We start from the raw sequence: 71613 nt of genomic DNA, 5'->3' as shown, positions 1-71613 counted from the left end.
AGCTAATTTCTTAATAATGTATTGATGTACAGTAAGGCTGCATACAGCACCTTTAACACTCCTATGATCGATCAATTAATATAGACTACAATTACCCCATTATAATTGCATAATTTGCCATTATGAGCATGTGTTCATACCAGCAACTCTCCACTGAGGACCTCCAGAAGTCTAGTGAGCATGTATCCATCCTTCAGGTCGTTGTAGAGGTCAGATATGCGACAGGACACTCTGGCCAGATGGGAGTTTACCCACTTGGTAAAAGTCTTCTTCTGCACCGCATCTCGTTCATCTACGGGAAATGAAACAATTAGCTTTACGTCAATGGGAAAGGGAAGAACAATCTAGGTCCTGGTGAAAAACATTGCTTTCTTTTGATTGGGATAGTTAAGATAATACTGAATAGCATTAGCTAACATAGACATCAAATTGTGCCTTCAGCCTTCTTATCTTCTGAGATGCTTTACCTGATGAGACTTTTCTAAATATGAGATCTGAATTCTGTGTAAATATTAGTTGGTGTGGCAACCAACTAAAAATATTGTTCTTTTGTGATTTTTGACCTGTACTGATTGTCTAAAAAGAAAACCTTAGTCATGATAAAACATTTTTAAAATTAAATTCAAAAAACCAAAGAATCAATACCACATACTTAATGTAGGTGTATTTATACACCCACTGATACAGGCTGGATGTGAGTAAGCATGTGTGTTGGTCTGTGTGATTTCTGACCTGCCAGGGCCTTGATGCGAGAACACTCAAACAGCTTGGAGCTGGTACACTCCGTCTCCCAGAACCCCGAGCCGATTGGTCGATTGTTGTTGTTGAGCTGGCGCTGGGCTTCCGCGTTGTCCAGGTCTGGGGAGGCATTAGCCATCGCGCCCGACGCCCTGCAACACACACACATAAATTAATGATATATCTTTACTGGCACGCAATTTATAGACATAAGACACACATGCACATGTATGTAAAGGACAGCGAGAAAGGTGGCGAGGACAGGTGCCATTGCTGCTTTTGTGTTCTTGTCCTATGTAACCATTAAACACATCCCCACAGGCGAAAGGCAGTTCACACATCTAATTAAACTCTGACTGACTTCACACAACTCATCTGACACCTTTAAGCCCCTACTTCACCACACAGGTTCACTGAAACAAATTCAGATTCATGATTCACATGGGGGAAAATATGAAACAGGCGCCGCAAAATTCCCAATTTAATTAGGAGTGTTTAAAGTGCACAAATAATCTTGCAGCAGAAACCTATGGAGTCCATAAATAACAGCACCCTCCCATTCATGATTGATGCAGCACCTGTCCTTGGCATCAGAGCATTTTACAAAAGAGAAGCTCAAAATAAAATCTCTGATGATTCAAAGGATGGTGGGAGACGGAGAGTAAAATTTTTTTTTCTCTCTCATCTCGTCTGTCTCTGACATTGACAGCTTAAAACCGGAGGATAAAAATAACTTCTAAACTTAACCAAGAAATCACACAGTACGGGTTGAGAGGTAAGAAATGGAAATGTTCAAGATGATAACAAAAAGACTTCCAATCAGTTCAATTTTCTGATATTCATCAGTTTTAGCCGCTTTCATTTGAAGAGCTGATTGAACAGTTTGATATCCATATCAGAATTTCCTTCATTTTAACAAAAAGCACTGGATATTCACCTGAACAAAGCATCCTGCTAATCTAAAAGTAGCTATTCAGTGGACAACGTGGGTAAAACTCCTAAAAAATAATGTGTGCCATTACTTTAACTTTAACCCTCTCATGCATGAATTATTAAAAACATTATCTAGATTTTTTAAAGATTGATATTATTACTCAGATTCTTTTTTTCAAAATTCTGTTTTGTTTTTAAATTATTTAACAGTCCACGTCTGTAGACATCATGCAACAAAGAAGTAAAATGCCACACCTGTAAGTATGGAATATTATGTTTTTTATGTCATGTTATGCTCAATAGTTGAAAATTAACAATAAAAAGCTAATTTTAGGAACAAATAGAGGAAAAACACTCACAGGGGTATTGATTACTGTACTGAAAGCCAGTAGCATGTTGTTATCCTTATCTAGCTTAATGTTGAATCATCTCAGTTTTAGCACATCAACATCCAACATGTAACCAATTACATAGTTTTAGTTAAAACTAGTTAAAACAGTATGTGAGTATAATACTTACTCTTATTTTGTGGAAAGGCTCCAAAGCAGTCAAAAGTTGCAATTTAATGTTGTAATATGCACATTTGCATTGTTATTAATGATCATATATTTGTTAAATGTCTGTTTTATTATAATATTATACAACTGATCACACAAATTAGAATAGAGAAACTTCCCTATTTACTGGGGAAAATGCCCAAATGTAATTGCTGCAAAATATATTTCCTCATACCATTAACTGAGGACAACCAATGGAAACTCAGAGTGATAAATAATATACTAATTTTCAAATTATTATTAATATTATGATGTTTGATATTTTAGTAATTGTTTTTAAATCCCTCATTTGATACTGTTTTTTAAAAGTTTTTTTTAAATTGACTAATTAATTTTTTTTTTGGCTATTAATATACACTGACACACACATTTATTTTTTAATATATTATTATAATAACACACATGCACATTACTGTGACATTACTTAGTTCATTTTAATGTTTGATATATATATATTTTTAACACACACACACACACACACACACACACACACACACACACATGCTTATTATTTTATTTATTTATTTTCATTTTCTAACACACACACACACACACACACACACACACACACACACACACACACACACTTACACTTATTGTTTTATTTATTTACTTTTATTTTTAATATCTATTTTTATGGAATCTTTATATTTTATATATTTTTAAAATTATTATTATTTTATTTTTATTAACACATACGAACACAACTTTTTCTGTTTTATTTCCTTATATAATGAAATGTATAAAATGAATTGTCCTTGTAGCTCTGGCAATATTGTTGCTGCCAATAAAGCTAATTTGAATTTGAATTTAAACTAGCTGGTTACACAAAAATCAAACTTAATGCAATGTGACTCCACTGTTGCATGACGTCCACATACGTGTACAGTTGGTTTTTGGTGTATAAAAACTATATTTTACTCTAAATTTATTAACATGTTTTAAAAAACATAAACCTGTTAATAATACTTTACTGTACTTTTAAAAAAAATTTTTTTACCTTGAGTAACCACTGTTGCACAATGTTGCTATCAATCAACTGACACTGCCCTCAAATGACTTGGAGAACATAACCATGATATAGTAACCCAAAATGGAGTTAAAATAACTGTAACAAATGTGGACACCATGCATGAAAGGGTTAAGAACCCTCAGTTTTTAGTCTCAAAGTAATTCACAAAACATTTCAGCACTAAAAGTAGCTCCTAATTCAGAGAGAAGTAAGAGGCATGTCAGTGTTTTGTTAAAATACAATGATAATAAACTTTTCTAACAAATCGAAACAATCCAATAACAGCACAGATGACAGTTTGCACTCCGCTACTTGGACACTGTAAGAATTCAGCTCGCAGCGCTGATTCAAGCAAAAATGTGTTATTTAGACCCCAATTTGACAGTTCATTATGCACATTACATAATAAATGCAATAAATAAATAGTGTAAATAAATAGCATATATAAATGCAGGCGATTTCATGGCCATCACTGTAAAATGATCACATCAATTGTTGTTTTGGCAGCTGGACAAAACATCATATGCTGATGGTTTTTTATTGCCAGAGATACAATGTATTTAAGTCAATACTTCATGTACGTAAGACAAGAGACTTTCTGAATACGACCCTTGGTGTAAACAATATGGTATTGGTATATGTATTCAGGCACTGCACACTTGTGTTTGAGGTATCCAAAAATTCAGAGCAGACATAAAAATCAGCAGACTGGGTGGAAATTTAAACTCCTTGTCCTCTCGTGCTAGAAAAACTTGGCAGTTAACAAATATGAACTGTGTTTTTAGTAGACTCCTAGGCAGATTTTTTACAAATTTTCTCTGACTATAGCTAAAAGAAACTATGTGTCTGTATAAGCATTTTACACTTCCTTCCTTAAATTACACCAATCCCTTTAAAAAATTTATTTATAATGTTTGTTTTGTCTAGTCAGTGTATGTCATGTAAACTGAGCAGTGTATTTAGTCACACGTTTTAGGAGGAATGTAAGTGCGAAAAGGTGGATTATGCTGCAGGAGGGTTTTTATTCCCACTGTGCAAACTCATCACTGTCATATTAGTTATCTGTTCCTCCCCCATTTTTCTTTGTGTTACACATGTGATGGATAGAAAATACATGCAATGGTTTCTCCTGGTAAAGAGCAGATGTGCCCACAGGACATAAAATATGCCATTTGGTGCTCTTCTCCAAAGCTGCTTACAAAGTAAAAATACATGTTTGTATGCGTGTTGTGTGCTTATATTGCAGGTTTACGTTCATTAAAACTAGATCCAAGGAGTTTTATTATTATTAATATTATGTTTGATTGATTAATTGGGATTAAAAGATTAAAAGTGAAAGTGTGTTTGAGGCTGCTGTGCCAGGTTTAGGGTTTTCTCTTTCTTATTCTCTGCCTCAACCTTTTTGCTGTAAATCTCTGTGAAGCTCTTTGTCTTCCTGTCATCCCACCCCTTTTCTGGACTCTCCCTCCCTCTCCGCTGCAACAAAAGTCCAAGCTCACAGATGCCACTATACCTAAACCACTAAAGAACAACATAGCCATATCGAGTAAATGTCAGCGTGCCCCGCATGACAAAGAGAGGAGGGGTAGTTGTACATGCACTTAGCCATTCTCCCTGGAGAGAATAACAGCAAAACATTACAGTGCTTTGTATCTGGTGATGAAGCAGATAGAGGAGTGCACAAAAAAACAACAGAAATGAAACCTACAGCTCAGTTGTATTTATAGGCCAACTGAATAAATATAATGAAAACCAGAGCTTGTTTGCAGCTATATAAAGGTGCTATTACCTTCTGTGCCATTCAGTCAAGGAAGCAAATACTTTTTTTACAAAAAAACTATAATGTAATTAGTTCGACCAATTGGAGAACAGGAAGTGCAGGCCTGGCTGTGTGTCCAGCGTAAATGCACGAGAATAGTGGAGAGATGGGGAGAAAGTGTTTCAGTATAGTGTATGTTGTAGTATATAGAAGTGTTAGTTTAGTATAGTTTCAGTTTTCTTTAAGATGTATAGTAAAGTGTAATGGTAACTGAGCGTCCTGGATTTGCCTAACTGTATAAACTTAATAAAAAAACAATAAACATTAAATTATTTAGAACATTTTGTTGTAACAAAACACACAAAATAAAACTCTTCCCTACCTCCCTCTCCCCCTCCAAACAAAGAAGAATTCAATCTCACTCAATTGTCCCTCCTTGTTGCATGACAAGATGGTGGTGAAGATAACACAAAAGGGATTTATTCATTTTGTATTGTGCATAACTCCAAGATGAGACCAAATTTTTCTATGAATATCAGTTTGTGAGCCACGACAAAAGGCCAAAATGTGGCAATTGACTCTGTAAACCATGTTTTTAGCCTATAGCTGATTGCTGGAATTGCCTTTGGCTATGTCGTAACGCGTATTGTAAAAGCTTAAAGTCTTAAGTTAACAATAGGCTCAGTCAATAAAATTTAAAAAAAATTGTGAATCACCACAAATACAAGAGGTCCTTCAGCATACAGTCATTGGTGTACACAAAAAATGTAAGGCACACACACACACACACACACACACGACCAAAAGCATGATCCTGCGGTTGTTTCACCTGACGAAGATAATTGTAAAAATCTAATTTTGAGTGCAGGACTTTTACTTATAGTAGAGTAGCTTTATATTTATCATTCCTACTTAAGTAATTAAACAATTTACTGAATGGAAGCATGCACTGGTTTGTGTGTTAAATCATTACATTAGCTTATCTGCTACAGTTTGTGTCAGTAGATCTGCATGGTAACTTCTTCTGTGTTTGATTACTTCCTGCATGATTGTTGAATGTTGAATGCAAACTGGGACATTTCCTCTTAAACGTCACTAAATCATTGTCTGCTCTCCAACTCCCTTGCATCTGTGCTGATTAGCTCAACGTGATTTGGTCTATTTTGTGTCAGATGAGTGGCAGCTGATGGTGTGATCTCAGATGTTGCAAATGAGCTAGCCCCATGTTTAACCTCCCTAAATCCCTGTACATTTTTCGCCCACATCCCCCGTGCGGCAAAATCATTCGCCAGCATTTCCTCTCAGAGAGTAAGAGCGTAGATCAAGGTTGGTTGCACACAGTAGACTGAACTGACTTATATCTACAAACCATGGAGCTAGCAAAGGTTCACACACACACACACACACACACACACACACACACACACACACTCCTCTGCTACAGATAGGTGGAATCACAGGAGAATAAAACAAAGGAAGCTAATCTGAGAAAGCTTTAGTGTTATTTTTCACCATGTTGTCCCTTAAATACATGACAATATTGCTGTCTCGGCTATTAAATGACTGTACTGATATACGGTAGAAAAAGAGAGTCGTAGTAGAGGACATTCGTAATATCATTGTAAGACATTTTAAGAAACATTATGATTATAATACAAAAGAGAATTTCAACTAAATGAAATATATATTAAACCCCACATTGGATAACAGAGGAAAAACAGTAGCTGTATGACAACAGCAAGTCTACATCAGTCAAACTGTTATGTCAGTCAACATACTCTGTGTGTGTGTGTGTGTCCTCTGTTCTCCTTGCCGTGATCCTTGCCTAACCTCAACCACCTGGTGTCTTTCAATCAATCAGACTTGCAGTTTGCAGGGCTGCTCTGATGTGTATTCGTGTATGTGCGCATGTGTGTGTGGGTTATTACCTTTATTCTAATAGTCAGACTCAGCTGTTGAAGAATCAGCCAGCCCCAGGCAAGAGAGTCGAGACTGTGTCTGACAATAACACACACACACACACACTTCTGGCTATCCATTTTCTGCTCTATAAGTAACAGCAGCAGTGAGACCCTTCATGATTTGCCTCCAGAGACTGAACAAAGCCTGCGGGAAATCTCAGAAGGTGGAAATAAACACAAAGAAAACAGTGACCACGCATTGAACTTAGAGTGATTTTATTAATCAATCATGAGCCACAGAAGAAATTAAACATTAGTTTTCAAACGAAATATAAAATACCATGTGATGAGTACAATGAACTTTATGTGTAGAATCTGTGGAGTACTGAGTTGCATATCTGATGCATATCTCTGAGACTAACTAAGTCAGTGGTAAAACCCCAAACTTCTGTCTAGAAAAGCAAAGATGTCAAGGTTCAAAAACTTATTCTAATGCATCTTTGTGAAGAACAACATACTTTTTAAATGAGAAAATATAAAGGAGCATACTAAAGAGGTACATATTCAAGATCACATGTTCTCCCTTAAACGCAGCACACCAGAAAGCTGGCATCCAACATGTAGGTAGGCAATATAGGTAAATTCCATGTTATTATTTCACTATGTTCAAACAAAAATCAATGTTCCTGCACGGATCTATATCATTTGTGATTCTTAACTGCTACAATGATAGAAGCAAACCATAAATGGTCTGATATGATAATGAATCGTCATCCGCTAATGTCATCATTTATTTAATATTTTTATTTTTAATTTATTAAAAAGCTCAGGCAAATGCTTTTTGCGCTTCAGTGAGTCAGATATAGAATATGTATGGCTGGCACTTCATCAGAGCAGCTGCAACCTAAACAACAACAGCTTTGAATATAATAATAATAATAATAATAATTTATTCATATAGCATTAGTGGGGATTTATTATCCCTTCAAAAAACTGCAGGCAAACATTACTTCCATATAGGTTGCAAACAAGACTAGAAACATATCTGTCTTGATTAGTGTCAAAAATAAAGTGCTGAGTAATGCTGCTGTTTATGGGAAGATGAACAGTAATCAACACCTGAAACCACAAAGCATCACTAAAATGATGGGAAGTGATGGGAGTAAATCTGCTGCTGAATGCTTTCATTCACCTCAGCCCATTTATCCTGCTCATAAATACAGTATACTTGTTGTTTTCACTGAATGTGTAAATATTGTTCATTAAAATTCACAACAGATCATCTGCTGATTCATGAAACTGATATTAATCTTATCTCTAAGACTATCTTTGTGGTATTTAAAGGAAAAAAGATAATAAGATAATCTTACCGCTAAACAATACTTTGTCAAACACTAAACCTGGAGCAGGAAACTAGAGGAAACACTAGGATGAACACAGGATCAGGATAAAGGTTGTTTCTGGATCTCTGCTTTCCCAATCTGGAAAGGGAACTAGTTCTGGTTCTGAGGTGTGTCTTGTTGGACTCCACGGGGTTAGAGGGTTCATGTGTTTCAGTCAGTCCAGGATACAGAGTCTGCTGTTTCAACACTGAAGGATCAAATGTTTAAACAGTGGTAGCCTCTCTGATCTCTCCATGGAGCCGGTAGAAAGAGCAGGGATCTCCTCTGTGTGTGTCCTGTCTGGTAGGTCTTTACAGCAAAAAAATCCTTTCATGCACAATAAGAGATATTAAATGATGGATTAAATGATCAAGTCGATCAAGAAAATTAATCAGCTACCATTTTGATCATTTATCAAGCAGAAATGTTAAACATACTCTGGTTCCAGGTTCTCAAATGTTTAGGATTTGCTGGATTTCGTTGTGTTTTGGCCTGTTCATCGAACAAAACAAGCAATTCGAATAACCTGGGAATCTATAATTTTATATGTATATTAACATTTTATAGACAAAACAGATATTAGATATTATAGATTGAAAAAATAATCAGCAGATTAAGCAATCGTTAGTTGCAGCCCTAAAAGAGATGATGAAGAGCGAAACTTCAGACTCGTCATGGCACACCCACACTTTTTGATTGACAATCCAACTCTAGTAAAGACAGGACAGCCATAAAGAGCCTTCTCATCTCTCACTTTTAGGACAGAATCTAGATCACTCCTGGTGGACCTGAAACCTAACCTCACCTTGGTTTATAGGACAGCATCTAAAAAGAAATGTTCTATATTCAGAGTGGCCATCTTTGTTTTCCCCCCAGGTGGTTTGAGTGTGTTTTGTGTGAGTCTACTTCAGCTCTGTCACTGCTATTTCAACTGTTGTTCTCTTTACTTTGAAGTTTCATAATGCAGACTCTTACCTGTCTGGTTTAGTGACACAGTTGGAAGCCAAGAGGCTGCAGATCAGCCTTACTGAACTTAAATGACTGTGTTTTCTGATAGATGTGGGAGTATTATTAGTATTATACAGAAATATCTAAAACAGAAGCTTTTGCATTACACAGCATACTTTTCAAGTGGAACTACTGATTGCCATTATACATCAATCTCTCAATTATTTTTTTAGTTTAATTTATAATTTTTTTAGTCTATATACATCAGAAAGTAATGAAAAAGCCCATCACAATATCCTAGAGGACAGAATGAGATCTTTATAAAAAAATTGCTTGTTTTGTTCAAGCAACAGGCCAAAACTCAAAATAATCCATTTACAACAATATGAAACAAGAGAAAAGCAACAAATCCTCTCATTTAAGAGGCAAGAATCAGAGAATATTTGGCATTTGTGCTTGATAAATTCAGATAGACTCATTAATCAAAATTATTGCTGATTAATTTTGTACTGATTTACTATTAAATCAATGACCTAGTAGTGTCAGCACTACTGTATATATGTACGTGTGTGTGTTCACTCAGTGTTATGATTGCCCTCTCTCCCCAGCTATGCTGTCACCATTGGTAACCACAATAAATCAATGTTACACTAATGGTGTAATGAAAGCGTCAGTCCCCCGCCTCCCTGCTCTCTCCTTTTATTATCCTTCACACTTTTTCAATTGTCCTCTCCCTCCATTCCCACTCCTCCCTCTGTCCTAACCTCCAGTGATCTCAGTCTGGACCTCCACAACTTGTGTTTTGGCTATTAGCATTTGGCATGATTCCTCCATACCACCAGAGAGTGACAATACTCTAATCTTTTCAGTATAGGGGAATGCCAAACATCAGGTGCCCTTGAAACAAGCACTTAACCCCCAAATGCTGCAGAGAAGCTGTTTAGTCGCCAACACTATTATGTTCAGTGGCCAAAGACTAGTGGTCCTGAGCAGCTAATGGTTTTTGCTCTGTAGGCTTCTTTTGGATAAATATTTATTTAGTTAATATTTTAAGAATTTGCATAGGTGCATTTCCAAATAGGTGCACACTGGAAGAAAAACTGCATTTTTTAAGAATTTAAACCATAAGCCCATCTCAGGTTTTTAGCAGCTACCAATATTTGAGTAGTGAAAACTGTGTTTTTCTGATGTTGTGCAAACCTCTAGAACTAGTCTGTAAGACTGTTTCTTGTTGCCTTAAACAGCCACACTGCAAGGCGGAGTAAAATGCCTGCTGTCAGAAAGAGAGGGTGATACGGGATATCGGATAACTATGGTGGAGACTGAAAATGTGCTGAAAACTGTAAAGCTTCTCTAATAATAAGAACAGGGGCAATTAAATGGTGCATATATTAAATCAATCTATACATTTCTAACCTCCAACTGGGAGCCAGCTCCAGTTCACCTAAACATGGTTGAAAACATACTAATACCTCACTTCTACCTCACACACTCACGCATTTCTACATCAGATCCCGTGTACCTCCCACTCTATGATGAATTCTACATGATAATGATTTAAGTGACAGTGTCCTTTGTTTGAACGGATTATATTGCAGCACCAATACAAGAATCACCTTATGTATATTACGGACGTCTGACTGGCCATCTCTTTTGGATTGGATTGGTGAGATAAGAGGCTATAGGGAGTGAGAAATACACAGGGTGACGTTATGGAAGAGAGATGTTATAGAGAAACAGAAAGGCTCACATGGAAGAAGAAAAGTGAAAGAGAGAGAATTAGGGAAAAAGAAAGAAATCGAAGGAGCAAGAGAGACAGGAGGGCATATCACCCGAAAGATAAAGAGAGCGAGAGAGAAAGGGAAAGAGAGAGACAGCTGCCAGTGTTAATCAGTCAATGGCAGCAGCTCTGTGTCTCTGTTTCTCTAAAGCTTAATGGGGACCAGACCCTTAGTGTACTTTCCCCTTTTAAACTACACAGCAGTCCTCATCAATATCGTCACATGCAGATCAAAACGTCTGTGGGACATTTATGATGACCTCTGCTTTCTACCTGACACGTCATCTGCTTATTGTAAAGAGCATGCTTGGCTTCTTGAATTTCTATTGATTGATCTAATGATCAGGTATCAATTAAATTCACTTTGAAGAGACTGAGGAAAGTCATCTAATTGAGGTTCCCTGATACAAGGAATGAACATGTTGTACATGTTCACAGCTTGTACTTTCTTGTTAAATAATTATTTAAATAATTATTATGTCAAAAATAGTAAAAGATTTCTTCCCCTCCCCCATTTCAAGGTGTATTCTTACCATATATAAGTATGAACTATTATGGTAAATTTATCCACCAATGTCACTAAAATCAATGTCTGTAAATACATGGCATATGTTGACTGATGTTAAACATTAAACAGCAGGGCACAACATGTGAATACTGTGCAGCATCAGCTGCAAAACATGGTGTTGTAGGTGATATCTTAAAGAGGTCATGTTATGCTTTTTGGCCTTTTCTTTCTTTTAATGTGTTATATATCTTTTTTGTGCATGTATTAGGTTTGCAAAGTGAAAAAGCCCAAAGTCCAACCTGAAGGGAGTTACCACCTCCCACAAAAAACACTGCTCCTGAACTGCCTGAAAACAGCTCCACTGTAGTCCAGCATTTACTTCCGTAAACTATCCGTGTCACTTTGTAACGTGCGTCAAAATACTTGCATAGTGTGGCGCGCCCTCAAAAACAGTGAAGAAGCACACTGAGCCGCTGCACACACAGTGACAAGATGTGCGCCCGCTGCCTCCCCTCACCCTACTTATCAAACGTTAGGCAGTCAATGGGCGTAAAGTTGTTACTGTGATGTAGAGACAGCAAAGCTGGATCCAAAACATCTACAGCTGAATCAAAGCTTGTTACCAGCTTGTCAAGACCCGCCCTACTCTCCTTCTGATTGGCCAGTAGTCCTTAACTAGGTACTGCGCATGCGCAACTCCAAACAAAGATCGAATAGAAGTGAGATGCTTCACTTTGTAGCTAAAACAGAGTGGTCAACACACAGCGTGAAAAGCGAAGCAATGTGCAGTATGACATAAATATGGTGTTTTTAAAAAAATTAAACCATGTAAACCTGTTCTGGTACAACCCTTACATAAAATTATGATCCTATAAATGAGCATAATATAACCACTTTAAATACGAAACAGATGGTTTTTCACTGGAAATCTTTTACCAAACTGCTGTTTTCTGAGGTTTTAAAGAGAATAGTACTCATTAAGGGTGGGTGTCACTACCTTCATTAGAGCATTTTGAAATCAACACACTAAAAACATGTTTGATTAGTCATTTGAACATGGACAGATCGGTACAGTCTCGGATGAGTTTCAGAGGGAGGGTTGCAGCTATGAACAAAGCTCTGTTGCCCCAGGTCTGGTGCTTGGTCTTGAGTGGTGGAGACAGGAGGTTGGCATTAGAGGAGCAGAGGCTGTGGGAAGGGGTGTGGTGGTGGTGCTGGTTATGGAGGGCTTTGTGAGTGAGGAGAAGGACTTTGAATTGGATCCATTGTGGGACAGGGAGCCAGTGGAGGTTCCAGAGGACAGGGGTGATGTGGTCCATGACTGATCAGGCGAGCAGCAGAGTTCTGGATATACTGGAGTTAATTTACAACTTTGGATGATGTGCCGTATAAAAAATGCTGACGCTGTACTTAATTCTGGATGTGATAAAGACATAAATCAAGCAGCAGAAAGGAGAGTGATGAATGGAGAAAAGCAATGTTTTTTAGGTTGAAAAAGGGCAGTTTTGGTGTTTTGATTAATGCGGCGTTCAAAGGAGAGGTTGCTGTCTAAAATGACTCACGGTGGGTTCACACTAGCCTTTTTTAGTCTGGACTCGAACTCTGGTGCAGACTAAACAAACACTCTCTGGTCTCGGACAGCTGTCAAGTGAACTTAAGGGAAGTGGCTCATTTGAGTGTGAACAACATTCGAACCAATAACAGGAAGCATACTATTGTATATGTAATTTTATTGGTTAAATCTGTTTTGGTGACTGGTGAACTAGTAGCACGTTTGCTACCAAAATGTCTACTAGCAGGGGACAAACCTGGAAAAAATGTGCTGCCTCCTGGATATTTAGGCTGAAGAGATTGTTTTTGCATTTCTAGAGAAGGCATAAGAACACCGAGGTATATTAAGTGACAAAATTAAGAAGAATGGATTCCAGTGAACTGTTGAGCAGTGTCGTGTGAAAGCTAAAAAACTGCATCAACAATTCATTATGGTACTGTAGTATTTAATGATGATCGATGATGATCAAGTCTTTAGTTTGAGGAAGTTGCCTTGCATCCATGATTTAATTTCAGTGAGGCTGTTGGTCAGAGTGTAAGGAGTTACAGTGTCGATGAAGTGGAGACCACGACGGCATATGATGTTACCAATAGGGTCATGTAGAGGATGAACAGGAGAGACCCAAGCACCGAACCCTGGGCGACGCCTTGTGACAGAGGAGCGGTGGAGGAGCTGCAGTTGTTGATGCTGATGAACTGAAGGAGAGGACAGTACGAGTAATGTTGAGGGAGGATTTGAGGCAGGAGAGAAAAATGGTGTGGTTATGGTGTCAAAAGCTGCAGTGTGGTCAAGGAGGATGAGAATGCTGAGGTGACCAGAGTCTGAGGAGAGGAGAAGGAGGTCATTTGAGGAGGGCTGTTTCTGTGTTAGTGTTAGTGGAAACCAGATTGAAATGTTTCGAAAAGGTTGTTGGAGATGAGGTTTACCTGGATTTGGGACGCGACAACACATTCTAGTATTTTTGACAAAAATGGGAGCTCATGCCATCAAACTGAAAACTAATGTCTGAAATTTTCCAAATATTTGTCAAACACAATGTGTTTGATTATGTTGGCGTTTTCGTTGCAGCCCTGCAGGGAATTTACAGTGAAGCCGCCCAAAGGCATGCTTATACACTATAACACAGTTGTTTAGAGTTTTACTTCTATGTTCCTGTTCTTAATATTTTTCTAACTCTGTTTTCTCTGTTGCTGTCTTTTATCAGAGCTGTGGTGAAGTTTGTTCCTCCTGTGCCACTTCTTGCTGATCTGTCAAACACAAAGCAGCCGAAAATGTACACACTGCATGCCAATGTAGCCATTAGATTAAGATTAAAATATACATTGAATGCCTGATGTTTGAGCTCCACTATAAGAACCCAAGATAACCTTAAATTGAACCATTATTCAGACCCATATCTAAAACCTAGATTGTTCTGACAGGGATAGATGCTCTCTCTCTCTCTCTCTCTCTCTCTCTCTCTCTTTCTCTCTCTCTCACACACACACACACACACACACACACACACACACACACTGGATCCTTCTCTGTGACGTCACGCAGTACGCACTTTACACACTGCACTGAGTCACTTCCACTCACTTCACCTTAGCAGAGTGAAACAACTTCTGCAAGCAAGAGCACCAGCCGACGCCCAGTTCTGAGTTGGCAAGACCACAAGTCTTAATCGAAACAGTCATCTTGTGGTCTGATAAACAACAGAGCAGCAGAGAGCTTCGTTGTCCCAGAGATGCTGTCTCTCACAAGACAGGGACGACAACAAGAAAGGTGTCAACTCTCTCCTGTAACAGAGCTGGGTAACATCTTGTAATGTAAGATATACCAATAATCAATAACCATTGGATTTTTACACACACACACACACACACATGCATATTATTACGGTATGTATGTATAGTAATATGAGGGTTTTTTAAAAAACTATTTCAAGGCCAAGGGGTCAATGTGAACCAAATGTTGAATAAACAGAGATTTATTTCTGTATTTTACAAATATTTGTTTGATAAATTCACTATTTGGTAAACTGCTGAGCACCACAGACACACTACAACCCCCTGTAGGTGTAGGACAGAACTTAACGTCCATAAAGTTCAATTAACCCCCAGAGAAATATCAGGGTGAGGGAATCAAACATGCTCAATAAATGTCACTAAACTTATGACAGTATTTTTAGCTGTTAATGGCTGCTTGCTATTATTGATTATGACATAACTGAATTAAATAAAAAAAAATGATTACAGCCTTTGCTCACAGCATGTAACATTTGCCTGTCTTCCTCTTTTCTTTCTTGTTCACCCCCTCCAACACCCACACACACCTTGCACCAACAAACCAAAACTAATTAACCCACAACTGCATGCACACCTCTGTATGAGCTCCCTACAGTAGCTCCAGATATTTACCACAAATAGTGACCATAAACAGCCAATGATTGTCTCAATGCAAAACTGAAGTAGTAGTCACTTTTCACTGCAGCTGTGATCAAACACACCACATTAAGAATTGACACGCTACAGTGCATCTGCTTCTTGTGTTGCTAAAGCAAGCTATGCTGCTGTTGACCTTGTCTCACTAACAATCTGAATGAAATCAACCCTCTACCGAACAGCAAAATCCCCTCAGGATTTCGGAATAACTGATACCTCAAGGGGCAGATCTGCCAAAGTAATGTGAGGTCACATAGTGAGACCAGAGACACACTTACTTCCCGCAGGAATATGTAGAGATTTGTCGCTTGGGAAGTTATGTCGCTACTAGAATTGGGGCACAGTTTGCCAAAAGGCCGCAAAACCTAACGTAAACATCTGTGATTTAAAGTTATCGGTTATAAAGAAGACCAAACTCATAACATGCAACAACCTACCATACAGCCCATACACTAGGCCGCTATTCTGCTTCTTAACCCACATCTATCCTTTCAAATTAGACAAACAGCTCTGGCAGGCATCATAAACACCTTTCCAGGTATGCATCATGTAACACATGTGGTTGAAAAAAGACATGAAACAGCGCGTCCTCCCGCCGGATCACTGCGGTACCCTGCACCCAAATGCAGGCCGGCGTCCCTTCAAAAAAAGGAAAAAGCACCGTGCACCTCGGCTCCACGCTCTCATGCAGGGAATGACAAAATAAAACGACATCCCATAGAGAAAGGAACCATCCTGTCGCCCTTCTATCTGCCTTACCTTCAGCTTCACTGTCAGTTTTTTGGATTGGTTTTGTCCTCCTCTTATACCAAGACGTCGTTGGGCTGGATCGATGAGGAGAGCGGTTTATCAATGGAGGAGACTGACGCTCCGCTTTTATTCCAGCAGGGTCTTCCCTCGATTAGTCCTTATTACAGAAGGAAACGGTTTGTCAGGGTAATTACAAAAGCAGCCCAGTCTCTACCGTGGAAACACAACGCCTTGGCGCATAAAACGGGCGCTGTGTGCCTGCAGCGGTGACCGCCGGCCGGGAGATGCTGTCGGTGCTGAGGATGCGAGCCGGTGGAGGGTGATGATGATATCCATAGAGGTCCCCGTTTCCACCTGACACAACCTCTCCTTCCTCCTCCTCCTCCTCCTCCTCTTCTTCTCCGCTGGTGATGCTGGAGAGAAATATCAGCATTAGTGCGGCGAGCTGAGAGAGAGGTAGGCTGAGGGAGAGAGAGAGAGAGAGGGAGAGAGAGAGAGAGAGGGAGAGAGAGAGGGAGAGGGAGAGAGAGAGAGGGAGAGAGAGAGAGAGGGAGAGAGAGAGGGAGGGAGAGGGAGAGAGAGAGAGAGAGAGAGAGAGGGAGAGAGGGAGAGAGAGGGACGGAGAGAGAGGGAGAGAGAGAGAGAGAGGTTACATTTAAGCCACAAGGGGCCGTGTTTTACTGACATTTTACAGAAGCAGACGCGGTTTAAAAGCAAAAAAATAATAATAATTAAAAAATGTCTAATCCTATTGTTGGAAATAGGATCCACAAAAAAAGTAGGCTACTGTGTTCTGTTACAGTGGTTGTAGTAATTTTTACCCAAATTGATAGTTGTTAAAGTAAATAACTAACTAAAGTAACCAACGAATTAACTAATATCTCAGTCCTTTACATTATATGATGGTTTAAGCCGTTTTATAAGCTTCAGATCCACGAAGAAGAAGTGGGCGGACTAACTTAGGTTTTCCCAACATTTTGTTAACTTAAATGTGGTCAAATTTTAATATAAGTCCAATTACCACCAGAATAACTGTAGAATGTACATTCACCCTATAATACAGATGCAATTCAGCTTCAACTTTAAGAATAACTGCTCCCAAGCTTTTCTTCTGATACAGATAAGCCAAGCTCCAACTGATGTTTGACTAGTAATTATTTCTTCCTTTTCACAAAAAATGTTCTTTTGACCAGCAAACAACATGAAAAAACTGAAATAAAATAATTACAAATACAATCACTATCATTATAAAATATAATATAAACACAAAATATTATCAGTTCAAATAAAACTAACACATATTGTGTGTGCCTTGTGCACAGAAATTTAGGAGCCTTTAAAAGTTAAAATATCACACACACACACACACACACACACACACACACACACACACACACACACACACACACACACACACACACAGGACAGAGCTGGGTAGGAGTGAGAGGGTGCGTAGAGCCAGAATATTTTCAGATCTATAGGTTGAGTGAGTTTTATTTTGTTTCTGTTGAATTTGAATTAAGTGTGTTTTACAATGACTTAACAAGGAAATTAGTTCGGCAAAAGAGAAAAGCTTGAATTCAGAAGATATACGGCTGTATTTTTCAGTTTGATAATGGAAGTAGGTATAAGAATATTTCCTTTCTTGACATTCTGTGAGTAAATTTAATTTATTTATTCAACTCAAAAAGCTAAGGGAGCTTGTAAAACGTAGCAAATTCGCTGCTGGCAGACATTTGACACTACGGGGCAACTTACTTTTTTCCCAGGTAGCCTCAGATTAGAAGAGATTTGTGGTTCAGTGTCTTGCATTGGGCTCAAACAAGGTGGCTAATTTGATTGGGCACCCTAGAATTCCTGGCACTGTCAATTGCTTCTGGTGCATTTGGTCTGTCAGTTTTTCTCACTACTTTTTTTGGATGGAAATTTCAAAGATGAGAGAAAAATGAAGATGAAAATCTAAATAATTTGCAGGTAAGTGCATCAATACATGTTAACCTCATTCAACACTTAGCCTCCCCTACAATTATCCAGTTCAAATCTTTGTTTTGAATTGGTACATATCTTTACATCTCTACATGCATCTAACCTTTGAATTATTTAAGTTTCTTTGGAAATTTAGTATCTGATTAAAGTGTATGCATCTTTTAGGCAACTGGCAGAGGACATATTAATAGTGCTGGTAATGAGCTGAAGTAATGTAATTAAATGTATCATAATTATATCATTACATTTATTTGTATATTGGTGACTAAATGATTATTATACTATTTTCAATCATGAACCCATTTTTATCTACTATTCAAGATCTTAATGATCGGTGGAAAAACATGTTCATATCATATCATATTCATACACAAAATAACATATTTAACATTTTCCTTCTAGTTATTTTATCTAGGTTTTGAATAATTTTGTTTTCTGTTCTAAAATCAACAAATTCGAATATGAATCAGCTATTGTGAGCTGAGAAGTTTTATAAATCCAATTTTTTGCATTAGAAACACTGTGGGATTTAATGAGATAAAACTCCTTTTTTGAGGAAATAATAAAGTTCCAGAAACTCAAGAGTACAAAGGCAATGTTTTTAATGTTAGGCTACTGTCAAAGCGAGTCTGTTTTGGAAGCCCTGAGTAGATGGTTTTTGAAACATGTTTTAAAAATTAAGACACCACATTACAAACACAACTTGTGTATATCAAAGAATTGGTTTCACTTTTTCTCCACATTCAAAACACCCAAGTGCCCTCTGCCATAGTTCTGATCCTAAACCATCCCATATATTTGAACATTTAGCTGTCATATTGTATGCAGACCTGGATCATTTCAGTCCTGGCTTAGCAGAGTTTCATTGCAGTAACTAACTATCCTAGACTGTATATAAAAAGCAAACTATGCATGAGTATTAATGTAGGTCTATGTATGATTGTAGCTGCTTGGACTCTCGCCTTATTTAGAGGCCACATACTTTTAATGTAAGAAAGTGAGGACTTGAATATCATATTTTGATTAAAACAAACTGCCAACTTTTCACTAAGATCTGGTTTGACTCACAGCCTTTAGGATACTTTAACGGAATTTCAAGGCTGGTAGAAGTCAACAAAGTGTAGCCTGCTGGACTGATGAGTCTCACTTCACCGTAGCTTTAACAGGAAAGTGAGAGCAGCAGGGCTCCTTTAACCCTCCGTGTGGAAGGAGGAGTCTGAGCTGCGGAAGCGCCTCTTACCCTGATAGCTAGAAGAGGCGTTTCTACACATGTCAGATGTGATTTTTAAGTGAAAGTACCATCTGCATCGGACACAGTTTGACCACCAAGTTGTTGCTGTGTCGTGGATCTTGTTTGTTACAAATAATGTCGGATTCCGTCAGAAACGTCGCGATATTTGGAGCCACGGGAATGACCGGGCTGGCGACCCTCCGGCTAGCGGTGGCTGCAGGTGAGGAGTGACAAAACAGTACAACCGATCATATTTCGGCCTTTTACTGTGCAAACTGTGTGCCTGGGAAACACAGGAGCCCTTCGTGGGATCCGACAGTACAATATTGCATTTGTATTCAACTTAAGTTTTCAGCACAGAGAAAATAGGTTTTTAGTCAGTTTAACGTTATAGTGTGTTAGTCCTGATATATGGCCGAGGTCAGCTCAGTTATCTGCGCTCTTTTAGGCGTCCAAAAGCGGGATATAGGCTACGTGAGTTTATGGGTATATGCGCTACTGGTTAATAATAATTTAGCTTTATCAGATGATTGGTGGTAACATAAATGATTCACAATAAAATAAAAACAAAGTTTAGGCTTCATAATGTCAAGTTGTCCACATTTGTCCTTGTTTCCTTGTGGCAAATGTCTTTGGAAAACACCTGTGGTCTTTCTTAACACCATCATATTACCGTACAGCAACAGCAAGGTATTTGGTAAAAAAATATACTGAATTGTGACCTAATTTAATTTGCATGTTTAAAGATTATGTAGGCTAATCTGATTAATTAAAAAACTTTTCTCTTAATCTCATGTAGCACTGATTGATGTATTTGTAATTTATACCTGCTGTCATGATTTTCAAAAACTTGAACTGTAGACACATGATTCATTTGATTCAGCAGCATTTTCATATCCTTCTCCCTCCTCACCATGGGGCAAAAAACCTGAGTCATGTTTGACGTTGCTCCTCACTATTCTGCTGAGTCACAGTGAGAGCTGATAGTAGAAGCTGTTAACTATCTCGCCTGTGCAGGAAGGGTGGGATCACGTTCATGTAGTTGGTGAAGTTATAGCTGGAAGCTCTTTTATTCTGTCCAGTCTGAAGAAGTTGAAATCATGTCTTCCTGTTGAATTTTAATATAAACCTTGCTGTGTTTATAACACAGGTCACTGCACCATAACTAATTAGGTAAAAATGACAGTTTCAGTACAGCTCCTTTTATTGTAGTCCCTAGATAAAAGTGATTCTGCCCCTGCACAGTGTTAACATATATGTTACTTGAAATGTTATTAGGCTGCCATTACAGAACACAACCTTTAGGACAATTATTTGATGTTTAGGAATATCATGGTGATGATGGTGTGAGTACCTGTTGCTGCTGCATCCCCGCTGACCTGTTTTATTTCCCAGGATACAATGTGACGGTGCTGGTGCGGGATCCTTCCAAGCTGCCTGCCGACCACAAGGCGTCCAGAGTGGAAGTGGGAGACGTACTTAATAAAGAGGATGTGAAGAAGAGCCTGGAAGGCCAGGACGCTGTTATTGTCATCCTGGGCACCAGGAACGACCTCAGTAAGGCGCCACAGTTTAAAGAAAGATACATAAATGAACAAAAAAATGATAAGGCAAAAAATTAAATGCAAATTTTGTTTAAGAAAAACTCACATTTATAAATATACTCAGCAAAATAAGAAACATCCTCTCACTTACAGGTGCTTTTATTTTCAGCGAACTTAACATGTTTTAATATTTGTAAAACATAAAAAGGTCCAACAGCTAAGACATAAACTGAACAAAGTTTCACAGATATGTAACAGAAATGGAAAAATGTGTTAACAAACATTGTTACACCCTTTACAATAAAGATATGTAAACTAATTTGGATTTTTACAGAATTATCTTGAAAATACAGTGACCTGAAAAAGGGGTGTTTCTTTTTTTGCTGAATTTAAATATCTATCCCAGAAGTGGCATTGCAGTCAGTGTGTAGCTTCCAACATTTTTTAAAATCAATTTGCAAAGTCCCCTTTGCAGTGCCTTTGGCATTCTCTGATTCTTTGATGTTCATACACACTTTGGATTTTTCTATGTGGTTTTGAATTTGCTGATCTAAAGTTGCAGCATTTCTCTTGCTTTTGCTGCTTTGTGTTCCTCTCACATGTTAACACAACTGGTCACTGTAGGAATTTTCTTTGTAGTGAAAGTTCACGTTTCCTTTCCTTTACTGACCATGTTTACCTTACAGAGGATTGCAGTTGTTAATGCCGTAATATGTAAAACATTCACTAGAGGTCGCCGTAAGACTTTTACAACATTTAACCCTATGTGACATCATCATATCAGTGTAATGTAATCTCAAAGGCACTATATATAAAAAGTTGGACAGGATTTTCAAAATGACAAAATAATAAGGAAAATGTGCATGGATTTCTCCAGGCCAACAATTCCATGATTCAATAAATGTCTAATTGTAGATCAGCTTAAACACAAAGCAGCATGCAGACAACATGGATACAAGACAGGATTCACAAAAAGGTCAAAATATCAGGACTTTATTCATCAAAAGCAGCAACACAATAATATAAAAATACTTCATTCAAGTTCTTCATTCAAAATCCCCCTTCGGTCACAGAAGACTTAAATGCTCTATTTATTAAACATGAACACATTTTAAGGTTTAACCCTCATGTTTTCATGTATGTAGTTTACTCTGTACTAGAGGAGCTTTCTGGAATAAAGTGGAGCAAAGTGGAAATACTGTACTTGAGTAAAGTGCAAGTGTCTCAGAACTATACCCAGTTTATCACTTACAGTTTTTAAATATTTAGTTACTTTCCACCTCAGCATGAGTCTGTGATCTGATCTGTGTCATCAGGCCCGACCACCATGATGTCTGAAGGCACCAAGAACATTGTTGAATCCATGAAAGCCCGTGGGATCCGCAAAGTGGTCGGCTGCATGTCAGGTACAACTCACTGTTAAAGGAAATTATATAACAGAGTGGATGAAGTGGTCAAAGTTTATAGTTTATGAGTCTTATAAAAAGTACTTTGAAAAATATTTTTTCAGTCTTGTTTAAGTCTGTTGGCTTCAGATGAGAAGTGCATTAAACAATTAAAGAGAAATGTACATATTTTACTTTAAGATATATAGATTTATCTAAGCTTCTCTTTTGTCTCCACTTATTTTCTCTTCACATGCGTTTGTTCAGTGTTTTAATTGCATCCTTCTCTCCTCCTCCTCTCCATTCATCCTATCAATTACTGCATACATATCCCATTTTCTTCTCTCCATTTTCTTCTCTCTATCCTTGTTCCTCCCAGCCTTCCTGCTGTGGGATCGCTCCAAAGTCCCGCCCCGTTTGGTTCCTGTGACAGAGGACCATGACAGGATGTACACAGTGCTGAAAACATCGGGGCTGGACTACGTGGCCGTCATGCCGCCCCACATTGCTGGTCAGTAGGAAGTAAAAACTAAGAGCTTTATTCCAAACAAAAGTGGGGGGGAAAAAAACCTTCAAAGATTATTGCTGGCATAAAAGTGCTGCAGATAAATGGGGAGAATGGGTCATAAAACTTGCAATTGTTATAAGTTTTGTGAGGTTTTTATAATAATAAAAAAACATTTTAGACTGTGTAAGACTCTAGACATCACTTTGCGTGAATTTGCTCCAACAGTGTAGTCAGTCTTTATCACCAAAATATGTCTTAAACACTCTTAGAAAATCTCAGCCACATCAGTTGAGACACTGTAGATTCAACTCCTTTGTTCAAAACAAAATTTGGCCACTGATTTGAACATTTTTGTCTTGACGGTATTTTTGAACATTTTAATACTTAATATTAATCAAGCATAAAATTTTATTTTTACCTGCTTCATTTGACTCACGGTGAGATTTGTCTCTCTATCACATCTCTGACTCTATTAACTGCAGACAGAGAGAGCTTTAATGTGTGTTCCTGTATTTTATATAAATGCTGTTTCCCTTTCCCGCCCTCCAGACGACCTTCCCCTGACAGAGCGTTACATGACGGCAGAGAACATGCTAAAGGGTAGAGCCATCTCTAAACACGACCTGGGACATTTCTTCGTCAAATGTCTGTCCACCTCAGAGTGGGATGGCAAGACTGTCGGTGTGTGGGGAGAGTATAAATAATCCTGATCTCCGCCCCACTGATGCCCTCTGGACAGTGAAGGGTTTAAATCTCTTCCTGTCACTGATCACAATTCTTTATATCCACCAAAATAAACTAAAGAGAGAATATTTTTTGTGCTTGAAGATAAATAAAGATATAATGTCTGTGTAGATTCAAACTACTACTGTGTTGTGATAAATCACTAATGCTTTATTGTTTTCACCTTTTATGATCATGACTGAGCAGCTTCTGCTTGTTATATTTTATACTAATTTGAATTTGATCATCAGCTACCACCAGGATACATTTTAAAACAAGTGCCAAACCTGTACTACTGCTTTAGTTGTTTAGTTCTGACTTTTCACATCTACATAGTGAATTTTTCGGCATGTGATGTTGTTGCTCTGATTTACAAAAGGGCTCCTTTTTTTATAAAATACTTTATTGTATTTCATGTTGTGCTGAAAGAGTAAATGTCATGTGAATGAGCAGAGCTGCAGGCTACTTGTTGCTGGAGTGACAAAACAACAACAATAATAAATTTTATAATACTATTCTATACTTACATTTACATTACACTTTACAAAAGAAGAGAAAATTAGTAACAGAGTAAATCATAGGTGGATAGTGTACTACTGATATCTCAGACGTAAGTATTAATATCAGTCTATATCAGCCTCTATAAATGATAACTGCAAAGCAGGGAAAATATCTTCTTTAACAGACAGTTTTATTATACACATCATAATTCTTCCCTTTAACTAAATTAAGCACTTGATGAAAGTTAACTGATTTTAGAAATCAAGAAAAGGACATATATGAAAAAGCTTTATTAATTATATTAATGGCTAAATTAAAGTAAAGTGAAACAGGCAAGATTACAATGTGTCTATGAATAATGCAGATTTATAAAGCATGTACGGTGTAATACAAATTTATAGGCTTCTTACATTTTGTTCAGTAGACTCTCACCCCTGTCATTTACATTCCAGTGGATTTTCACAGCTAATAAAGGAATATTGTGAATGTCTTGAGTTATTTCTGTACCTAGATGTGAATCTACATGTGGATGACAGCTTGTACTCTTACAGAACATGCTGTTGGACCACTCTTATCATTTGGTATTTCTTTGGGGATATTTGGTATGACTTTTGGTATGAAAATACGTGCGAAACCACTCGTCTCGTGTCTCTGTCTCTTCACCTCATGTGAGTCTATCCTATAAAAAAGGTCAACCGGTCAGTCAGATGAGTGGCATGTGTAACTGTTGTGCAACTCCCCCTCAAAAGAAAGTGTCAAGTGCACGAAGGACAGGCAGCACAATCCCGGAAACCTGTAAAATCTAACTTCAAAATAAAACTATCCTATTAGAAGTTTCATATTAATTTTCAGTTTAATAAATACAGTATGTTATTGCTCCATGCATCACATAAATACAGCAATTCCAGTCCCAATCCCCCAATATATCAAATATCAAAACATTTGATATATCTGTAGTTATATTTGCAGCTTAACATAATGTTTTCTGATTTTTACACATATACTACAATTATTTCACTGTGTAAATATTTAATTGCTAAATCACACTCTATATGCAAATTTAACTTTGACTCAATTAAAAATGTTGAACAGTTTCATAACAACTGTTTTTGATAACATACCGTTCTATTCATGATGTTGATGAACAGTTTAAGCATATTTGTACACATGTACATGGTAATAAAAAAATTTCTGCTTTTCACAATGTGTATGTTAAGTTTGTGAAAAATGTGAAATTTAGAAGTACATAATAAATGCACAGCTCAGAAATGAGGCATTAACTAGAGCATGACCATATTTTTGACATAAGCCTAATGTAATTCTAATAGTTTTGGAAATATATACAGAAATATATTGTGGTTCCGCTTGCAGGTTGGGCTTTTGGTATTGGCAGATGTCTGCGTTCTCCAAGTGCCCTTCTAGTTAGTGTTTAAAAAGAGTATTTCAATGTATCTATCTATACATATAAAACATTGATGTGGATGGTGGTATCTCTAAGTAGGCCTATTTGAGTGAGAGTAAAGTAAACCAACAAAAACTGCATCATGATAGGCTACCTTAATGGAATCGTTGTAAAATATTCAAATTTATATAATTGCAGATCAAGAAAACACTCCTGGTTATACTTCAAAACAGTTTTGTCAGATGTTCGCTAGTTTTGAGTTTGTTTTGAAAGCAACTACAGGAAGTTGTATTATGTTCTGGCACCTTTATGTTTTTCTCTTCAGTCCAATACACAGGCCGAGGAGGAGTCAAAGCTGTTTTTCAAAGTTTCGGTTTTTCGTGTGGCGAAATGTCGAGTGGTGGAATTTAAATCGAAACAGTAAGTAAGTAAGTAAGCCAGCAAGTAGTGTTGGTGGTTTACGACAGCAGAAGTCGTGTCTGATCGTTTCGTTTTCCTCCTTGACGATTGTTGCTCTCAGGTAAATAATTATTTCTCTGCCTGAAAACAGTCATTAATTATTGGCTTGTTAAAATTACTTTTCCTGTGGACGTGCACATGTGTATGACCTGCACCTTTTAATTTTTGCCTTTCTCTGATGTTATCGTATTGTAATAGTAACTTAGGTGCGACGTGCAGCCTACATCGTTAAATCTCTCTGATTGGTTTGATTTATTGATCGATTCAGTATTAGTTCAACATTTGGCATGCTCTAACTGTAACTTTAACTGAAACATGAGATAAGACATGCTGACATGAAACTCAATTCAGTAATTGTTATTGTTTTACAAAGTAGCTGTATTTGTATCCCTCTTCTGTCGGTGATGTAATCATTTAGGAATTATTGCTATGCAAATTTAACAATCTTGACAATCCGCTCTGGAATAATTGATCATCGCAGAAGTAAATTAACAGGTTTACATATTATATGAATTGTGATGTTACAATGATATTTTTCATATAAATAATTAAATAGTTTAAAGTGTGTTTGATGCGGTTTTTAACGTAAAATGATTGTGACGGTATGTTACCTACACAAACTTCACTACCCATCATGCCTTTCGATGCTTCCAGCCCCCAACTGCTAACGTTTTGGCGTGAAACTCAAATCCCGGGCGGGAGAAGACGGAGGCAGTCGGTTAGCAGCGAAACCTTTTGAGTTTGAAACGGAAATCATAGTTTTAAATTGTTTTTAATCACCGTCTTAACTTCTGAATGAGTTGAGTTGAGTTTTTTGTCGGGTCGAAGAGGAGGCAGGATAACGACGTACCAACAGTGTCGACTTAACGTACCGCGGAGAGACGGGAAGTGATTCAACAGGTCGGCTTTAAGTTTCTTTTAAAACTGGTTTTAAAGTTTACCATTTCACCTAGGTTAGTGGTTTAACTGCTTTATACTCGCTTTCGTCTCGTTAATCTAGACTATTTAAATTAATTTACGTTTTCTTTAACAGTTAATTTACTCCGTTTCCTTTTTTCAGTTTCCCTCCTACACGTTGAAACTAATGCTACAACCCCCAACCCACATTTTGCTGACTGGATGTTCATAGGAAAAAAATAAAATCACTTTTAGGTAACACGGTTGTTTTAATGTTAATTAAAACTATCTACGTTACTTATTTTTTGCCAAATCGTATAACGTTACAGTTGTAATAAATACAAAGCAACGTAAATCAGTTTTAAAAATCTAAACAATTCTTTACTGGATCCCTTAAGTTACTAACTTACCTGTCTGAAATAGGGCTGGGCAATAGTTAAAAGGTGGATTTTTAAACCAGATGGTTAATTGTGGGTTTTAAACTTTGACTCTTTATGGTCAGAACAAACACTTGATGCCAAACAGTTTGATCACTTAACAAATCTGAGGCAGAACGTTTAAAACAATTATGATTAAAAAGAAATTCAACAAGCATGAGTAAAATTAAGTACAGTCAAAAATAAATATCTTAATAGAACAATTAAGTGCTAATTCGTTTTGATTCAAACAAATTAAATCAAACATTTATTGAACATTTGTTATGTTATTGAGGAAAAGCATACTGTGATAATTATCATTATTGTTTTATTGATGTCTTACACTTGGAAAAACAGTCCTAAAAGACTTGATTAATAACAGAGAATCGTAATCATTAATAAGCCTTAATATTTATTTTACTAAATACTTAGTGAATTTACTATTGAGTGGCTGCTTATTTCCTCACAGATTTTTGTTTATGACGTAAGCCTTTTGATATTACTCCATTCTTCTGTAGTACTAGTGTTTTTGAATTATAAAAACTACCTCATTCCTTTACTAAGAACAAATCTGTGAAACTATCATCTACAAAATGAACAGTAGATTCTTTTTGGGATCAACTTAACAATTTGTGTCTTCCTCTGCAGTTTAAAGATGATCATGAAGGGGCAGAAGAGGAAACTACCACCAGAGGACATTGAGGTTTCAGATAGGACCAGCCCCTTCTGGGAGAGCCAGCGGCAGTTTGTGTTTTCAGTTTCCCTGAACAAGTATCAGCGTGGCCAGGAGCTACCTGAACCCAGCCTTCGGCGGTCCGTTCTGATAGCCAACACACTGCGGCAGGTCAGCCTGGAGGAGTCTGGGGCGCCCTCTGTAGACATGGAGGTGTCTCAACCACCTTGTAGCTCCTCATCTTTACTCCAGGAAAGTAATTTTACTGGAGTTGCTGCAGCAAAACATCAGTCTGCAGCGACGTTTGCTAACAGCCACTCAACTCTTGCCAGCTGTCCTCTGGTTTCTTTAAATAACTTATCAAATTGTGCCGCAAATAGGTCACCAGCAAGCTGCCACTCGAGCATCCCTCTGTCTGTAAAAGATGAAGATGAGGATTGGGGTTCGATGTCCACGGATCCTGATTTCTCCCTTTCAGCTGCCATCTCCTCCATTCTCACTGCACTTGACTCTACCATTGACGGGAGCCCACAGCCAGCTCCACGGTCGCCTCTCAGGTCCTTGGAGAACCTTTCGGGGCCCTCTGAGGGTGGTGTTGCATGGGTGAAGCAGGGAGTCAGAGGTTATGGGGGAAGCTGGGAGCAGCAGGAAGACTGCAGGGCATGGGAGAGCAGCATGGATGTGATGAGGTCCAGCTACCTCAGTGAGCTCACTGTGGAGGATCTGTTCCAGGATATAGACACGTCCCTGCTGGAGAGGGACATGGGAGTACTTGGGCTCAGAGGCAGTGGAGGTGGATACCCAAGCGGGGATGACCTTTTACGGTACCTGCCGCCTTTCTCCTCCTCCTCCTCCTCCTCGAACCCCTTCTCTCTCTCCCTCAACCAGAGTATGAAATGCCTGCCTTCGTTCTCCTCATTCAGCCCATTGTCTTCCTCATCCTCCTCTTCACCATCTCTTTCTTCACCACCCTTCTCTAGTCATAATCATGTGAGAGAAGGACTTGAGCTTGAGCATCTGATGGAGATCCTGGTGGAGTCCTGATAGCCTCACTGTCATGTAAGAATTTTAACAGGAAGTAACCTGAACACCATTAGGTAGTGAACAAAAACTGAATTCCAAAGGCAAAGGCCTGGATTGTTAAACACAAATATTCACTTTGCTGTTTTTATATATTGCTCAAGAAATAGTATATGATGGGCTTAAGAAAGTAGTAAGAAATGTTGATGCTCAAGGCAGAAATGCTACATGGAGTAACCGATGTATCTGGCAGCTTTTTGTGTAACATGAAGGCTTTTGGAAGTCAGGTCACTGTGAAAATGCAGCGGACTGAACGTTGTGGCGACACATGGGATAAATCCCTTTTAAAAGTATACAATGTTAATGTGAGTTCTGAGAAAATGTGATTTGGCTGGTGTTGGAAGGAGGATGGTTGAAACACTAATATTATACGTCAAATCTTCTGTGAAGAAATCCTTTAAGGGGCAGAGATCAGGTCAGGATTTCAAAGAGTAGGAGCACCCAGAAAAATGGTGTCTTTGCATATTTATAATATCAAGTGGTTTTGCCAGAAGAAATCCAAAAGAATCAGTGTTTTTGTTCAGTTACAAAAAATGAAAATGTATAATTCTTGAAGGTTGTCTTTAACTGGGTGTTTTTTCTTTGTATTCCTCCGTTTATCATAAGTTCTGATTCTGTAGATACAACGGCGGCACCATTACATTTTGTTAATGTATCCTGTATTAGCAGTAGTGGAAAAGGGCATTTTCAACATGCTGGCTGTTAACGCATGTCCGATCTGAAGGCTGAAAAGACTGAAACTAGAACTAAGTTTGTGTCTTTTAATAGATGCTTTTATTGAAAGCACATGCAGCATTTTCATTGTGTATATAAAACATCCTCATGGGTTTTTCTGTGACAGTGCAGAACCACTTTGTGTCATTAGTTAAAGTCAAAGCCACTTCACAACAGCTTCTGTTGTACAGATGTGTTATTATTGATCAGTCCCGGTGGGAGTCCAGCATCATGCTTTGAGCCACATTGGCTGGATGGTTGTTCACTCTACAGTTTCTGCTTGCTTTAGTGGAGTTCACGTTTTATATGGTTATTGCACTTTTGTTAATATGCATTTCTAACATCAGTCATGTGAGCATGTGGTTTACTTTGTATTTAGTAGCAATGGCAACGTTACATTTGATTCCCTTTTAACCTGTAAAGTTGAGTCATTTTAAATGTTTGGTTAATGCTTTTTTTTTTTAAGAAATACACTTAGGAAGTGTGTTTTTAACTGTAACTTAACCAGCTATAGATGTTGATCAGCGTTTAATCGAACACTGCTGAAATGCATTTTTTTTTTCTTTTTTGCCTGTTTGTCAGGTTTTTGTACATTCATCCGGTTTATGGATCAAAGTTGCTTTCTATGCAAAGGTCCTTTCTGAATATCTGGGCTTGAGTCTCAAACTATTTATAAATGGCATTTTGTTAACAAGACGAGTAATTAATGTAAAACCATACTTGACAATTCACTAATGGTATATTAACATACCGTCATGGCAGTAGTTATTTACGTTTATTTTCTCTACAAATATTTTAATGGTTATGCTTTGAAAGTGAGGGCAGAATGCCCATAAACTATAAATCTAGACTTCTTTCAAAAGAAGGCAAATGTCTGTTTACTTATGTTTTTTAATAAAATGTGAAAAAGAAGTCATGCTGTATTGTCATTGTTAAAGCATCACACAGTGCTACAAAAAGCTATGCAAAGAGTGGGAAAATGCACAAACGACACTTTCTTGGCTCATCTGATGCTGTATTTTCATGTATGACCCTGGAGAAAAGCTGCAGTGGTAGGTTTAGAGAATCAGAAAAGGGTAACCACAGATGTTTCAGTTATAGTCACCTTCTACGCCTCCCACCTGCTACTTGTAGAAGACGGTGTTGGTCATTTGGGTGTTGTCATTATCACACCTGCATCAGAAAACTACAAATATTAGAAATGTGGAGTTATCAGTTATTTATCTGAACAAAACAATCTAGTTTTGGTTCCAGCCAGATCCCTAAAAGACCAGGACAAACACCAATTACCTTATGACATAACATTACGTGGATCCCTGGTGGCAGCTTCACCTACAGGCACGCCACACTGTAAATAAAGCAAATTCTAAATATCTGTAAAAGGGGAACACTTGATGGACAACACAGGACATGCATGTAAAATCTTTTGGATGATTCTATGGTACAAACCAACTCGCTGAAGACGAGGATGAGATGGTTCTTTTTTTTAATTTATGGTAGTCTAATATGAATACATGTTAAACTGATTAAACTACAATAACATACACACCAACATAAACTGACAATTTTACAATATCAGGATATAATTAGCCTGTTTGTTCGACTACAACTTCAATGGTAAAAGAAAAACTGAACATGAAAAGGTGAGGTAAGCGTAAACATGTCTTTTTGGCAAATACCCGTTTGCCAGCTGGGAAAAAAAATCTGGTGTTTATACTCAGCCCTGGCTCTAAATGGGAAATACAGTGGATTGTACCAAGCCACACACCATTTCAGCCATAACTTGTGTGAAAGGTAGCATTAAATGACTTGCCCACAGACATTCAGCTTACTTCCTAGTAGGCATTACTTGGGGTGTGGTTTGCTCTATATAAAAATGGTATTTGTCATGGTATTGGATTTTTTTTTCCAGAAACACTTACCCCACCTTTAAAGTGCATTTCTATGGTGGATAAAATCCAGAGTGGAAATCACACAGAACAGGTCAACTAACATTTGGTTTTACATTCAAATGAATTACGCCCTTAATCACCACAATGAAAACACTGTTTTTCTTTTCATCAGTCCCTCTACTCCAACCCTTTGACCCTATATATTACTGTAATGGAGATGTAGTAACATGTTGTGCTACATACATGTAGACACCAGGGGGAAGCACCATAAAGCAGGACAGCCCGTGTCCTGAGGCAAACGCAGTGCTCACTGTACTTTTCAAGGCAGACCCAGACACAGGAAAGTTATTACTTTCGCACAGGAAATCTGAAACAAGAGTTAACTAGTTAACACCCCCACAGTTTGAAATGCTCAGCGTAGGCCCTCATTTGACCTTTATTAGAGGATGTGATCAAAAGGTTTAACAGATTCACTTGTCATTTCACTGGAGATCCTTCATGCTTGTGAAGATGCATCAAAGTGTTGCAAAAGTAAGTAAAGGCCATTCCTGGCCTGAGGTCAATATATGAGTGGTCATTGGTCTGGAGGTGTTTTGGCTATAATATGCATATGTTAAATATAAAGAGAAGGAGCTTAACAATGCACCCAAATAAAAACAAATGGAGTTAAAGGTGTAAAAGTTGAAATTGCATCACCAAGATTTAGTTTCAGCACAATTATATACAATATTTGTTAGTCATGAAGACAAAAATACATGCAAGACAAAAGTGATCTGATAACAACCAATCGTATCAAAAGTCAGAGCCCTTCATGTGCTATCCTGAGGCTGTAAACGCACCAGCCGAGCCTGCACGATGAACACAACACAGTTACAGCAGTGTTGAGAAGGAAAAACATCTGTGCCTTTTAGCCCAGGCAGGTTGCTGTAGTCAAGTTAAGATAGTCCTTTCGTATGTGCAGAAAGCGGTGTAGTAACCACTCAGTCACAAAGGCTGAATCTTAAAACTCACCTCAATTCCTCATTATTACTATTAGGTTCTCTCCTCTGGATGTTTTTAACAAGGAAACAGACAAAATGATAAAAATTAAGACTACAATTCAGATTCAGCCGACCAGTGTGGGTGTTTATCACTGGTTCAAGACCAAGGGGTCGCCAGAGGTAGAGCTTCTTTTTTATTTCTCTGACCCCTCACAGCTCAGCCTTTGTTGATGCTGTTGTATGAGGGCTGAGATCCCGGCTCCAGGGGCTTGCTGGACTCTATTTCTGTCAGGTAAGGGCGCGTCTGAGCTTCATCTTCGTTCTCCACGATGGGCTCCCTGTCTTCATCGGTCTCCTCACAGCGTGGCAGCTGCAGGACAGTGGTCAGGCCGTGGAGGTCCGCCATTTTGTGGAAGGTGCGCAGCAGGAGGTACATCATCATCAGACCAACAAACAGGTAGACTAGAGGAGGGGCAGAGAGACAGAAAGCCATTTATTCAACAGAACAATGTGCTAATCTACTTTTGCATAACAAAGTCATTACATGAAGCTGACTTTTCAATATTTCTGAAAGTATCGAATTAATCTAATTCATGGAATAGAACTGCACCAACATCCCATACCATGAGGTGGCTTGGTGAATGTAATGGCAACCTGAAATTTAAACAGCTAAAGCATCCGACTCTTGCCCCAACCAGTAGGTTTTATAAGATTTGATAACCTTTTCTGCTCTATTCTTAAGTATAATAGGTACTCTCTCTAGGCTTTAAAAGCTTATTAAAAAACAAACTTTAAAAAGTAACCAATGCTTCTGAGATCATTTAATTTGTTTCATTCAATTCTCTGCAAAGGTGGATTAATTTACAATGGAGGAACACAGAAAAGTGTTGTCTACTTATAGTCAGCCAACAGATTCATTTATGGGGAACAGACAGAAGTAGCCTCACGTTGGTGGCAAAGGTTAACAAATATGTGCTCAGCATGAGTTACTTCTGCTCTGATTCTTTGCCTTAAAGTCACATGTCACATGTATGCACTAAACTATAGTAGACCATACAATAGTCTGACGATACAAGTAGGCCAATTATTACATTATAGAGGCCTCTGCTCCATAACTTCACGGTGACTGTGGGAAGTATACAGTAAGTGGTGCAGGGGGAATCCCAGGTCAGCTCTTGCTGGTTATATCTGATTGGCTTTGCTCCTATATGTTTTTCCATCTGCAGGTTTCAGGAAGTCAAATTATGGACAAAATGATTGAATTCAACCCAACTGGCATTAGATTTAAAGAACAATGCATACAGATAATCACTCATTAGATTACCTTCATTGAATTACTGTACTTGAATCAAACAGTTTATACCTGCAAACTTTAAACCTTTAATACTGTCATACTGCTCTTGTGGTGAAAAACAGAGCTTGACGAGTTAAAAGGACTTTGACTGTCCAAACTCCAAACAACCAAAATCTTTGCCCTACTAGCAACACTAGTAGTGCTGTGCTGTCGTGGAAAAGTCTTGGTACAGCAGTTTTGAACTTCAATAATATGATGAGGAAGTTTCACCATGTTTGGGGCCATTGCATTGCACAACTTCAGAATGAGAATACATTTTATATGGCGATATTGTAGAAATGCTAAAATAATATAATCATGGCTGGTAATAAATTAAACGTAGTATGCGATAATGTTAAATTTAGCCATTTCGGGCTGCCATTAATAACATTATAGGGTGAATTCTGCAGTTATCTCAGGAAATAACCCTTTGCCATTTTTGTCTTGTTGAGAACACAAGAGATTTTAGTTCCTACTGCTGCTAGATTGACAAAAAAAAATACACTTATTAGCAGCTGACTCATTTTCATTTACCGCAACAGCAGGCAGAACACATTTACATATTATCAGTTTTAGCACACAACACTTAAGTTGTGGAAGCACTAGTTTCAGGAAACGTCACATCATCAGGCTGTGAGAACAACAGGCCACATCTTGCAGTCGGTCATTAATCCTCCTCAGAACCTGCAGGGACTGTTTGGGTTAATCTGATTCGACCCGACCTACATCATTATTTAACACAGCCTGTAGGATGGGAAAACAACATGGCTTCTCTGTGTGAACTGTTGGGCCTCCTTCAAACTGAAGTCAAGGCACAGAGGAAAACATTAATTCCTCCAAATTTAAGACTATAGGGGGAAGAAATGGTATATCAGCAGAACATTTGTAGTCTGACAAAATATCCTCAATAGCCACAGAAACAACCATAGAAATTAAGGTGATATGCAGCAATCACACATTTTATTCAGTCCTGAATGCAGCAGACCGCATTCATCTCAATAAGTTGTTCTTAATGTTTGTCGGATATTCACTCTCTCTGTATGACACCACGGAAAAACAAAACAGCATGGCTACTTTTAGACAAAAAGGTAATTCCAGTACCGATTCAATTATAGAGAAAACACCCACACAGAAACTGAAAACAAGAGCGTGATTATGAAAATAACCTCCATCATATGACTGTGATGTCTCATCTAAACATGAAGAAAATAACAACTGGGATCCAGTACAAGGTTTTATGAAGAAGCTCATTTACAATTAACATCTCAATCATATCTTTGGGAATGCCCCTAAATGGTTTCCATGCTAAGACATTATAATTTCCTGTCCACCCTGTCAGGCCAACACACTCCTGGTACTTGTTTGCAGTTTTTGAAAGAGTCTTCACTTCAATCAGTCTTCAGTTCAACTGCAGGTCCAATGTTATTTTAAATAATACCACAACACTCCAACATTTATTTGGTTGCTGTTTCAGAAATGACATGCTCCCCAAAAACAGACATCATAAAATACTGCATTTTAAACATTTTAAAGCTGGCACTGGCACACAGGCATCACTTTCATTCTAGAAGAAGCTTTGCAGTGGGGATAAAAGAAAGTGAATAACCATCATGTCTGGGTAAAAGAGATTAACGATGACTCACAAGATGGTCTTGCCAAAATTATGACAAAATCAGCTTCTAATATGGTAAATTAAAGTTTGTTAGGCTAGACAACCACACCTCCTGAAACCTCACCCTGAAACATGGCGTCCCACAGACGACTTCACATACCGCCGCACACGGTTCTAATCCCATTATCAAGTTTGCAGATGACACAATGGTGGTTGGCCTCATCAGCAACAATGACTAATCTGCCTACAAGGAGGGACAATCTGGCCCTCAACACCAAGAAAACCAAAGAGCTCATTGTGGACTTAAGAAAGACCAAAGGTGGCGCGCACACGCATCAATGGGACCGAGGTTGAACATGTCTCCAGCTTCAAGTTTCTGGGTGTCCAAATCTCTGAAGGCCTCTTTTGGCCACAACTCATGAAGGCTCACCAGCATCTCCTCTTTCTGAGAGAACTGGAGAAAGTCCATCTGTCTCTTCTGACAGTTCCACCATTGCACCATGAACAGCATCCTTACTTCCTGCATCCCAGTACGTTATGGTAACTGCCATGCTACAGGACTATCCATTCCAGGACCTGCTTCTTCCCTTCCCTTCTTCCCTTCACAGTGACACCCCTCTATCATTCACTGTATGTTTATATTGCTCTGCACTTTTCTGCTTCTTACACTTCTGGTCAGGGCTGCACTCAGATATTCAATCGCTGCATTAAATTTTCATTTAATATTTCGTTTTTTTCCCCACATGCCTGACCTCCGCTCTCAGCAGTGATCGCAACAATCTAGTTCACATCAAAGGGAACACAAAATGACCTCAGGTTTGTGGGTGCACTTTAAATTGAGTGATGACAATGGCGGTGTGACAGTTCCAGAATTTATTAATTTTACAATTGCTTAATGTCATCACAGATCAAAACAGTCAAATCAGTAAACTGTTGGCTACAACAAACAAACAACAACATAATGAACACATTTAAATAATTATATGAGGCCAATTGTAGAGGAAGAACATTTAGTCTCTATAATAATAGTTAAAAGCAAATTTTGCATAATAACGTGTTGTTTTTATTTTCGCTAATGAAAATAGTGCTCATCCCATCTGCTCTCCCTGGACCCCCGCCCGGCTAAAGTATTTCTGTATTCTGCTACTCTCAGCTACGGTTTCCCCTGCTCTGCACAGAAGCCACCAACCCAGTTCTGCACACAGTCTTCCACTCCGCCTCGCTCTTCCCCGGATCGGTCTCTGATCCCTTCAAACCCGCAATAAATATTCCTCGTTTATCTAACGGCAGTCTCCTCCCTCTCTTAGTCCTGCACTTGGGTCTACTAGCCTAGCTGTAAAAAAATACAAAGTTTTGGGAATAATATCTTGCTGTTTTGGTTAGCCTATGCTGTGAGAATAAAGAACCGCATACACAGACTTACACATTCATGGCCGCCGTTATTTCTACCCCCTTCAATACTCCCTCACTCATGTCATCGCCAGAACTTCTTGGGGATTCATCCCTCTTCTGCTATTCTGCAATCAAATAAATAGCTCTAGCTCTTGAAATTACAGCCTGCTTATCAACAGACGTCGAAACAATCAGGGTAATGCTACTGTTGAGTGTTGACTATATTTAGCTTTTGAGCAAAATAATACATTTAAAGATGTCAAATTTATTACTTTTAGTCTTTTCCTTTAAATTTTATAGATCAAATGATCAATCTAAAAATAATCCACAGACCAACTGACAATAAAAACAATTGTTTGTTGCTGCCCTATAGTAGTTGTTTGGGAGTAACGTTAGGGCTGTGCGATATGACGATATCTATCATTTGACGATGGAAAAACATCTATCGTTTACAATTATACTCTTTCATTTATATCGTTGTGTCAGAAATTCCACACTTTACTGTAATATTTTGGTGAGGGAACAGCGCTTTGCACCACGGTGAAGTTAGTTTTACTTTGGAATTCGGCATCTATCGAATGTCCAACGTAAAACTACTAACCAACTGGAAACTAACTTCACCATTCTTCCACACGAGCCGGTGTTGCAAGGAAGAAATTTGCATTAAAAATAATGGACTAGCCACACAACACTATCAAGCAGTGGAAGCTGTGATATGTGTGTAAGTCAGGTAACGTTAAATGACTTAACCACGGACATACAGTGTCGCTGTCTGGAGCTGCTGTGCTGCTCTGGGACCGTCTCCTCCTCTTTTGTTAGCTTTGCAGCAGCAAGTAGCGTCAGTTTGCTAACCCACAAAACCTAAAATCTAACATTATAGTTACATTACTTGCTGTGTCAATGTTCACTCTATTATGGTATTTGTCATGGTGTTGGATTTCTCCAGAATTGCTTACCCCACCTTTATAATGCAGAGAAATATCCCTAGTTAAGTTGGAAATGCCATATTTCATTGAATTTACAAAAAAAAAGTTCTATATCGGGATATATATCGTTATTGGGATTTAAAATGACCTATATATCGGGATATGATTTTTTTTTGTCATATCGCACAGCCCTATATGGAAGTATTTCATCGAACAGACATCTGATCTACACACACTGAACTTCAGTAAGGAAGTCAAGAAGCTGTTGCACCGACTCTCTCTAGGTATTAAAATCTTATTGGAAAAGTCACTAATGCTTCTGACATAATTTCATTTGTTTCATGAAATTTCCTGCAAAGTTGAATGAACGTACATTGCTTATAGACTGCAAACAGACCAATTCAGAGAACAGTTTCATTTATGAGGAATAGACAGAAAGGCCCTAAAGTTGATGGCAAAGACAAACAAAATGGGCTCAACATTTGTTATTTCTGCTCTGATTCTTTTTCTTCAAAAAAAGCTATTTGGTTTTCTTTTGTCACATGTATGCACTTAACTGCCCCGCATAACCACAGAGTGCAGGTCCTGGACAATAGTCCCTTAATGTACAAGTAGGCCAACTCTTCTAGAGATTACAGAGGTCTCTGTTCCATTACTTTACAGTGACTGTGGGGAATGTCCAATGAGTAGTGCAGGGGAAATCATAAGGTACACAGGTCAGCATTGGTGTTTGCTGATGCAGGTTTCAGGAAGCCGAATTCAGAGAGCTGTTTAAATTATGAGGAACATTCTTGTCATGCCCTGGCTTACTACAGAGAAAAAGAGAAGCAGTGAGAGGTGCTACTTCTCACATCAGAGGTGAGAATGTAGACTGCATATATGGCTGCAAAGGTCAGCTTCTCCCCTCAGAGGAAGAAGACAAAACAATCCTACTGTAATCCATTCCTGTCTTGATATGAAGTCTTAGTTTAAAACCAGTTTTTCAGGACATTGCATCTCATTTCCTTGTGTAACAAAAAAAAAAACCAATTTATTTTCTCTTGAAAGAAGAAGATGAAAGTTTAAGAGATAAGAATCTTCGGTGAGATTGGTGTAATTATCGGTCATCTCTGGCTCTGTGCCTCTGCAGGCCACTACACTTTCAGATCAAACAGAGATATTCAGGGCACACTTCTGTGTTTCTTGGCAGATTACCACCCTCTGATCAGCAATGGACTAGGGTGAAACAATTATCAGTACAGTGCATGGCATCACCTGCGTGTGTAAGACAAATTAAACGGGAACCCACTCTGGGTAAACACCACAGGTACCTTTAATGTGAACATGGACATCATTTACAGAAGCTATTATTAACCCAAATAGTAAAGAGTAGCCTAAGTGGTGCTTTTCTTCTTTTGCAGACAACGTGCTTTACAATTTGCCTCTTATTTACCCATTCACTCTCTCACACACACTCTCACAACTGCAAAGCTGCCATACAAGGCACTTCGACATGTGGACAGGAGGAGCCAGCAAACAAACAAACTGGGCTGCATTTAAAACTAATTTGTTAGACCTGCCTGACTCCAAGCTCAGTTAACAGAAGTAATTATGAATGCCACGGTGTCCCGGATCATGACGGACCACACCTTCTTATCAAACAAGCGCAGGTGATCAAACCTTAGAAAAGGACGGGTGTGAGCCTGGTGCTGTGATTGTGTGACTGTAGAAAACCATTCAGAGTTAACTTTTAGTGAGTTGTGAAGTTATGAAAGTTATGAAACTGAAGCAGAAAAATTTGCCCCTAAAAATTACACGTCACACTTGTATGAGCAGGAAAAACTGGCTGCAGGTTTTGGAAAGGAGTACATACAAAGACACACCAGACACAAGTACAGATTCCACTAGTAGGCCTATGAGGATTCAAACATGATATTAGCCCTTATATCTGTTACAATAGAATTCATTGTAAAAAATGTACTTTAAAGGGCCAAATATGACTTAAACAATGTGGATATTCTTGGCTTTAGTCTGATAATACTGTATTTAGCCATACACCAATGGCTGCACTTGAGTCGGGTTACTGAACAAATGCATTGTTGATTAATTAGAGACGTAATAACAACAACACTCACCCATGACAGAGACCTGGTACAGTGGCCTGTACTTCTGCCCAGGCTGCATCCCCGGAACAAAATCCCCCAGTCCGATGGTGCACAGCGAGATGAAACTGAAGTAGATACCGTCAAAGAACGACCAGGACTTCTCCAGTGAGCTGAACACAGCAGCCGGTGCCACAAAGAAGCACAACACCACAACAACCAGCAGCAACAGGAAGTGGACAAATGTGGCCGGACGAGGCTCCATGCCCGAACGCTGCAGGAGGCAGACGGGTGCGAGGACCAGCGGGTACATGAGCCTCTGGACGCAGGCGTTGAGCACCAGCATGGTGAAGGGGACTCCTATTAGAGCGTAGATGATGGAGAAAGCTTTTCCAGCGTCAGACAGAGGAGTAGCGTGACCATAACCTGGAGATTAAGGAAGAGGACAGATATGTTGGAGAGTGGAGACGTTGGAGAACAGGATCACTGTTAAAATGGTGATATATTCCCAAATGTAGGAGGTGCATTGGGTAACGACCAAAAATATGCTTTCATGCTTTTATGTTTTGATAAGATGAATATAAATCTCCTCTTAAGTGAACAATAAAGGTGTATTTTATTGAACGGTATACAACGCGCTAGAGGTAAGTGAGAATCTATGTTTTTGTCATTTAAACTTTATACCGTGTGCACACAGTGACAACGGCAGACACCTTAGATGAGTGTTTCTCTATATATTCATTAATTCAAGAGTTTGCCTCCCAGGTAAAAATACTTTACCTGTAAGAGAAGTGGTAACAGTAGCACATGACTAGTTCTTTTCGGATGCAGCCAAAAGAACTGAAAAACAGCAGCTGTGGTCAGTATCAATGGGAACTAATGCTGGGAGGAAGAAAATAAAACCCCGGCTCTTAGCACAAACCACTCACTGGAAATCTGCCAACAGGGAGACATTCTCTACAGCAGCACTGAAACTATTTAAACTGAAATGAGCCTCTGACTGGGCCAGATCTCAACTCTGTGTCCTCTGTCACATAAAGGAAAAGGGATTTACAGTAACAACCCAGTATATAATTATAATGAAGACAATACAGACGCATTTAAGAAACATTACAAAAAATCCCAATCAACTCCCACACATAAAACTGCCACACTGATCCAGGACTAACCAGAGTCATGTGATGAGGCCAGACGAGGGAGTCATGGCTCCACAGAGCAGAGTCAAAAATCTGTGAAAAAGTAGTGTTTGTACAAGAAGATCATATGATATCATTTGATGTGCAGTTGTCTATTTGCAGTAAGGTTATAGATACTGGATCTTAATAGAGCTACGCTGGGTATACGGTTTTCTAGGATAAATAACCTCACTCAAGGTGGAAGATTTCAGTAAAGACTTTAAAGAAGCTTTAAAGAATTATGCAAAATGTTTTTGTTGACAGCGACCAAACAGCCATTTGTGGTAAGAACCTGATAGTGCTATCACAATGGGCTGCCTGACCCTTTGGGCCCCTTGGCCTGTGCCCTGTAGGCCTGTTCAGAAATAGATCTATGTTCGAAAGTATCTTAGAGAGGAGGGAAACTGAGCGCAGCTGAAAGCATTGCGTCTTATCTGTTGATTCTGCAACTAACTAATTCAAAGTGAACTGATATGTAGAATTTGTACTTTAAACACCGGTAATAGTAATTACCCATTATTGTTCTTCATTAAATCTAACCAGTGTCGTCAATCACAAGCTACTGTAGCTCAGCAACCATTCAGTTTCAATGTGGAATGACAAAAAAACATTTTTAACAGCTGTACTTTACATATCTTTGATCAATCAAATTGTCAAACACATCATGACCCCCAACTCTGGTCAACTGCCAGGTCCAAAGTGCTCAATGGTCACACCAATAAACATTACAGACTAAAGAGTAAGAATAACCTGGGTCTTATTTTCATACTTTTGGCCACCATTCCTGCTGGTCACGCTAGCATTTTAATATAATCATTACTGGGATAGGAAGATGCAGTGAGCACAAAAGGACAAAAACACAAGCAGTGAGATGATCAGATAGGTTCTCCCCATTGTAAACTTCCACAGTCTGATTTTGAAGAACAACTTCATAGTTCTAATTTAATGTACTGTACCTTTGTATGTTCACAAAGTATTCATAAAAAGGCTTAGATAATAAACTGGAGGTTTGTTTACAACCTGCGCGATCGTCTCATCATTTGCTTGTTTTTCTCTCCATCCTCTTTCATATTCCCTTTTTTTTGTAATAGATGCATGGACATGATTTCTGTAACTATAGTACCGTGGCAAATTTCAAAGCTGAAATGCTTAAAATATTAGGCAACTATGATATACAGAATTTCTGTTTCCATTCTACCTGGAAAATGATGGCTCTAAAACAAGAGGCTTTTCCCCATATTTTTTCCCCATAATGTCTTAATATTAGGCATTACCAAAACATGTGACTGAATAAAGCCGCACCCTTTTTGATGTCACTGATAAATCATATTTTTAGCGTGTCGAATTTGTGTAATTAAACAGCACATTCCACATGGATTTCATATCTGTAGAAGCTGCTACTGAAACCAGGCTAACGTTATGCCCAGTTGTGGTGCTTAGTCAGTGTATTTGAATGTGTGCTGATGTAAATAAGCTGGATCCAACATACAGCACAAAGTATTCATCTACATTACATAATAGTAAGGCTTCAGGCTTATTTTCTCAGACGTTTTACAACAGTTATTACAGGCTGAGCAGTGCTCCTCATGATGAGTAAACTGAACTTGAGCAAAATCTCTGAAGTACCCCTTTATAATCAGAGACACTTGGACCTTTGTGGGACTTACAAGTTTTATATACTTAAAGATCACTAAACCAATAAAACAGTTATATTAGCATCATACACTGTGGCGAAATATTGCACATTTAACCTTAAAACAGATATAACTCTACTATAAAGTGCCCTGTGACCACCTACAGTTCCACCAATTCATCATTTAACTGCTGCTATTTAAAACCTTTATGGAAGATGGAACAAATGAGTTTTCATTCCACATATTGGAACTCTAAACCATCAGCCAGAGGGTAAGAGCTCATATACAAAGCAAAGCATGTGAAGTGGATCGTTCACTATTTTCTGTGTCTAGGCACACTTTTTATATATTAACTGAAGAGAATGGTGTTCTTTCATCACTGCAGCCTTCATAGTGGGCTGCACAAGACAAATTAGCTTAGACTTTTAGACTTAGCTGTAATTGTACTTACAGGTTATATACCAGGCTTAAATACTGTATCTGATTAAATTCTCCAAAAATGTACAGCATGTTATTTTTTGTCTGGTAATTGTCAGTGACTGCCCTCATTAACAAACTTTGCCTTATTAATCAACTATAAAAGACCCATGAACCCCAAATTCATATGCTAAAGAGTCTTCCATTTTTGACTGTGTATAGCTATAGATTATTCAGGAAACTTAACAGGAAATTATCTGTTCAAGTATTGAGAAAACCTAGGTATTTTCCATGGCTTTGGGTTTTTCCCGAGGTATGCTTGTGTTATTATCTCTGAGTGTAAGTTAAAGTTGCACAGTTGAAACTTGTCTTTCACATCCATGTCATATGGCAAAATAACAACATTAACAGTATTGGACATTTCTGGTGTTTTTTCTCCAATCAACTGAAAGTCCCTGTATTAGCGGTTTTGTTTTGTTAGTTGACGCGAGTTTTGCGCAAAATCGCCACCTGGTGACGTCTCTCGCTACAACAAAACTTCTTCTGTTGTTTTATTTGAACTCACCGACTGTGGTGACCAAAGTGTTGGCGAAGAACATGGAGGATGCCAGGTCCCAGTTTGAAGAAACGGAGGAGTTCCTGAGGACGAAGACGCCGTACTTGTTTGCCGTCAGCACTTTGACGAGAAAAAGTTCGAGGGACGCGGCGTCGACGCAGCTCTGGTTCAGAAACTCCTGCTTCAGGGCTTCCATGTCTTGTCGCAGCTTGTCCTCCACCGGCCGCTCGATGCTGGAGAAAACCAGAGCTCCGAACAGAAGATAGATGATATAAAAGAGTATGAAGCCTGTAAGCAGGAGCCACCTGCCTACAGAATACATGTCTTGTTTTACTCCTGGATTAACATCAGTAGAGCTGCTGCCGACCGCGTCCCTCTTTGTTTCTATGACTGCTTTCTGGTCTTTTCTTCTGTGTGAGAACTTTTCTGGGGGCTGTCCTAATTGAACTTGAACCCCTCCTTGTCAACGCATCCTCCTCCCACAGCAGAAACAGGAGGGTGTGCTTAGCTCCGAGTCCTGGAAGTAGGCTACATCCAGGAAACGCCTTCCAGTGCAGTCCAATGTTTTCATTTCACCACAGAAGTTTTGGATTATTGTGCTGGTAATTGCTGTAATTGCTGTCTTTTCTCAATTCTAAATCCAAACAAAACTGTAATAAAGTTGATTGACAAAATCAGATTCATCAAAGAATTTTCAGCCTACTGAACTGAAAAATAATATCTAAGATTTTTTAAGATAACCGGAAAGTGACAGATCTCCTTGCCTGTCTTTTAAGAGCCATTGGCAAAATTTAAGTTTATTATCAGGGTAATTTATCTTTATATTGATCTTATTTTCCATTATTTTATATTTCAATTAACCTTTTTTTCTCTGTCTCCTCCAAAACAAAGAAAGAGAAGTGTCACTTATAGATGCCTTCTTTGTTTGGTTTAACCTATCAGAGTTGCAGATTGTTGTATACTGTATGCGTGTGGGAAGTTTGGAAAGTGCATATGTATTTGTGTATGTTGTAAGACTGTTTTATGTTGTTTTATGTTTTATTTTATTGTTGATTGCTGCTTTTAGGCTTTACAGGATTTTTAGGTTTTCAACCAGATGTGGCCACCGTCCTTTCTGTGATGTGGTCCTCATCTGGCTCTGTCGTGGCCACACTCAGGTTGAGTCATCAGCATCATTCTGATGGTACTTGGCCCAGTAGGAAGTGGAAGATGTGGGCTTGGTTCCTTGTAAATCCACGTCTGTAGATCCTGAACATCCATCCATCCATCCATCGTCAACCGCTTATCCTGCATACAGGGTCACGTGGGGCTGGAGCCAATCCGAGCTGACTACGGGCGAAAGGCGGGGTACACCCTGGACAGGCCGCCATTCCATCGCAGGGCCACACATTGAGAAACAACCAGTCACACTCACACTCAATTGACAATTTAGGGTCACCAATCAACCTAGTCCGCATGTCTTTGGACGGTGGGAGGAAGAGAAGAACCCAGGAGAGAACCCACGCAGACACGGGGAGAACATGCAAACTCCACACAGAAAGACCGGGGCAACCGGGGTTTGAACCCGCATGCTGCCCCCTTATTCATGTACCAAATAAAAGTAGTTGCTCAATAGTGGCTTTATGAGATAAGATCCAGTGTCCACCAGAGTGTTTTTCTTTCACTGAGCCTCAAACTGACCTTAAAAAACTCACATCTGGGTCAGTGGAAAGATCCCATGATGTTCACGATGGCCTTTCCCACAGCCTTTTATGCCACTTACAAGAATGCAGTTTTATAGCACAAACACAGCTGTTGCAAAGTTTGGTATGAAAATGGCAAGTGTGAAAAGTGTAAAGTATGAGCTTGTGTGTGAAATATGTGCTTTCTTGCCCAGAGTTAGATGACTAACACCTCTTATGTCTGTACGGTAAATATGAAGTGACAGCCAGCAGCTTAGCACAAAGACTGGAAACAGCAGGAAACAGTTAGCCAGGCTCTGTCCAAAGTTAACAAAATTCTCCTACCAGCAATTCCAACGCTTACAAATTAAAACTGCATACCTTGTTTGTTGATACTGTACAAAAACAAATGTAAAAACGACATGTTGCGGTTATACAGGCGATTATGTGCTGGACTATTTCTTGGCTTAATGAAACTTAACTTACATTCTAGTTCATAGGAAGTTCAGAGCTAAATCCCTGAGCCATCAGGCTGTAACCATGCACTTGTTTTCACAGACAGAGGTTGCTAGGCACACTAAAATACCCAGCATGCTGTTAGTTTCTCCTGGAAAAAATTGCCGTCTTGTTTATGGTGTTTATGTAAAGGGCGGCTGATTCATGCAGTGTAAACGTTAAAGTCAGGGCAGTCTACTGCCCATAAGCCTTTTCTCTACTACACAGTGCAAAGCTCTGTTATCATGGTGTGGCAGGCAGACAGCTGCTCTGACTCAGCAAATAAAGTGCTTAACTCTCTCTGGACCACAGAGCTGCTGCACTGATCTCGCTGGGGAGAGATGTTGGCTTTTTATTAAAATGTGTACCAGTCGACGTGTTCAGCCATTGATATGGTGGAATATCCTGAAAAATACTGCAGACCAACCACCAAACCTGCAACTGTGTTATATATATATATCACTGTATAGTCACCTTTATCCAATGAAATCTAAAGATATAAAACGTATCAACATCAGTAGCAGTCATATCCGTAGAGGTAAACTTAAGCCATGCTCACACAAACATGTGTGAAATAATACTGCACATGTAAACGTGCATCATAACATGTTACACAACATGTGCTTTGCTTAACAAGCCACAGTTAAAGATGTCACAATGTGATCTTTCATCTTTTTGTTTGCCACTGTGTGTTGATAGTCAGGTGGTGATAGCGGTTGTTTGCCTAAAGTTAAACATGTAGGCTTGTGACCAGGTTGTTTCTACCAGCTTAGCAGCTGTTTTCCAAACTCTTTAAACCACTCTTCCAGAGTTTATCCAATTTGGTTCATAGCATGCTATTTTGCTGTGACTGTTTCCCCAAATCTTCTATAGTTGGTGCATCAGTCAGCAGTCTTAAGTAATCCTGCAAATGTTTATGGCATTTCACATATACGTGATGCTACAGCAGTACATTAAATTCCCCTAGCTCTTTGGTCATGAGTTTGACTCTAATGAAATTTTGCACAAATCAACCTTATACAAAGTCTGAATACTGAACCAGCATGATTGTATATCATTTGTATATGTTAATGCAGGTCTGAAACCAGATTTTAAAACCAGACTTTAAAAGCTATTGAAAAAACAGATTCAGGGTTTAAATGAACAGTTTTAGAGAAATGTGCTCCCTTGGCCAATGATTTTCACTCTGTTAGTGCTTTCCAGTTTGTTATGTGGCAGTAGTAACACAAAACACTGTTTTCATATTTGGCACATGAAAAAGCTGGCTGACTTAGAATAGAAAAAAAACTTTGGATAATGCCAGGTCAACTTCAAATCTATCTTAATACAATACTCTCCTGGCCGTGAAGTGAATCCATACCACATAAGCTAAATGTTGGGTTCTTATATCTATATTATTTCATTTAAAAAAGATAGCTCTATTTAGGAAGGACATGTTCGTTCCACCACATTTACAAAAGACAGTTAATCAGATTCCAAAATGTTCCTCTGTTTCAGGCAAATAGCTTTTCTTGCGCTGGTTATCTTGCTTGTCAGTTGGTGGATATCTCATTTTAAAATGAACACGTCACATACTTCTGTATGTCATGAGGAAGTGCTCAGCCATCACAGATTATCATTTTATTACATTAGTTAACAAGGCGACAACTCCTTCTACTCCACTTGAACAGATCAGAAAATATTCATTTTCAATATTCAATATTCTTATTTTTCAGGAATTTGAAGTTTGCACAAATGGCAGACACGCAAACACATGATTGTTTCTGAACATCATCACAAATGAGTTGACAAGTGAAATATACAATGTAGAGCGAAATAAACCTTTTAAGGTAACAGTATGTCTAAATTAAAAATACAGTACAGTGCATCATTGACATGGTCATAATGTGAACAATATTCTTGTAAAAATATTGTTTTGTTGGCAGCAAGATTCAAGTTTTGCCTGTGAAGTGGACTCAACTGTGAGCGTACTGAAAGAGAGAGAGGCAGACAGGAAGCCAGACAGAAAGGCAATGAAAAAAAGAGAGAAATATCACATGCCAAGAATTTAGTTTGAGTCCACTTCAGTGTGTCAAGAGGCAACGTTTCCTCCTGAATGTGTCTGCTTTGCTTCTATAACCTCGTGAACATTGGCACTTTCATTGGTGTTCCTGTTGGCACTAACTGGAAGACGAACTTGTTGATCCGAAGAACCAAAATTATTTTAAGATTTATTGATATCATTGGCTTTTCTGTAACAAATACACAATGAAAGCACATGCATTGCTTTGCAAAATCATCTCATCTGGACCCACATTTGCTCTCCAGTGTGATCACATGATGTTCTGTTACTTCTGTCTTTCAAAAACAAAGGGCTGACAAAAGGCTGAACATCCGTAGAGATAAGTTGGCGTCCGTGCAGCCTTTTATACTGCAGGTTTCTGTGTGGGTGGAAAACTTAATAGGGGGGAGATGTTACAGTATGTTTCAATATTATTGAAGATTTCCAGCAGCTGTAAGGTCAACCCAGCATGTTAATTGAGTGACAGCAAAAAAGGAGCCTGTTTTTTTTCTCTAACAAAACAAAAAAAAAAAATTCTGGGAAGCAGGCTGAAGTTTTATGTGGCCTTCATATCATATGGATGTAATTGTATTTGTAATTATAACTTTGTATAAATATAGTTTTTATGAAAGATCCAATTCATCAGACTTGGCACTGAATAATACAGAATTGCTCGAAGGCGAACATTAATGCCTCCTTCACAGAGACTAATTCAGTGCTAATGTGGAAAATAGAAATGATTTCTTTTTTACACCCAAAGGGTATCATAAACTGCAGCTCGGTGCTCGGTGTCAGTAATATAATTTAAATGAATGTATGTAAACAGAAATCCGTTGCACTTATTGCTCTCTTCCATTTCCACATTACATGAACACATCAATTCTACAAACTTTTCTGGCAGAGCTGCTCTAGAAGAAGAAAAAAATCTCATTGGTTGAGTTAGACAACTCCTGGGAGTCGAAGAGACAATATTCTGAATAAGATATCGTCTCATATCTTGCAAAAGGCAAAAGATAAGAGAAAGGGAAGTGGGGGAAATATGCATTCACAAAAAATGATCAAGGTTAGCTAGTTACAGGAGCCTAGCTGACTTTTCATGTTCAAATTAGCCATTGTTGCCTATATCAATACAGCTAAGCTAGTAAGCAAGCGCGCTGACATTCTAAAATCATGAATGCAATGGTCAGGAATTAACCCAGAAAATGTGATATTTAAAAATATTGCATTGAGTTTAAAACAATGAGACAATTTCTGCCAAAAGAGAAGCTCTGACATGAGAATATTTCTATTTAGGTACAATTTTAATATTCCTTTAAGATAATAAAAAAACAGGAAGGACATTTTTAGGGTTGGAGTGGTGACATTATAATATTCTTACCTCCTCCTCAAAAGTGGTGACGAGTACCTAATTTCAGGTTGTCACCCTCCAAACAATCTTTGACAACCTACTGTCATTGGGGTCAAAAAAGAAATTTAAAATAGGAGGGTGGTGGTGGTGGTGAACAAGGTGGCACATGTGTAATGAAAAGACTCCACCAGTATACATCAGCAGGAACTGGAGGAGATAACTTCTGAAACACAACTGAAGTGAATCGCTCCATTTTCATCCAGTTTACGTCTTCTCACTGGCTCAGGCTTAAATAACCACGGATTGTGCAAAGAGCCAAAAGCTCATTCAGTATTTGACTAGCAGATAGCACACATGATGTGAATCCAGAGTCTTTCTTAACCAGTTGTTTGTCTGCTCTGTCAGGTTGATCACAGTCCAACCAGAGCTGAACCCTCAAAAATTACTCCATGATGTTTCTATTGTAGTCATACGACAGCCGTCGCTTAGCAACAGCGTTCTGAGCATGGTCATTGGCTGAGGGGAGTCCAGGGGAGAGACGGCGATTGGCTGTCCGGGGAGCAGGTCTGCTTTCCTGCAAAAATAAGAACACAATAATGCAGATGTGATATTAGACTACTGAACACCTGCTAAAATCGGCAACACAACCCAGTGGTTTACTCCACACGTTCTGAGGTGACGAGGTTATTAAGCGATTTGTCGGTCGACATACAATTTATTGATGGACATGGACATTCTTCATTAATTTCTCACAATTTAAACCATTAATAAAAAAAATAGACTTATCGATAATGAAAATTATTGTTAGTTACAGCGCTTTACTTTGCTAATGCAAATGATTACTTTGCAAATACTTTTTATTTACTGTTAAGAGGGCTTGCAGTTAGATGTCAGGAACAGCTGTCCCCCTCAATTGTCCTTAAGTACCGAAAGACATGTTTAAATAAAAGTTGACAAAAGTTGTCTTTCTGGCTGTTATGAGGTTATGTGCGTCAGTTTATATGTTAGTATATTTATATTTTGTGTTGCCATTGTAAATATAAGTTAGTGTTGCCTGTTTTAATATCTGGAGTAACTAGGTGGCAATATGTGGCTTAGCAGATTGTGCCAGTAAAAGACAAATTAACTTGTAATTTACCTCAATAATTAATTAACATATATTGCATCTAGTGAGAAATAGTTAAGATTCAGAGATGAAACAATAAAAAAGGGACCTTTCACACAGTGTGGTATTTCCTGCTCTGCAACCCTGCAGAACTCACATTTGCATATTTTGCAGGTGCTCTGTAGTTTTCTCACATGGTTTGGTTCAACTGTGAAACCAACCAGCCTGGTCTGTTCATTTATCTGCCACTGTGAAGTGTGAGGAGTGTTTTGCATGTAATAGTGGTCACTTCATTTGAATGAAGCTGCAGTTTTCAAGGCCGTCAGTCAAAAGAGCACTATCAGTTCATTTAACATGCTGTAGAGGCTGCCTCGACAAACACAATTTGCTGACACTGAAGCTTCCCAAAGTGAAATTGAACATTAAGTGCTCTGTGCTAATAATTATGTGTAGAGAACATGAGTGTGTGTAGAGCATTTACTGTTACATTAGAAACATTATAACAGAGAGCTGGACACTGACACACGTCACCACAAAACAGACTTTTTTTCTTTCTAAAAACTGCTGCACTGCCATTCCTTCGTTTGTCAGAAGGAATAATTAAAGTCTTTACTCACAGTGTGTGGCTGCTCCAGGTGTAAAGTCTTCAGCAGCAGGTCGTGAGACACGCCATTAGCTCTCTTGTATCTCTGGCAAATCATTTTGTTCAAGTCATGGAAGCTGTCCAACAGTCTGCAGGATCAAACATGAACAACACACAGAGGAAGCAATGATTAAATGGAAGGACAGAGTGATAGATGTTAATTTGTTTTAAATGATTGCTTTCTTCAATTCAGTATCAGATACAGACTGTGTGTAAAACATACCATAATATTATCTTTAGTATATCTACACTTACTTTAGCTTCACATGATGAGTAGGTGGCGTGTAGAAAGGTCAAAGACAGACTGACTTCATTTAAAGAGAAATGTTTTAAAGCTGGATAACTGAAACCTAAATGATCACTAAGTGAGGACACTGTGAAGGACTTAAACCTGCAGTGTGGAACTTCTGTCTCCCCCTTCTGATACTGAGAGTAATTACACCATTGAGTTGCAGCTGTTGCTACGTTGCTCCCCTTTCAGCTCTGGCAAACCAATCATTGCTGGTTGTCATAAAATTAGATTAAAAACTAGTAGTCTGCCAGCACGGGAAGCTCGCCACAGACACCAGACTTAAAAAATCTGCTACACTGCGAATATAGAGAGATTTACCTGGTGGTGAGAGGCTTAACCAGCAACCAACTCGGCAAGGGCTGGGATGTAACGGATGTTCATTATATGTAAAATTCCCGCACTCTAGCATTAAATAAATCCTTTCTTATACAAACTCTATGATGAACCTAGAATCAGTCATGTTGATGTCATTAGGACATTTCTTGGAGAATTAATGCGTCATTTGATATTGATGCTTTATGTGAGCAGTTTATTAATCATTTAGTGGATAAAACTGATGATACTGTATGAAACGGTAACAGGCTGCTCCAACAAACAAATGTCAATATTTCAACAACCATATTGGTTAAACCAAATTTGCGTCAAAGAAAATACAGCTTACGCACTCTACCAAGCTATAATCAATCATAAACACAATCCATGTTCTGTTTTTCATAGGTGCAGTCTACTATATTAACCACTTTGTGGCCATAATTTGTTACATTTTCCAAAAAACATAGTATTTGATCCATACATAATACCACAAACCACTTTAATTCCAACATACATTTTTCAATAAAACATCAAATGTATTTCTTTCCATATACTCCTGGTTTCACTGCACAACTCCGGCTTAGATGAAACCCAAAGAAACCCACAGAAACCAAAACAGTGTTGCACAGGCAGAAATGGTCACTACTTTGGCTGGCATCTCTAAGACACTGAAAATTCACAAAACATGACTCATGAAGTGTCACAGTTAATCTCTACTTAGGTAGTAATCACTAGCACTGTTGCACACTGTTGCACACTGGTGATACACTTTATAATTATATACTATTAAACAACTGCTCTTGAATGAATAACTATCCATTGAAAATGTATTATTTCATCCCAATACACTGCACAATGATCAATTTGGTGGTTTAATAAAGCACATTAGCAAACAGATATTTATCCTCCAGTGTAATCTTCGTTAAACTGCTCAGCTGTTGCACACTTGCAGGCTAACTAGCTGTACCGTTGCTACGTTCATGCCATATCAGATTTGCAATAAATACGAGCTTCTGAAAGGAAAGAATCCTCAATGTCATTTTCCTATAGCTGATTAAGTGCACATCATGTAGGATTTATCTGTGAGCTCTGATGTATGCTATTACAAATTGGAGGAATGTGTCAACACAGCCGGGAATGCTGCAGCAGATCAATTGATGTACAGTAAATCACAATAATCCTATTACGTAAACAGACACAGTTGAGACGGTTTACCTACCCCTGGTCCTGACTGGCTTTGCCTCTTAGGAGCTGTGTCAGTGTGGGAACAGTATCGAGGTCACAAGAGTCACTTAAGGACGAACCAGGCAGCGAGGGGAAGGCTCCAGCAAAGAGAGCCGCCTACAGAAGAGACACAGAGACCTTATTACTTCCTCCAGCATCAGAGAGTCAGAAGATTTCAAGAATAGTGTTTTTTTAACCTGAGCAGTTAAACAGAATACTCATAGAATAACTGGAAAAGTAAAAACATGTAAACATGCCACCCAGGAGACATGATTCTTCCATAATCCAGAAAGATTTTTTGCAGCCCTCTTCAGTTCATCACATTTGAAGTTAATACTTGATTTTCTTAAAAGCTCTTTGTGGCACTATGAGCATATGAAACAGTTTTCTCCCGACACTCTCCTTCCCTGCAGCTTTGAGTAGAGCTCATTATTCATCTGCATCTTTTCACTGCAGTTAATGTCCACTGGGAGACTCTTCTTGCAATTCCTGCTTCTTTTTTTAAAACATTTTTTTAAGAAAAAACACTGAGTGCTTAGACTGGTCTAATGTGAGTTACAAAATACTGAGTCATGTTAAGTCTAAAAACTTAGTCACCCAACCCCCAGGGCTATGTCAGCATAAGATGTGTTTCCATGGTAAAAAAGTATAACATGGCTCATAATTATTTCTGCTGAGGAGGTTTTAGTTTTGACCAAGTCAAGAAAAAAATGATTAGACTTTCTTCAGATTTAATCAACACCTGCATCCAATAATTAAAAAAAAAATTAAGTAAGGTAACATATGGTGTTGATTAATGTGTGTAAGAGTCTACAGCCACACTAAAGGCTCTATGAGGCTGTACAGCAGGGTTTTGAGTTGAATGCTAATTTCACAACGACAACATCATACTGATGTGTGGAAGGTTTAATGTTTACCATGTTCATCGTAGCTTAACATGTGAGCATGCTAACGTTTGCTAATTGGCATTTCAATCAAAACCACGAAGGCAACCTCATGGTGGCGCTAGAGGAAAAGTAAGAGGATGATCAAAATAATTAGGATACATCATCTAAAAGCTACAAATGTCTTTACAGTATTTTGTGCTGTTCAGTAGATATAGATGTTTAATCTGATCTGAAGTGGTGGACCAACCAGGTCTTGTTGTCTTGGTTTTTTCTTTTTCCTTCATTGTATGACTTAACTAATGTGAACAAGTGATTTTTCAGGACTTTCAAAAATACTTTATCTACTATCTCTGAGTATAAAAACTAAGATACACAGCAGACCAGACTTAAATTAAGGGAGGACAGTAGGTGATTAGGGCTGTAATTATTACAAGGTTGTGGGAAGGGTGAAAAATCCCTGACATGCACTCTGGACGGATTAAAATCACTGACCTGACTTATATCTGAAGTCTTACAGTGAGTCTCAGTAAATATATTTGTACAAACAGGCAAAAAGAGCTTAGGACTATTCACGGTTTAGCAAAATGGATTTTCACTCGCAGGAATGGACTTTTGCTTTCGGTGTGGCTTTGTTTAATATTAATAAAAAAACATGGCTTCAAGTACATACAGATTAAATGATATACCCAAGTCTCCAAAGTGACAAATATAGTTATTAAATGAAATAAATAATGACCACATTATTTTTGACTCATCTAGGGTATAGTGGTTCTTTGGGTTGCAGCTGCCTTGATAAACACGGCCTGGATTCATAAACAGAAAGACATTCCATATACCGTATGTTTATCATTGTTATTGATTTACTTTGAGAGTCTCAGGAGCCTTGCAGCCAGCAGCCATCCTGTCAACGCATTTAGTGAGAAGAAGTTGTCATGAGAGCCCAAACTAGTGGCACAAAGACTTTAAAGCAATCGCAGTAACTCAACCTCAAACACCTCAGAGTTGATTCTTTATTTCAAATATTCTTACAGCACAGTGACTGCAAGGGTTTAGCCGAGCTAGTGGGTATGAAAGCCTGAAAACAGTTGTTGTTTGTGGGTCATTATTTCAATTTAAAGAGAGAAAAAGAGATCAAATTAAATACACTAGAATGGCACCACTGAAGTGTCTGAGACACACCTGTTTTATTAAAGCAATCTTAAAGCAATATTATAGCATTTTTTACTTTGACTATAGGTTCAGGAGCAATCTGCCTCCAACATTAGCTGCCCTCTGCACTTACCACTGGCACTTTGGGACCTTCGATTTTCTGTCTCTCAATTTCAGTCTGACTCATACTTAAAAAAATACAGTCCAGACTCAAACTGAGCCTGAGGGTTCAATCTATGTCTGAACAGAAGGCCAGCTAAAGCCCCAAATTATGAGCCATTTGCTACCAAACAATATCTGTATTTTAAAATTACGTTTGAACCAAAGGCTGGGCCAGATCTGGCAAAGCAATAGGATTTAGACATAAAGTCACTTAAACAAATTGGTTCTTTCTAATAAAAATACAAGGGCATCTCTAAAGTCACCATTTTGTACCAACATTCAACAGGAATCCACCACAGGGCATCAAGCTGATGTGTGGTGAGCGTTCTGGCGCTAAATGGCTGCCATGCATCACCCAGGTGGGTGCTACACATTGGTGGTGGTTGAGGTGCGTCCCCCCCACTTCACTGCGAAGCGCTTTGAGTATCTATGATAAAGCGCTATATAAATGTAATTCATCATCAAAGAGATACAAATTCTTACAGTGATGGGAGCATCACAGACCAATCAGCAAAGCAGCCAGAACAACTAACTAGTATGTTCATGAACTATCAAAAATGCTGGCTACTGTATGTTTACACACCTGTCTTTGTCTCACACACCTGTGTTAAAGGATTTATTAGCTGATGTAGAAGTAGATGAAACAGGCTGAAGCAAAGTCCAGTATTTAAGTACATTTTAAGACTGTATCCCAAATACATTTATCTTTACTAAATTGGTCAAAGATTAGGCAAAAATTATGTGGAAAGCCGTGCGCACAGATTAGTAGACTGAGTTTATCAATTTTTTGAATGTTTTATTAAAGTGTGCTGATTTTACAAATCAAAGCCTGTTTACTGGTGTTGGGCAGTAAAACTGCATATGTGAAAAAAATGGTATAAAGCCTTTTGTGGCTCCAGATGGAGCAGAGCGACATCTAATAAATTAATTCAAGTGAGTCATCATCGGTTGGGGTTTGAAAGAAAAAATCCGGAGGTGTGGAGTTAGAAAGAAGTGAGTTTACCAGACCTCAGTAGCCCACTCCTCATCTCTGCTTGAGGTTAACAGCTCTAGGCTACATTAAACAGTACTAACACATCAAAACTGAATCTTAAACTAAAATGTTGACAAGATAGAAAAATGTATGTCATTAAAAAGATGACATCTCTGGTTCTGCCGCATTGATTTTTTTAACTGACCATCGTGATCACATCGTGATGATGTTACATGAGTGCAACGCTGAATTAGTAGAGTACTCTTTTAATCTGTACACTCAATCTGCGCACACAGATTTCCACAAGATTTTCTTTCTACCATATGATCCACAGGGGACTCAATAACAACACAAATATCTCTTGGAATGCACACAGCATCACAGGTCAGTGATATAGCAGTCATAACCAGGCGTTCACAACCAGTCATTTCTAAAAGCAGCTTGGCTACAATGACACAACGCTGATGAATCACATGAACTAATAATAGAGAGTGTGTCCGTGAATTCTCAGAGAAATGGATGCAATTGAAACAGAAAGAAGATCTGAGGGTGAATTTCTACTTAAAGAAAGCCATCTCAAAGAGGCTGAGCTTAAAAGTATAACAATACCAGATTATGATTGGTCAAAAATCTGTCTCTGCTCTCCTCCGCTGCGCTGGTCGGCCACCACTGCCCCACGACGTCACAACGTTCATCTGATGAATCCTGAGGAAAGGCTGTCCAGATGTTGTCTGATTTGTGGAACGAGCTGTTCGCCCAGCCTGGTGTCCAGTGGGTCGACTCCCCGGTGATGGCATGGTTTCCAAGTGCTGTTTTCAAACACACACACGGTTAATAATACAGTGTAGTTTCTGTTGTAGATGTCCCTGTAGTGCAGTGAAGCTGTCATGTTTCCAGTCGACTTTGCCCTCATTCAGATGACCTGGATGCGCGACGGACTAAACCTACATTGCATTGAAGGGGTCGGATAGATTTGTGTAGTAGCTAGAAAAGCTGATGTCTAACAATAGACAACAACACACTATCCCAGCTACATGGGCAATTATGATGTTATTTTAAAATGTCTACTTACTATAAAACTATAATAGCAAACTTTGATAAACCTTTTAAAGAATATTATTAAAGCCCAAGATGAATTTTATAGTATGAGCAATACTTCAGACGTGCTATGTAGTTACCAAAACCTAAAACCCTGAGCTGTGGTATCAGAAAAAGTGGGATCGTAGCATCCCAAAAAACCTGGGCTCTCTTTTTTCAGCAGCAGTGTATAGTTGTATAGATGTGTGTGGTTGCCTTAATTATTAAATTTTTATTATAGGGAGTCTTTGTGTTTGTGTATTTGACTTAATCATACTACGATATCTCACAAGGAAACATTTCAGTGAATATCTGTCTCATTTTGATGCCTGCTGCCTTCATGCCTTCCTACATTACCTTCCATTGCTCAGACGTTGCATGAAGTGTCTATCCGACATCGTCTTTGTGTGAGTGTGTGTTTGTGTGACTTTATCTTTCACCCGTTGGCCCATAACCTGAGGCTGAAAGGAGCTTAGAGTTCCAGGCCCTGTTTGCCTCCTCCTCCTTCCCTTAACCCAACTCTGAATGATTAATACCATGTAGCGAGAATGAGAGATTGGTTAGGAATTCAGGTCAGGACGGACTGGAGTCTCCTTTCCATGTCGTTTATAGAATCCATTGTAAGATCTTATTGTTTGTTTTTAAATCTCTTAATGGGCTGGCACCATCGTATTTATCTGACATGCTGATTTTGCACACTCCAGTCAGAGCACTTAGGTCCACTGACCAGTTGCTTTTAGACTGTCCAAGGTCCAGACTGAAAACCAGAGGGGACAGAGCTTTTTCAGTAGCAGGTCCTCTGGAACTCTCTTCCTCTCAACATTCGGGCAGCTACCTCTATTAAGAGCTTTAAATCACTTTTAAAAACACATCTTTTTGCACTGGCTTTTAACACATGCTGAGCTACGACATTTTATAGTTGTTATTGCTTTAAGTATAGTTTTTATCTGTTGTCTGTTTTTATTGTTTTTGCCATATTCAGGGTTTTATTTGGCTATTTATTATGCTTTTTATCTTATGCTGTTCTCTGTATCTGTACAGCACTTTGGGGCAGTAGTGACTGTTTGTAAATGTGCTATATAAATAAACTTTGAACTTGACCTTTCCACTGCAGGGCAAAATGGTGCTTACCAGGGCAAGAAGTGACTCTCTATGTTTATCACAAGATCAAAAGTGTTAAGTTATGTTCTTTTCCAGTATCCAGATCTACAATAAGTAAACTAAATACCGTACTTAGAGACATAACTTTGTATTGATCATACCTGCAGCTTTATATGTTTCAGGCAGTTTACTGCAAATCACATATATTTTACTTCACAACTACATTATTGTGTTTTGTTTAGATTCCAAGCAGGACTTGCCTTCTCATCATTTCTGTATAATATGAACAATTATTATTACTTGATTAAATGTGTAATCCATCACAGTGAATATAAAGTCTGCATTAGGTTACATTAGGGGTTAACTTTGACAACTATTAATGCAGACTTGATTTTTACAGTGACATTAAAGCAATACCTCAAGTTCAAGTTCAAGTTTATTTATGTAGCACATTTAAGAACAACCCTAGTTGACCTAGTGCTTTCCAGGTTCAATATCCATCCATCCATCCATCGTCCACCGCCTATCCTGCGCACATGGTCGCAGCGGGCTGGAGCCAATCCCAGCTGACATCGGGCGAAAGGCGGGGTACACCCTGGACAGGTCGCCAATCCATCGGAGGGCCACACATAGACAAACAACATACTCACACTCACACCTAAGGACAATTTAGGGTCACCAATCAACCTAGTCCGCATGTCTTTGGATGGTGGGAGGAAGCCGGAGCACCCGGAGAGAACCCACGCAGACACGGGGATTCCTTCTTGCTGTGAGGCGACAGTGCTAACCACTGCGCCACCACGCCAACAACAAATATATACACAACAAAAAAATAGAAAAGGTCAATAATGTCAATACTCAACACTGTTTGAAGGCCAATGAATAGAGGTGGGTATTTAGCAAGGATTTGAAAGTGTCAGCAGTCCGAGCAATTCTTATTTCAACAGGTAAACTGTTCCAAAGATTAGGAGCAGCTACTGAAAAAAACCTTTCGTTTTTAACCTGGATCTGGGGACATCAAGGAGCATCTGATTGGATGAAATCAGTGCTTTGACAGGAGTGTGGGTATGTGAAAGTTCTGATAAATAAGAAGGTGCCAACCCATTTAAAAACAAGCAATAAAATCTTAAAATCAATCCTAAAGCGGACAGGAAGCCAGTGGAGCGAGGTTAAAACGGGGATAATACCTGCCTTAATGCATTTCAAATGATCAAAGTGTATATATGGGGTGCAGTTAAAGGGTTTGGATCACCTAAATTACAAAAACACATTTCTGCCTCTACCCCGATACAGTGGAGATGAATTCCAGTTTGTTTAAGATGTGCCTATGTGTGCACTCAAAAATGACACTTTAAAACTGACACTTTTCATTGGAATTCAACCAAAGAAATAGTCCCTATGAAAACTGTAGATAAAAACTGAGGATTATCAAGAGGGATGGGAATACTGCCAAACCTGTTCAAATTAATCCTAAACAATCTGCATGCCCACTAAAGGTGCAAAAATATATATCATTTTGGTGAAGGGACCATTTAGGAGTTAAAATTTCTGCTAATTAAATCTCCACTGATAAATCTTCAGTATGTTCAAATAATCGCAGAAATGTTTTTAGGTGGATGAACTGAGAAGAAATGAATGAGTAATCCCCGGCTTAGCCTCGCTAGGCCCTGCAGTGGAAACTGGGCTTAGGTGATTAGCAGAGTGCATAATGAAGGAACATAAGGACTGATTAACACTGGCTGTTAGAGAAAAACAAAAAGACAAAAAGTGTCAAAGATGCATGTGTGTCTGCGTAATGAGTATGTTGACTACATAAGAGTTGGTTTTATATTGTCAGATTATTATTTTAGTCATTCAGTTGACATTCTTGCTCAGAGCGCTGTGAAAGACGTTATTTTTTTACTATATTTTCTATTCAGTAGTTTTTGCTTTAAAGGACCATACCAGTGTGTTTGAGAGTTTTAGCTCCTTGGCAACAAATCATACATATTTGATTACACAGTTCTAGATTTATTTTTCCTACCTGTCAGCCATTTAGTTTCACTCGTTTCCACAAGTTAGTGGAGGGAGCTGCCGGTTTCAGGAAGTGCTTCCCACCATTCTGTATTACCATTTCAAAATGTTCGTCAAACTACATTCCCAATGTTAATTCACATAGAAACATGTGTCTCTTCATGTAAATTGAATGATCATAAAGGTTTATGTTATGGCTTACAGTTTTAATTATCTCAACTTTGTTTCTAAGAAATCGTTTTTTTTTGGCATATTGGCATGGCGGATAGTGGCGCACAAACATAATTCCAAGCTTGCTCAAATGCACCTTAGTGGATTTAACTAGTCTTTTTATGTGCACTGGCTTGTACCTTCAACTTTTTATTATCAAAGAAACAAATATTTTCTAACGCAGTTGTTCATCTTTTGTACTCATGATTTAATTGGGAGAATTTCATGTCGATCCAAGCCGCAGATGTGTCCAACTGTGAGTCACAAAACATTGTCAATGGGAAAATGATTGAGACCATTACTTCTAGAGAGAGGGGCGTTCGAAATAGCACCTCCCACTCAGCATACTCTCGAAACTTGCTCGGGATGTGTTTTCCATAACATGAAGTCTGCAGTGTCGTTTGTCAGTGTTACATCATAATTGCATCTGAAGCAGCTTAAGTGTAGACTGATTTTAAAAATCTCCACTTGATAACCTCATAATGATACTGCAGTTACTAATCCATACTGTAATAACAGGAAAAATCCATTCAAATCTCTGACAGCATGGTTTGCAGATTATGATGATGAGATGATTAACTGTGACAGAGTCAAAGTAATAGAGTGATTTGAAGCAAGTGGGCAAAAACGCTAAAACCCAATGGCCCTTTTAAAACAGAGTGTGTGTATATGCATTCCTGAAACTGTACAAAAGGTTAAAAATGCACTAATCCTCTGCAACTCTCCAGCAACAACACAGAAAGTGCTGATATTTATGTCTTAAATCTGTACTTTAAAATACTCTGCTCTCCTTCTGAAGCCTTTTAATGTCAGCCTTGTCAACTTCAACCAAAAGATCCTGTCCCATGTCTATGGCAAACAGAAAAGTGCCTAAAGGGGCCAGAGAGAAAATAAAAGAGAAAGAAAGAGAAGGAGGGGAAGGCCAGCCAGCAAATGGAGAGAGAGAGAGAAAAACAACAAAAAAACAGCCAGGAAACTCACCAACACTCTCTCTGCTCCCACAAGGCACTGAGGCAGACATATTGGATCCCTCGCTCCAGGCGGGCTCTCCCTCCGCCTGCATGAATATTCCAAACTCATCTTCCTCCTCCTCTTTCCTCCCCTCCTCAGTGGCCACGGTGGAGCCCCTCTCCTCCTTGCAGTGCTCCTCCAGCTCTCTCCCGTGCCTCCTCTTCCCTCCCTGGCCTCCTTCTCCGTCTCCTGCCGTCACTCCGACCCCTTCCTTCTCCGCCTCCAGACAGGGCAGGCTGGTTGCCATGGATCCCAATGGGGGCAATGAGGAGGCAGGATTAGCCAGAGAGAGTGTGGGAGAGGTGGAGGGATCAGCACAGGCAACATTAGTGACATCAGTGCTGGTCTCGACATTTGCTTCAACATTAGTGATGCTTGTTTGTCCACAGGTGTTTCCAACCTGTATCTTCCCTCCCCTGCATCCGTCTGCAGACTCTTGTAACCTCCAGTTTTCTTTTAGTGCGCAGTTTATCATAACTTCTTTATTATCATCTTCCTGTATGGTACTGTCATTTATGTCATCCGCAGTGTGTTGTTCTTTTTCCTTATCACCTTTACCATCGCCACCATTCAGCCCACTGCAGGTGCACTCCCTCCTCCAAATCTCCCCAGCTTCACCCCGTTCCTCTGGATTTACTCTCTCCCCTATATTCTCCCACAAAATCTCATCTCTAAACTGTGCTCCGTTCAGCTCAGTTGTACTAAAGATGCAACTGTTTTCTTTTACGATCCTTCTGTCTGTCTCGAGAGGTGAAGAAGCTTCTCTCTCATCTAGCTGGCTGCTGTTTTCCCCATTTTTAAAGAAAAACGGAGGTTTCCTGTTATCATTCACAGTGTTGTTCTCCTCAGCCACACAGTTCAGCTCTTGTTGATCACATCTGCAAACATCCAGTTCTTCTTTACCCATGATCCCAGGGTCTCCTACCCCTTGTTGATACCCCTCTAGGTGATCTTCTCTGCTGTTCCCTTGCTCTCTCCGAACACCACAAGTCTCATGGTCAGCATTGCAGGTGCTGCCCTCTACAGGAGAGGAGAGCTCAGGTGAGACTGCAGTGCTGATGGAGCCAGGGCAAGTAGAGACAGAGACCGAGAATTCACCCAAAGTCTGATTAATGCTCCCTACGTCCTCTTCAACTTCCACACCGTCCATGTCTTTCTCTGGTTCTTGATGTGTCTCCACACGATCAGAAAATCCATTTACATTAGCCGCTATTTCTTCACAGGGGTTTTCACTTAGTTTTCTGTCCACAAAATATCTGTCATGCCTTGATGCAAAGTCATCAGTCACTTGGCCAGAATGGTGATGACTGAAATCATTGTTTCCGGTACGTATTTTCATAACCTCTGAGTTTGCATCCTCCTCTTTCTCTGAACCGTCATCCTTGCTGGGAGAGGTTTGTGTCTTCAGCTCCTCGTTGCTCTCACCTTCTCTAATCTCTTTAACATCACAGCTGCGGTGGGATTCTGGGTGACAGTGGTTGGATTCTAGGTCAGGGTTTGGTACAGCCAAAACAGAGTTAGACGACTCTAACTTGCAGAGACCTCCCTTCTCCTCCTCGTCATTCTTTTGCCTCTCCTTTCTCATACCTTTACCCTCACTGTTCAGCCTGTTTGGGACGCTTCTTCTTGGACTTTCACCTCCCACGTATTCATCCTGGCTGTCCCTCCTCTGTACTTGCCGTCCACACTGAATACAGGTTTTGGAAGAAGCATTGTGGCAGCATCTGGGACTTCTGAATGCTCCTTCTTTCTCCTGTTTGGCTCTCCTGGTATCCTGCTGTGGGCTGGGAAACTGTTTACTGTCCAGGCCTCCTTTGTCTTGCTCTTCCTGCCTTTCTTCCAGAGTGAGTTCTCCAGCAGGACCCTCCCTGCTGCTCTGCTGCCTCTCTCTGCTAACGCCTGTTTTCTCCCGGCATGCTGCATTACAGGACTTCCTCCACCTCCGGCCTGATCTCACTCTAACCCGGTTTGCTCCGGTCTGTGCTGCCGGAGTTGGCCCATGGTCCCTCCTCCCGGCTGGGGTATCTCTGCTTCCTCCTCCTCCTGTCTTCCCTCTCAGCCATCCCCCTACCACGCTGGAGGCTGAACCGGTAGTCACACCAGAACCGGGCTTAGCTGTCGAGTACAAACAGCTCCCTTTCTCAGTCCGGAGGAAGAGGCATTGAGTCTGTGTCTTCCCGCTGCCTTCTGAGGTCTTTAGAGTGGCAACGGTGACCAAAGCGCCAATCCCAGCCTGCCCTGCATCCAGCCCCAAGGGAAGCCCGTACCCCATGCGACCCCACTCCCCGCTGAGGTACACATCTGCAGGCCTGTGGCAGGAATTTGAAACCCCACGGCCTGCAGGGGGAGCTGTGTGGGCTTGTCCCCCACCAAGCAGCCCACCAGCCTTCCGGCGGTTCTTGGAGCACAGGGCCCAGGCACGGAGGCCCCTGATTAGCGGCAGGTCACCTAGGCCCAGCTCCAGTCGGCTGGGGAAGGGCAGAGAAGATCTGGAGCACTTTTGGAGCATCTCGCGGCTGGAGCCTGACACATTCAGGCAGGGGTAGTTGTTGTTGTTATTCTGCTGGAGCATGGTACTCGTTATTGGCCTCATCTATGTTTTATTGGTTATGTCTCACTTATCCTTTGTTAAAATGTAGCTTGTCAGGTGAGAGGGAACGCTTGCACGATCAAGAGTGTATTCTCGATTCACAACGTGAGAGCTCAAAAGGTAAAAAGATCATAGTTTGGGAAAAAAAGCTAAAATAATTTCTAGAATTTCTTACTGATTCATCTGGACTGAGGAGGAATTATTTACTTGACCCTGCAAGAGAGAGCTGACTCTCTTGCTAATCTCATGTTTTAACAGCTCATTCTGACAACATCTGAGTTTTTGGACAAAAAAATGAAAAACAGAATCACTCGTTTCCTCACAGAAAGCTGAAGTTGTGCTTCTGTTTTCCTTTATTACTCCTTAACTTTGAGAGTCTCCTGAAGAAGAAAAGAAATGCCCGGGTCAGACGTCCAGCTGTCAGAGCCGATGATAGAGAGGATAATGAGAAGTTTGTTTTCTTCCAGACTGATGCTCAGTGACGCCGTCTTCACAGCCCTCCCTGTCGGCTGGTCTCTCGTCACTGAGGACTGACTCAGCTGTCACAAAACAACCTGCAGCCGAGTGGGACAAAACAAGTAAATTAAAGATTCACAGTTGAAAAAATATGATGTGTGCTCAAAAAGAAACAGTAGCTTTATGAGTTAGCTGTTTGATACGATTAAAATAGCAAGAATCATGCCAAGAGCAAACACAATTCAATACTTTATTTTATTTGTCTGATTAGTAGCAAAGCAATTAGAGTAGATCTAATGAAAATGAAAATATGAGAAATGTGTAATTTCTGATAATTCCACACAGAGAATGAATTTTGTTTCACTTTGGTTTAGCTCACTGGATTACAGCTATCCTGTTTGTGGGGGTTTGAGTCTGTCAAAGGTCATACATTTGAAACCAAGTGGCTTCTTTTCATACTACTCCTACACAAACAGGCCTTATTGTTTTATATAAAAAGGTGCATTCACTCCATGTCCATCCTGGTGCCAATTAGATCAGTTGTTGCATCAGCCATACAGAATCATCAAACGGACTAAAAATAAAACACAGGTGGCCACAAACCCATAAATCCACTCCTCATGCCCACATAGCTTAAAGGATTTACCCAAAGTGAGGCAAGATAATAAGAGACAAAAATAGATTTGGGCCACGCATTTCACACTTATCCTACTCATATTAGAACATTGTGAACCACTATGATGAAGATGAAACACGTCAAACCATACACTGTACCAGCAAAACCAGTCTCCCCAGCCAACATGCCCTGAAAGGGATGCCCAGGGAAAGGTTTTATTGTTTCTTACCTCATTCAATTCTTCAGCGTCTCCTTTCCACACTTGAATTAAGTGTCCTTCACTTAATGTCTCTCTGCTTCCTTGTTGTTTACAGGCGAAGCCTATTCAACCCTCATCGGGCTCTGGAGCATCCTTCAGTGGGATCAGAGCCACCACATCCTTCCAGTCGGCCTGTACCACTGGAGCTACAGCGCTAAAATCAAACATGCATTCAGTTCTGTCCCATCGTCTCAATTAGAGCCGACCACAGTGAATCTTTTTCAGTCTCTCTCTCCAGTCTCGTTCGGCCATTGCGCATCATCTCATCCACAGCGACTCGGCATCGTGCGTCGCCGCATCTTACCGCAGTAGCCTCGGGTGCGCTCAGCGAGCAGGATGACGGAGAGCTAATTTGACTTGCAGCCCACTCACCTATAGGAGGGGTGATTCGTGCCACACAGAGGCAGGGGTAGGTGAGGAGAGCGGAAGTGTATGCGGGGTTATTAATGCCAGACTAAGGTAGACATATTTGAAAATATATAATATATATAATAATACATATATAGTAATACATAAAAGTCACAGTGGTGTAATATGTTTAATATTTCCATATGGGTGAAAATCTGTCTGCTGCACAACTGAAAATGTTTTTGACCCCTTTGACTTGGCATCAGATACACTTTTTTGTGTGTGTGTTTTTTTTAATGTTTATGTAAAATCTGAGTTTATTTATTGTCCCCCCTACCATCCCCAGTATCATTCATTACGAGTGTCATTTTCATTGCTGTCAGTATATTGCCACCAGGTGTCAGCAAACGTGAGATAATCCCAGGGATGTTGATTAATAGATTAATCAGACAATGAGAATCTCTGTGTACAAGATAGAAGCAGAAAATGCTGTATGGGGACTGTGACATACTTCTGTGTACAACGACAGTTATGTTAAAGTTATTAGAAGCCAGTCCGCAGCTTCAATCCAACACCACCTACCTGAAGACAAAAAAGCAATTTGAAGGTGGGTGATACTCATGTAAGCTCAGATGGCGAGCCAACCACTTGATCCTGGAATTGGTTGGCTTGTGTTTAAACTTCCAAAGAGGAGCTTGAAGATCAACTTCATTCACTACCAATAGTACCATATGACGTTATGTTATCTGAAAATGGTGCAGTCAGGAAATGTACTTTAATTGACCCTTCGCTAAGCCACACCCCCCGTTACTGTAGCTAAGTCCGACAAACTGTCACTGCCACTACCACTGCCACTGCACTCCCTGCAGAAATATTGTGTAATTTTTGGAAAAAGCAATCTCAGAAAGAAGCACACAGTTTTGCAGTTACATTGTGCATTTGAAGGTTGTCTTCAGGCCATCAAACTGACTCTAAAGCTTATCGTGTAAAAATGAACCACCGTACTACCTCACTACTGAGAAAGATTTTAGGGATCTACACTGTTCCTGTAAGGCTGGGTAGGTCTCTATTCACTATTACAATCATTAAAAAGCAGAACAGTAGGGCTATATAATGTTACATTCAGTAGTAAGTTAGGTAACGTTAGACATTACATAACATTACATTAGGAACAATCCACAGCCTACATTTTTCTGGATTTGTTTTAGGTTTTGGAAAGGGAATAAATCACATTTCTCTTTTCAACCTCTCTGTGTAGAGATTGTAACTGCTCCAGGAACAACTTTGACCACGTCTAGGAAAAATACAGAAAAAAAGCTAGAAAAGATGCAGCCATGAAAGTGTCTGACCTCAGTTAGAGTCCTATACTGCACTGCAATTGGCCAGCTGCATATTCGGAGCGTGGCTTAGCGAAGGGTCAATTATCAAGATAAGACTTGTGTCACTTACAACATCACCACACTTTTTAGGTGCTGTTGTATTTGGACACATAATATTTTGCTCATGCTGGAGAGACTGTCTGAATCCAGTCCAAACCTTCTGTTACAACAGATCACTGCAGACTATGCAATCACTATGCAAACATTTTTCTTGAAAGTTGCAATAACTAAAATGCTTAAAAGTGCTGCTGCTTAAAAAGGTCTAATTTTATGTTCTCTTTAAGGAAAGTCTATGCTGTCAGTAGTGAGATATAATGTTATGCATTCTCTTGAATCAACTGAATACAGTAAAAGTGTAGTTGGTGATGCTGCAGGCTCCTGCTGCTCACTTCACTCCTCTCCTCATGTGGCATTGTTCGCTCCTCATACAGCGTTAATGTCCCCTCACATACATTCACCCTTGTAGCCTACGTCGCACAGCATCATCACAGCAGTAGATAAGTAGATTGAGAATACACACACACACACACACACACGCACACGCGCGCGCGCGCACACACACACACACACACACACACACACACACACACAGGGGGAAGATGTCATGTACTGGTGTGCATAGTTTAACAGTTTTCCCTCTGTTTTTCCTCATTTTTTAAAAAGACTCATTCATGTACTTTGGTGTCTTCACAACATAAAACTGTTTTCTTTCTCTCTCTCCTTTGACCGATAAAGGCTTAATGTAAAGGTGAGAACAATATGTTCCCTTAAAACATTTTCTGCTGTACGGTCCCTGCAGTCAGCGCCTTCAGAACTGTTTTTAAACCAAGAGAATAAACAGTACAGTAAATAGTCCTGCAGTACTCTATGTGATGATGAGAATAATCAGTCCTTATGCACATCCATGTACTCCTGTATGTGCTGACTACACCCTGCATTTTAGAGGTTAAAGGTAGGGTATGCGATTCTGGACAAACCATGACAAATGATGATATAGACAGATGATACAGAGCGAACAACAACACAGCAACTAATGTAAGCTAAGTTGTGGAATACCAAACTGATGCTACAGTTTCAGGTGTGAAGCAAACATGCAGAGAGGATGAGACTGTTCCAGAGCCAACACACCAGCTCCAGACAGCGATACTCACAATTCTCCTGCTACTTTTGCTAACATTACAGTAACAGCATGTCTTTGTGAACTAGAAAGTAAGCTGAATGCCTGTGGACAAGTTATTTAACGTTACCTGACACACAAATCATGGCTGGAATAGTGTTGTGGGTTCCTTCTCTGTGTCTCTCCTTTCTGATACCACCACCGGGGGGTACCAATATCACAAATTTTACAATGCGACACACACTTATTTTAAGCATTATCACCTATTTTTGTCCACCTATTTCCATACCCCTGTGTGTTTTCTAGCAAAAGAATTTAAATTTGTCAGTGGGTGTACTATATCGCCTCTCGCCCAGTAAATTGTTAAGCTGAAATCATCAAGAATCATTTAAATATTCTTTTTGTGTGAATATTACTTTATTGCAGTTTAACCAGCATCCTCTTCAATGCAGCTTTGACAAAAAACACTTGTCACTTAAACCCTTATTATCTTAATGAAGGACTTGATTAAACCAGAAAGGTAAAAATCTCTATACACTACTACTCAGTGCGTGTTACCTTGACATGTCACTACTCTCGTTCCAGCTTTTTAAACACCTATTTCTCACCTGTAGAACAGGCATGGTGTCAAAAGTTGTTAATGTAATGTGGGAGTGGATTTGTCAGGATTTCCTCATGCATTTTTTCTACCAAACAAGTAAAATAAAAGTAAATGAAAAAGTATTCATTCTTAAATTCTTTACATCCATTCAGTTCATTATTTTGAAACATTCTGATCGTTGTATCCTGTAAAACTGTGATCTTGTACGTAAATGGCGGAGTAGCTTATCAAATTGGTAGTTTTCAAAAGTAAGTTTTTAATGCCAGAAACATTACAGTAGTTGATTTTTTCTGCATTTGAGAATGAAACTTACATTTCTCAATGTGGTGACAATAAAATAGATATCTAAAAGACAGCATGAGGCTCCACTTCAAAGCAATTTACACTTTAAATGGAGGACATACTCTTGAAAAATAAGGGGTAAAGGCACTTAATGAAAATGCTGTTAATCATTATAACATCCAAACTTATTTTGTTATATGTTCAAAAATATTCATATAATAATGCGCCTTGGTGCCTTGTCCTCGATCTGCCCTCTTATGTCTTTAGAGGACATATTTCTTTTTACGTGATTGCTTTTGTACAAGATCAAGGCTCGCCACTCTTCAGCCAGTCTGTCATTGTAGCAGCCTTACAGTAACAGCTGAGTTTCAAAAGATCTGCATCAGTCGGAGGGTGTATCTTTAAGCTAATTCCTCAATCACAATATATACAGCAGTGTCTCATGGCAGTGTACAGTAAAAACAATACATTAGCAGCAGGGTGGCCTAAATGTTTGAGAGCAAGCTGTAACCAGAAGGTCACAGGTTTGATTCCCACAGCAGAAAAAGAGTCCAGAGTGTCCTGCTCACTCACTGTGACTATCTCTGGGTAACAGCACCAGTTAAATGCTTAAAATATAAAACTATGGCAGAAAATGAGTAACGCCTATAATTTCAAAATGCTCACACTTTTCATTCAAGACAAATAAAATAGATTATCAGGTCAAAAAATAGCATTTCAACTCCTGGCTCTGGTGAATATGAAAATAATTACATTTCGTATTGAATGGGATACTGCTTCAAAAAAAGCTATTATATAGATGTATTTACATAAATATTACTCTGGCCTGTACTGTAGTCGTTCAAAATGAATTACTTTGGAACTAATCATAGAATCATGGTTAAATCCTTGATGTTGATTTGAGTAAATGACTCATTCCAGCCCATTTTGAACACACAAACAACAATAAATAATTTAGCAATCTGACATGTTTACATTCAGAAAGAAACCTTTAAAACCAAACAAAATCTGATAAATAATTAAGACTAAACTAACAACACTCGGAGGACAGTAACAAAAAAATAATCACATTTAAAATGAAAAAAAGAAGCATATATTACTCTGTTGCTGTAATAATGACAATAATGCTGATTGATGATGCTTTTCATCACATTCATACCTCACCTATTAAAATATAAAATAAAGACTTAGTCAAGGTTTGACAAGTTGCAGGCTTAGCTTACAAGAACACTGCAACCTCACCAAAGAAAAACAAAAAAATTTAAAGACATTTAAGATATCATTACAGCATCCTCACTATTTAGACATTTGGTGAGTTGTTGTGGTGGTTGTCGAAGATTCACCTGTTCGCGTTTCAGTGGCAACCATTTGCCGAGTGATTCTGGTGGTCTTGGTCATCAGGGTGACAGTTCCCTTCTCGGCGGAGGAGACCTGGTGCTCTTCGGACATTTCCTGGGTGGTGAAGTCGAGCCCTGAGGTGTGAAGGCAGAAAGACCCGGAGACATCAGCCTCACCTCCCAACTCCCCCTTCCGCTGGGCCTGAGGAGAGCCCTCTGGGGTTATCTGAAGGAAGCCTGGGGCAGGAGGAGAGGAAACAAGCAGAGGCAAGTAGAGGAAAGGAAGAGAGGAGGATAGGTGAAGAAGTGAAGAGGGAAAGGAAACTTAGTCTGACGTAGCAGAGACAAAAGAAGAGATGATATTTTCATAATTTATAGAATAAAAACACACAAAACAACACACATCAAAGGTAACAGCAAGGAAAAATTAGCTTAAATGTAGTGCATATAGTAAATGATATACTAATATAGTGAAATAATGATAGAAGCTTATGAATAATATGAATGTTATTGTTACTTTTGGATGATTTTTAAAGGAGTACTCCAGTGATTTAATATTACACTTTCATATAGTGAAAGTCCATGAAGTAGAACTTGCAAAAGACAGAAACCTCCCCCAGAATGGCTTAAATCAATGCAGCTTAGATATACTGATTTTTAGTCCTTAATATGGTGTTTACCAGGCAGGGAGGGTCCATATCTTTCAGACTCAACTGTCCTGGTTCGTAACATAGTGCTTTGTTAAACATCGGTATTCTCAGAGCCTATGCAGAGATGACCCTGGTTGCTCAGGATATTTTTGGGGACTTGACTAACCATGACTAGTTAACTGACTTTTAACTCAATATAAATTCCCTATAACTATGTAAAAATATAAACATGAATCAAATAATTTACTGCTCTTTATCAAGTACTTGATAAAAAGTTTGAAGTTTCTTTATCCTTACCTGTGGAGTGTGGCTTCAGGTTGAACTTAGGGACCTTGAACCAGGGGGAAGACTCTCTTTCCTCAGACACCCTGCTTTTGCTCTCCACCTCACTCCAAGCCTGGGCCTTTGTTGAGCTGAACTCCATGGTAAAACTAGCAGGGGACGCTGAGCTGTCCCTGTCCAGCATATCTGTTCTGGCATGAGATGACACCACATCCTCCATGAGCTCCTC

The 71613-nt window shown here is 39.2% G+C and overlaps 6 protein-coding genes across 7 annotated transcripts in view; 2 read left to right on the top strand and 4 right to left on the bottom strand.

Annotated features, from left to right (window-relative positions):
- The window catches only part of LOC123986109 (spectrin beta chain, non-erythrocytic 4-like), a 71034-nt gene extending 70157 nt beyond the window's left edge, over positions 1–877 (bottom strand). The window contains exons 1-2 of the mRNA XM_046074200.1: positions 733–877; positions 141–292 (exon numbers count right to left, since the gene is read on the bottom strand). Coding sequence (XP_045930156.1) covers positions 141–292; positions 733–877 — 297 coding nt within the window. The remainder of the gene's footprint in view (positions 1–140; positions 293–732) is intronic.
- Positions 878–19459: 18582 nt separating this feature from the next.
- Positions 19460–24610, top strand: blvrb (biliverdin reductase B). The gene is made up of 5 exons (XM_046074911.1): positions 19460–19683; positions 20859–21020; positions 22324–22413; positions 22772–22903; positions 23450–24610. Exons 1-5 carry the CDS (start codon positions 19599–19601, stop codon positions 23602–23604), a joined length of 624 nt encoding a protein of 207 aa, XP_045930867.1. The 5' UTR covers positions 19460–19598; the 3' UTR covers positions 23605–24610.
- A 1304-nt stretch (positions 24611–25914) lies between these two features.
- sertad3 (SERTA domain containing 3) lies at positions 25915–30677 on the top strand. 2 transcript variants are annotated; one of them, XM_046073849.1, is made up of 2 exons: positions 25915–26046; positions 27947–30677. In XM_046073849.1, exon 2 carries the CDS (start codon positions 27954–27956, stop codon positions 29013–29015), a length of 1062 nt encoding a protein of 353 aa, XP_045929805.1. In that variant the 5' UTR covers positions 25915–26046; positions 27947–27953; the 3' UTR covers positions 29016–30677. The 2 variants fall into 2 exon arrangements, with proteins under 2 accessions (XP_045929805.1, XP_045929804.1); XM_046073848.1 differs by lacking the exon at positions 25915–26046 and adding an exon at positions 26635–26885.
- Positions 30678–31234: 557 nt separating this feature from the next.
- Positions 31235–44199, bottom strand: kcnk6 (potassium channel, subfamily K, member 6). Its single transcript, XM_046073850.1, has 3 exons — positions 43773–44199; positions 40015–40407; positions 31235–33099 (listed from the first exon to the last, which is right to left on the bottom strand). The coding sequence occupies exons 1-3, from the start codon at positions 44083–44085 to the stop codon at positions 32855–32857; spliced, it is 951 nt and encodes a 316-aa protein (XP_045929806.1). The 5' UTR covers positions 44086–44199; the 3' UTR covers positions 31235–32854.
- A 3325-nt stretch (positions 44200–47524) lies between these two features.
- Positions 47525–64101, bottom strand: si:ch211-14c7.2. Its single transcript, XM_046075031.1, has 5 exons — positions 61438–64101; positions 56665–56864; positions 52880–53001; positions 51031–51145; positions 47525–49882 (listed from the first exon to the last, which is right to left on the bottom strand). The coding sequence occupies exons 1-5, from the start codon at positions 64058–64060 to the stop codon at positions 49751–49753; spliced, it is 3192 nt and encodes a 1063-aa protein (XP_045930987.1). The 5' UTR covers positions 64061–64101; the 3' UTR covers positions 47525–49750.
- Positions 64102–68627: 4526 nt separating this feature from the next.
- The window catches only part of prx (periaxin), a 37256-nt gene continuing 34270 nt past the window's right edge, over positions 68628–71613 (bottom strand). Inside the window, exons 9-10 of the mRNA XM_046072848.1 lie at positions 71400–71613; positions 68628–70689 (exon numbers count right to left, since the gene is read on the bottom strand). The exon at positions 71400–71613 is cut by the window's right edge and continues 3886 nt beyond it. Coding sequence (XP_045928804.1) covers positions 70412–70689; positions 71400–71613 — 492 coding nt within the window. The 3' untranslated portion in view covers positions 68628–70411. The remainder of the gene's footprint in view (positions 70690–71399) is intronic.

This window comes from Micropterus dolomieu, linkage group LG17 (genome assembly GCF_021292245.1).
Source record: "Micropterus dolomieu isolate WLL.071019.BEF.003 ecotype Adirondacks linkage group LG17, ASM2129224v1, whole genome shotgun sequence".
Classification (NCBI taxonomy): domain Eukaryota; kingdom Metazoa; phylum Chordata; class Actinopteri; order Centrarchiformes; family Centrarchidae; genus Micropterus; species Micropterus dolomieu.
The sequence above is the reverse complement of the archived record's forward strand: the minus strand, read 5'-3'. Positions and strand labels throughout refer to the sequence as shown.

Bases quoted from the DNA above. Each gene is read 5' to 3' on its own strand.
- blvrb (XM_046074911.1), top strand. From the start codon at position 19,599: ATGTCGGATTCCGTCAGAAACGTCGCGATATTTGGAGCCACGGGAATG. The intron at 19,684-20,858 runs GTGAGGAGTGAC...TTTATTTCCCAG, and splicing joins CCGGCTAGCGGTGGCTGCAG to GATACAATGTGACGGTGCTG. The intron at 22,414-22,771 runs GTACAACTCACT...TGTTCCTCCCAG, and splicing joins AGTGGTCGGCTGCATGTCAG to CCTTCCTGCTGTGGGATCGC.
- sertad3 (XM_046073849.1), top strand. From the start codon at position 27,954: ATGATCATGAAGGGGCAGAAGAGGAAACTACCACCAGAGGACATTGAG.
- kcnk6 (XM_046073850.1), bottom strand. From the start codon at position 44,085: ATGTATTCTGTAGGCAGGTGGCTCCTGCTTACAGGCTTCATACTCTTT. The intron at 40,408-43,772 runs GTGAGTTCAAAT...CTTAATCTCCAG, and splicing joins CACTTTGGTCACCACAGTCG to GTTATGGTCACGCTACTCCT. The intron at 33,100-40,014 runs GTGAGTGTTGTT...CCCCTCCTCTAG, and splicing joins GTACCAGGTCTCTGTCATGG to TCTACCTGTTTGTTGGTCTG.
- si:ch211-14c7.2 (XM_046075031.1), bottom strand. From the start codon at position 64,060: ATGAGGCCAATAACGAGTACCATGCTCCAGCAGAATAACAACAACAAC. The intron at 53,002-56,664 runs GTATTGTTATAC...TCTCTTCTGTAG, and splicing joins TTTTGACCAATCATAATCTG to GCGGCTCTCTTTGCTGGAGC. The intron at 49,883-51,030 runs GTGAGTAAAGAC...TTATTTTTGCAG, and splicing joins ACCTGGAGCAGCCACACACT to GAAAGCAGACCTGCTCCCCG.